The sequence below is a fragment of the Leuresthes tenuis genome, unplaced genomic scaffold (genome assembly GCF_036924035.1).
Source record: "Leuresthes tenuis unplaced genomic scaffold, fLeuTen1.0.hap1 SCAF_20, whole genome shotgun sequence".
Taxonomy (NCBI): Eukaryota; Metazoa; Chordata; class Actinopteri; order Atheriniformes; family Atherinopsidae; genus Leuresthes; species Leuresthes tenuis.
In genome coordinates, this window is record NW_027325374.1 from 16568980 (window position 1) to 16641068 (window position 72089).

A 72089-nucleotide genomic window follows, 5' to 3' on the forward strand; every position below is an offset into this window, starting at 1 on the left:
TGCATTTATTGGCAAAGAAAATGACCACAACACGATACATTGACATAGTAGCCTGCCACAGTAGTCAAACAAAAAGAAAAGAAAAGAAGAGAAAAGGCAAAAAACCGGATTTGCAGGACTAGCAATGTAAGAATTTCATCGCGTGGTATGACCATCTGTTTTTTACTTTACACGTGACAGTGAAGATAGATGAGTTTTGATTCATCAACATAAGGAATGGTGTTGTTCTGAAAAGGGTTTTTTTTCATTGAGGAAAATTATTTCATACACCAATTTGTGTGTCCCAAAAGTTCAAAGCGCACGCCTCTGTGAGACATATACACATGGGAGAATACAGGGCAGCATTGTTGCATAAAAAGCTATCTTAGCAGAGGAGCATTCCTGCTGAGCGTGCACGTGTGGAAAGTAAAATAGAAAGTCCGTCCGAGCTGCACAGCCACTAGAAGCGGAAGGCGTCGGTGATTTCTCTGACGAGACGCCTAAACCGGCCGATCGGTTGAATGTCAAGTTCGGTCTCAATCTGGATGCGCTCCTCTCCTTTGTCCTTCGGTGAAGCAGACAGGGGTTGGCATGGCGCTCGGAACTTCGGTGGAATGTTCCATGGCGCTGCAGTCAGCCCGTGTGGAGGCAGCTGACTGGCTCCAGCTTTCTCCGCTTCGTCGGACCCCGGTTCATTGAGCACATCCGCCTGGGAGCTCCAAGGCAGGCGGGAAACAAAGAAGGGATGCTGCAGAACCTCTTGGGGTTTGATCCGCTGCTCTGCGTCCAGGTCCAGCATCCCTTTGATTAAGTTCAGCAAGAGATGCTGATCAGAGTTGCCAGGTCCTGTACTCGTCCACATATGGCTCACAAGATCCTGGAGAGACCCGAGCTTCAGGTGTCTCGTTTCTTGGGGCGCGAGCCTTGTCTCATGCTGGAACTCCTCCAGGGACTTCAATCTCCAGCGCTGCTTACTGTGCTCTTCATACCAGAAATAGTGCCTTGTCTTAAGCCCGCGTTCCAGGACGTAGTCAGCTGGCTGGCCCTGAGTTTCAACAATGAACCTGAGGACATCATAGTTCGTGCTCCCAGGGTAGAGTGGGTGCCCTGTAGCCAACTCTACAGCTGTGAGGCCTAGAGACCACATATCAATGGCCTCGTTAAAGGGCATGTGCAGCATCACCTCTGGCGCCCTGTACCACCTGGTCTGCACGGGGAGGCCAGGGACAGCTGCCCCCACGGGGAGAGCCAAGCCAAAGTCAATTATTTTTACTCTGAATGGCCGCTGACATCGGTTTGCAACCATCACATTTCCCAGTTTGAGGTCCGCGTGCACAATTCCCAAGGACCCCAGCTGGAGCAAGGCTGAGGCGAGCTGGTGTAAGATCGGCCTGACCTCTCTGACTGGAAGAGCGGCAAAGCACCTGTCCTTCATGTAGTGGTAGAGGCTTTGGTCGAGGGGTTCAAAGCTCAAACAGACATGCTCATTGTGGAGGAAATAGCCATTCCATCTCACAATGTTGGAGGTGTCTGGATCCAGTCGTCGCAGCTTCTTCAGGATAACGATCTCTTGTTTGGCCTGTTGCTTAGTCTGCGGGTGGCTCTTGTTAACCTTGATGGCCTCCGTCCTGTCGGTAATCACATGACGGCACAGGTAAACGAGTCCAAAGCCGCCCTTTCCGAGGAAATCCTCCACTTTGCGGCAGCAGCCCAGTGTGCTCCCGTGAGAGATCCCAAGATCCACGTGGTCGGTCTGGATTATCATTGTGACGGGTGTTTTTCAAGGAATGTTTGAAGGTGTATGACGGCCCCGTGCAGTGAAGCAGGCAGTTTCAAATAGTCTGGCAGAGTCAGTGGCGGAGGATGTGAGAGATTGTAGACCTTGCATATTGTTAGATCGGTGGACATGGTTAATACTTTAAATTTGCGGCTTTGGAGCAGGACGCGTAAATTGTTCCGCGGCTTCGCAAGAGAGTGAGGTGGCCTTGTGAAATTTGCCAAGAAACAGATTCGAATTCGGGAGTGTGTACATATGAGCTGTGTGCTTAAATGGGTGAGCTACACACAGGAGTGAAAGCAGGAAGACTTTGGACTATTTAAGGAGTATTTATGGAAGAGGTAGGGGTGGCTCCCACGTGTGTCTTAGAGGCTACTTGTGTTCAGTTTCCACTTGTTTAAAAGTATGACGCTTGTGAAAGCGGAATATAACTTTTTGGAACTTTACATCAGTGTACAGTTTTGTTCCTTTACAGTCCTCATTCCTGTTAAGAGGTTTTGAATAGTATGGGTGCTTTTTTTTATGTGTTTTTTTTTAGATTTTATGTGCAATATTATTCTTTTTGCACCCCCCTCACCACCACTGCCACCGCAACCATCTGGCTGAATCTCAACTTCATCAAGGTAAAAGTTTGCAGTCACAACAGAGCCATTCAGATCAAAGAATGCATTTATTGGCAAAGAAAATGACCACAACACGATACATTGACATAGTAGCCTGCCACAGTAGTCAAACACAAAGAAAAGAAAAGAAGAGAAAAGGCAAAAAACCGGATTTGCAGGACTAGCAATGTAAGAATTTCATCGCGTGGTATGACCATCTGTTTTTTACTTTACACGTGACAGTGAAGATAGATGAGTTTTGATTCATCAACATAAGGAATGGTGTTGTTCTGAAAAGGGTTTTTTTTCATTGAGGAAAATTATTTCATACACCAATTTGTGTGTCCCAAAAGTTCAAAGCGCACGCCTCTGTGAGACATATACACATGGGAGAATACAGGGCAGCATTGTTGCATAAAAAGCTATCTTAGCAGAGGAGCATTCCTGCTGAGCGTGCACGTGTGGAAAGTAAAATAGAAAGTCTGTCCGAGCTGCACAGCCACTAGAAGCGGAAGGCGTCGGTGATTTCTCTGACGAGACGCCTAAACCGGCTGATCGGTTGAATGTCAAGTTCGGTCTCAATCTGGATGCGCTCCTCTCCTTTGTCCTTCGGTGAAGCAGACAGGGGTTGGCATGGCGCTCGGAACTTCGGTGGAATGTTCCATGGCGCTGCAGTCAGCCCGTGTGGAGGCAGCTGACTGGCTCCAGCTTTCTCCGCTTCGTCGGACCCCGGTTCATTGAGCACATCCGCCTGGGAGCTCCAAGGCAGGCGGGAAACAAAGAAGGGATGCTGCAGAACCTCTTGGGGTTTGATCCGCTGCTCTGCGTCCAGGTCCAGCATCCCTTTGATTAAGTTCAGCAAGAGATGCTGATCAGAGTTGCCAGGTCCTGTACTCGTCCACATATGGCTCACAAGATCCTGGAGAGACCCGAGCTTCAGGTGTCTCGTTTCTTGGGGCGCGAGCCTTGTCTCATGCTGGAACTCCTCCAGGGACTTCAATCTCCAGCGCTGCTTACTGTGCTCTTCATACCAGAAATAGTGCCTTGTCTTAAGCCCGCGTTCCAGGACGTAGTCAGCTGGCTGGCCCTGAGTTTCAACAATGAACCTGAGGACATCATAGTTCGTGCTCCCAGGGTAGAGTGGGTGCCCTGTAGCCAACTCTACAGCTGTGAGGCCTAGAGACCACATATCAATGGCCTCGTTAAAGGGCATGTGCAGCATCACCTCTGGCGCCCTGTACCACCTGGTCTGCACGGGGAGGCCAGGGACAGCTGCCCCCACGGGGAGAGCCAAGCCAAAGTCAATTATTTTTACTCTGAATGGCCGCTGACATCGGTTTGCAACCATCACATTTCCCGGTTTGAGGTCCGCGTGCACTATTCCCAAGGACCCCAGCTGGAGCAAGGCTGAGGCGAGCTGGTGTAAGATCGGCCTGACCTCTCTGACTGGAAGAGCGGCAAAGCACCTGTCCTTCATGTAGTGGTAGAGGCTTTGGTCGAGGGGTTCAAAGCTCAAACAGACATGCTCATTGTGGAGGAAATAGCCATTCCATCTCACAATGTTGGAGGTGTCTGGATCCAGTCGTCGCAGCTTCTTCAGGATAACGATCTCTTGTTTGGCCTGTTGCTTAGTCTGCGGGTGGCTCTTGTTAACCTTGATGGCCTCCGTCCTGTCGGTAATCACATGACGGCACAGGTAAACGAGTCCAAAGCCGCCCTTTCCGAGGAAATCCTCCACTTTGCGGCAGCAGCCCAGTGTGCTCCCGTGAGAGATCCCAAGATCCACGTGGTCGGTCTGGATTATCATTGTGACGGGTGTTTCTCAAGGAATGTTTGAAGGTGTATGTCGGCCCCGTGCAGTGAAGCAGGCAGTTTCAAATAGTCTGGCAGAGTCAGTGGCGGAGGATGTGAGAGATTGTAGACCTTGCATATTGTTAGATCGGTGGACGTGGTTAATACTTTAAATTTGCGGCTTTGGAGCAGGACGCGTAAATTGTTCCGCGGCTTCGCAAGAGAGTGAGGTGGCCTTGTGAAATTTGCCAAGAAACAGATTCGAACTCGGGAGTGTGTACATATGAGCTGTGTGCTTAAATGGGTGAGCTACACACAGGAGTGAAAGCAGGAAGACTTTGGACTATTTAAGGAGTATTTATGGAAGAGGTAGGGGTGGCTCCCGCGTGTGTCTTAGAGGCTACTTGTGTTCAGTTTCCACTTGTTTAAAAGTATGACGCTTGTGAAAGCGGAATATAACTTTTTGGAACTTTACATCAGTGTACAGTTTTGTTCCTTTACAGTCCTCATTCCTGTTAAGAGGTTTTGAATAGTATGGGTGCTTTTTTTTTATGTGTTTTTTTTTAGATTTTATGTGCAATATTATTCTTTTTGCACCCCCCTCACCACCACTGCCACCGCAACCATCTGGCTGAATCTCAACTTCATCAAGGTAAAAGTTTGCAGTCACAACAGAGCCATTCAGATCAAAGAATGCATTTATTGGCAAAGAAAATGACCACAACACGATACATTGACATAGTAGCCTGCCACAGTAGTCAAACAAAAAGAAAAGAAAAGAAGAGAAAAGGCAAAAAACCGGATTTGCAGGACTAGCAATGTAAGAATTTCATCGCGTGGTATGACCATCTGTTTTTTACTTTACACGTGACAGTGAAGATAGATGAGTTTTGATTCATCAACATAAGGAATGGTGTTGTTCTGAAAAGGGTTTTTTTTCATTGAGGAAAATTATTTCATACACCAATTTGTGTGTCCCAAAAGTTCAAAGCGCACGCCTCTGTGAGACATATACACATGGGAGAATACAGGGCAGCATTGTTGCATAAAAAGCTATCTTAGCAGAGGAGCATTCCTGCTGAGCGTGCACGTGTGGAAAGTAAAATAGAAAGTCCGTCCGAGCTGCACAGCCACTAGAAGCGGAAGGCGTCGGTGATTTCTCTGACGAGACGCCTAAACCGGCCGATCGGTTGAATGTCAAGTTCGGTCTCAATCTGGATGCGCTCCTCTCCTTTGTCCTTCGGTGAAGCAGACAGGGGTTGGCATGGCGCTCGGAACTTCGGTGGAATGTTCCATGGCGCTGCAGTCAGCCCGTGTGGAGGCAGCTGACTGGCTCCAGCTTTCTCCGCTTCGTCGGACCCCGGTTCATTGAGCACATCCGCCTGGGAGCTCCAAGGCAGGCGGGAAACAAAGAAGGGATGCTGCAGAACCTCTTGGGGTTTGATCCGCTGCTCTGCGTCCAGGTCCAGCATCCCTTTGATTAAGTTCAGCAAGAGATGCTGATCAGAGTTGCCAGGTCCTGTACTCGTCCACATATGGCTCACAAGATCCTGGAGAGACCCGAGCTTCAGGTGTCTCGTTTCTTGGGGCGCGAGCCTTGTCTCATGCTGGAACTCCTCCAGGGACTTCAATCTCCAGCGCTGCTTACTGTGCTCTTCATACCAGAAATAGTGCCTTGTCTTAAGCCCGCGTTCCAGGACGTGGTCAGCTGGCTGGCCCTGAGTTTCAACAATGAACCTGAGGACATCATAGTTCGTGCTCCCAGGGTAGAGTGGGTGCCCTGTAGCCAACTCTACAGCTGTGAGGCCTAGAGACCACATATCAATGGCCTCGTTAAAGGGCATGTGCAGCATCACCTCTGGCGCCCTGTACCACCTGGTCTGCACGGGGAGGCCAGGGACAGCTGCCCCCACGGGGAGAGCCAAGCCAAAGTCAATTATTTTTACTCTGAATGGCCGCTGACATCGGTTTGCAACCATCACATTTCCCGGTTTGAGGTCCGCGTGCACTATTCCCAAGGACCCCAGCTGGAGCAAGGCTGAGGCGAGCTGGTGTAAGATCGGCCTGACCTCTCTGACTGGAAGAGCGGCAAAGCACCTGTCCTTCATGTAGTGGTAGAGGCTTTGGTCGAGGGGTTCAAAGCTCAAACAGACATGCTCATTGTGGAGGAAATAGCCATTCCATCTCACAATGTTGGAGGTGTCTGGATCCAGTCGTCGCAGCTTCTTCAGGATAACGATCTCTTGTTTGGCCTGTTGCTTAGTCTGCGGGTGGCTCTTGTTAACCTTGATGGCCTCCGTCCTGTCGGTAATCACATGACGGCACAGGTAAACGAGTCCAAAGCCGCCCTTTCCGAGGAAATCCTCCACTTTGCGGCAGCAGCCCAGTGTGCTCCCGTGAGAGATCCCAAGATCCACGTGGTCGGTCTGGATTATCATTGTGACGGGTGTTTTTCAAGGAATGTTTGAAGGTGTATGACGGCCCCGTGCAGTGAAGCAGGCAGTTTCAAATAGTCTGGCAGAGTCAGTGGCGGAGGATGTGAGAGATTGTAGACCTTGCATATTGTTAGATCGGTGGACATGGTTAATACTTTAAATTTGCGGCTTTGGAGCAGGACGCGTAAATTGTTCCGCGGCTTCGCAAGAGAGTGAGGTGGCCTTGTGAAATTAGCCAAGAAACAGATTTGAACTCGGGAGTGTGTACATATGAGCTGTGTGCTTAAATGGGTGAGCTACACACAGGAGTGAAGGCAGGAAGACTTTGGACTATTTAAGAAGTATTAATGGAAGAGGTAGGGGTGGCTCCCGCGTGTGTCTTAGAGGCTACTTGTGTTCAGTTTCCACTTGTTTAAAAGTATGACGCTTGTGAAAGCGGAATATAACTTTTTGGAACTTTACATCAGTGTACAGTTTTGTTCCTTTACAGTCCTCATTCCTGTTAAGAGGTTTTGAATAGTATGGGTGCTTTTTTTTTATGTGTTTTTTTTTAGATTTTATGTGCAATATTATTCTTTTTGCACCCCCCTCACCACCACTGCCACCGCAACCATCTGGCTGAATCTCAACTTCATCAAGGTAAAAGTTTGCAGTCACAACAGAGCCATTCAGATCAAAGAATGCATTTATTGGCAAAGAAAATGACCACAACACGATACATTGACATAGTAGTCTGCCACAGTAGTCAAACAAAAAGAAAAGAAAAGAAGAGAAAAGGCAAAAAAACGGATTTGCAGGACTAGCAATGTAAGAATTTCATCGCGTGGTATGACCATCTGTTTTTTACTTTACACGTGACAGTGAAGATAGATGAGTTTTGATTCATCAACATAAGGAATGGTGTTGTTCTGAAAAGGGTTTTTTTTCATTGAGGAAAAGGGTTTTTTTTCATTGAGGAAAATTATTTCATACACCAATTTGTGTGTCCCAAAAGTTCAAAGCGCACGCCTCTGTGAGACATATACACATGGGAGAATACAGGGCAGCATTGTTGCATAAAAAGCTATCTTAGCAGAGGAGCATTCCTGCTGAGCGTGCACGTGTGGAAAGTAAAATAGAAAGTCTGTCCGAGCTGCACAGCCACTAGAAGCGGAAGGCGTCGGTGATTTCTCTGACGAGACGCCTAAACCGGCTGATCGGTTGAATGTCAAGTTCGGTCTCAATCTGGATGCGCTCCTCTCCTTTGTCCTTCGGTGAAGCAGACAGGGGTTGGCATGGCGCTCGGAACTTCGGTGGAATGTTCCATGGCGCTGCAGTCAGCCCGTGTGGAGGCAGCTGACTGGCTCCAGCTTTCTCCGCTTCGTCGGACCCCGGTTCATTGAGCACATCCGCCTGGGAGCTCCAAGGCAGGCGGGAAACAAAGAAGGGATGCTGCAGAACCTCTTGGGGTTTGATCCGCTGCTCTGCGTCCAGGTCCAGCATCCCTTTGATTAAGTTCAGCAAGAGATGCTGATCAGAGTTGCCAGGTCCTGTACTCGTCCACATATGGCTCACAAGATCCTGGAGAGACCCGAGCTTCAGGTGTCTCGTTTCTTGGGGCGCGAGCCTTGTCTCATGCTGGAACTCCTCCAGGGACTTCAATCTCCAGCGCTGCTTACTGTGCTCTTCATACCAGAAATAGTGCCTTGTCTTAAGCCTGCGTTCCAGGACGTAGTCAGCTGGCTGGCCCTGAGTTTCAACAATGAACCTGAGGACATCATAGTTCGTGCTCCCAGGGTAGAGTGGGTGCCCTGTAGCCAACTCTACAGCTGTGAGGCCTAGAGACCACATATCAATGGCCTCGTTAAAGGGCATGTGCAGCATCACCTCTGGCGCCCTGTACCACCTGGTCTGCACGGGGAGGCCAGGGACAGCTGCCCCCACGGGGAGAGCCAAGCCAAAGTCAATTATTTTTACTCTGAATGGCCGCTGACATCGGTTTGCAACCATCACATTTCCCGGTTTGAGGTCCGCGTGCACTATTCCCAAGGACCCCAGCTGGAGCAAGGCTGAGGCGAGCTGGTGTAAGATCGGCCTGACCTCTCTGACTGGAAGAGCGGCAAAGCACCTGTCCTTCATGTAGTGGTAGAGGCTTTGGTCGAGGGGTTCAAAGCTCAAACAGACATGCTCATTGTGGAGGAAATAGCCATTCCATCTCACAATGTTGGAGGTGTCTGGATCCAGTCGTCGCAGCTTCTTCAGGATAACGATCTCTTGTTTGGCCTGTTGCTTAGTCTGCGGGTGGCTCTTGTTAACCTTGATGGCCTCCGTCCTGTCGGTAATCACATGACGGCACAGGTAAACGAGTCCAAAGCCGCCCTTTCCGAGGAAATCCTCCACTTTGCGGCAGCAGCCCAGTGTGCTCCCGTGAGCACGTGGTCGGTCTGGATTATCATTGTGACGGGTGTTTTTCAAGGAATGTTTGAAGGTGTATGACGGCCCCGTGCAGTGAAGCAGGCAGTTTCAAATAGTCTGGCAGAGTCAGTGGCGGAGGATGTGAGAGATTGTAGACCTTGCATATTGTTAGATCAGTGGACATGGTTAATACTTTAAATTTGCGGCTTTGGAGCAGGACGCGTAAATTGTTCCGCGGCTTCGCAAGAGAGTGAGGTGGCCTTGTGAAATTAGCCAAGAAACAGATTTGAACTCGGGAGTGTGTACATATGAGCTGTGTGCTTAAATGGGTGAGCTACACACAGGAGTGAAGGCAGGAAGACTTTGGACTATTTAAGGAGTATTAATGGAAGAGGTAGGGGTGGCTCCCGCGTGTGTCTTAGAGGCTACTTGTGTTCAGTTTCCACTTGTTTAAAAGTATGACGCTTGTGAAAGCGGAATATAACTTTTTGGAACTTTACATCAGTGTACAGTTTTGTTCCTTTACAGTCCTCATTCCTGTTAAGAGGTTTTGAATAGTATGGGTGCTTTTTTTTTATGTGTTTTTTTTTAGATTTTATGTGCAATATTATTCTTTTTGCACCCCCCTCACCACCACTGCCACCGCAACCATCTGGCTGAATCTCAACTTCATCAAGGTAAAAGTTTGCAGTCACAACAGAGCCATTCAGATCAAAGAATGCATTTATTGGCAAAGAAAATGACCACAACACGATACATTGACATAGTAGTCTGCCACAGTAGTCAAACAAAAAGAAAAGAAAAGAAGAGAAAAGGCAAAAAAACGGATTTGCAGGACTAGCAATGTAAGAATTTCATCGCGTGGTATGACCATCTGTTTTTTACTTTACACGTGACAGTGAAGATAGATGAGTTTTGATTCATCAACATAAGGAATGGTGTTGTTCTGAAAAGGGTTTTTTTTCATTGAGGAAAAGGGTTTTTTTTCATTGAGGAAAATTATTTCATACACCAATTTGTGTGTCCCAAAAGTTCAAAGCGCACGCCTCTGTGAGACATATACACATGGGAGAATACAGGGCAGCATTGTTGCATAAAAAGCTATCTTAGCAGAGGAGCATTCCTGCTGAGCGTGCACGTGTGGAAAGTAAAATAGAAAGTCTGTCCGAGCTGCACAGCCACTAAAAGCGGAAGGCGTCGGTGATTTCTCTGACGAGACGCCTAAACCGGCTGATCGGTTGAATGTCAAGTTCGGTCTCAATCTGGATGCGCTCCTCTCCTTTGTCCTTCGGTGAAGCAGACAGGGGTTGGCATGGCGCTCGGAACTTCGGTGGAATGTTCCATGGCGCTGCAGTCAGCCCGTGTGGAGGCAGCTGACTGGCTCCAGCTTTCTCCGCTTCGTCGGACCCCGGTTCATTGAGCACATCCGCCTGGGAGCTCCAAGGCAGGCGGGAAACAAAGAAGGGATGCTGCAGAACCTCTTGGGGTTTGATCCGCTGCTCTGCGTCCAGGTCCAGCATCCCTTTGATTAAGTTCAGCAAGAGATGCTGATCAGAGTTGCCAGGTCCTGTACTCGTCCACATATGGCTCACAAGATCCTGGAGAGACCCGAGCTTCAGGTGTCTCGTTTCTTGGGGCGCGAGCCTTGTCTCATGCTGGAACTCCTCCAGGGACTTCAATCTCCAGCGCTGCTTACTGTGCTCTTCATACCAGAAATAGTGCCTTGTCTTAAGCCTGCGTTCCAGGACGTAGTCAGCTGGCTGGCCCTGAGTTTCAACAATGAACCTGAGGACATCATAGTTCGTGCTCCCAGGGTAGAGTGGGTGCCCTGTAGCCAACTCTACAGCTGTGAGGCCTAGAGACCACATATCAATGGCCTCGTTAAAGGGCATGTGCAGCATCACCTCTGGCGCCCTGTACCACCTGGTCTGCACGGGGAGGCCAGGGACAGCTGCCCCCACGGGGAGAGCCAAGCCAAAGTCAATTATTTTTACTCTGAATGGCCGCTGACATCGGTTTGCAACCATCACATTTCCCGGTTTGAGGTCCGCGTGCACTATTCCCAAGGACCCCAGCTGGAGCAAGGCTGAGGCGAGCTGGTGTAAGATCGGCCTGACCTCTCTGACTGGAAGAGCGGCAAAGCACCTGTCCTTCATGTAGTGGTAGAGGCTTTGGTCGAGGGGTTCAAAGCTCAAACAGACATGCTCATTGTGGAGGAAATAGCCATTCCATCTCACAATGTTGGAGGTGTCTGGATCCAGTCGTCGCAGCTTCTTCAGGATAACGATCTCTTGTTTGGCCTGTTGCTTAGTCTGCGGGTGGCTCTTGTTAACCTTGATGGCCTCTGTCCTGTTGGTAATCCCATGACGGCACAGGTAAACGAGTCCAAAGCCGCCCTTTCCGAGGAAATCCTCCACTTCGCGGCAGCAGCCCAGTGTGCTCCCGTGAGAGATCCCAAGATCCAGGTCTCGAGAGTGACGTGGCCTTGTGAAATTTACCAATACATAGGTTCAAACCCTTGAGCTTGTGTTTATCCGTGTAATGGACTCCAATGAAAATGGACTCCAATGGAGGAAATCCCATGAAGTTTGTATTGCAATGAAATGCATGACAGTTTAGCCTTTCATGGCATTATCTATTCAAATAATTTTTTTTTCTTGTGAGTGAAAAACTATTTTATCCTTGTATTTGACAATTAAGCCTCATGTAAGAAACATTACTAAAATCAGAAGCCGGAAAAGTCCATTCTTTCGGCGATCGACTGTTTTGGACTTCAAAGATGGCAGAGAGCGGAAACTCCAACAGCGAGAAGTGAGTTGTTTAAAACCTATATTTTAATGGACTTCTTGTACACAAAAATGTTACCCACGTTTAGGATCGCATGTAGAGACCCAGGTATTTATATACGGGGAAAGTTTCGTGTTGTGTCGAGCCTCCGAGTATTTTAAAAGTAGCGAGTTTGACGCGACACTTGAGCGTGCCCTATAATGTTCCATTAAAAAGGCAATTTCTCCAAAAAGTATATACGCTTGATCTCACAAATGGTGCTTCCATCATAATCATGCTTTTAAAAGGAATGTTTGACTCGCCTACATTCACAAAAAGGCCAAAGTTTAATTCTGGCGCTAGTTTTGCTTTAAATGGGAGAGGTAGGAGTCACTCACGCGTGTGTCTTGGAGGATACTTGGAAGATAATGCAAGTAATTTTAAAATAAAACGACAATTCAGTTCTTGCTTTGGTTTAAATTTTTGAATCGAATAGATGATTATTTTTTTACCACTTGAAATCTGCCAAAAGCTTTTCAGTCTCAGTCAACTCAAAAAATGAATGTTTCAACATTTTGAAAATAATCGCTAAAGCCAGATGTCCATGTGACATAAAAAAAAAAGTGTGTTAACCGGGACAGACCAACAATAGTCAAAGTCTTCAGGGCAAATCACACTCACCTTGCTGGTACTGAAGACGCAAAATAATCAAGTGTTTTACCAGCTTTCATTTCACAATATCTGTCGTTTCATTCTCCAAAGTAACACGGAGCTGTAAACATCATATTGTTTAATCAATAAAATTTCATAGTGATGATTCACACGTAAACATTTGCAAAAGGTATGACTTATAGCTGTTTGACAGCTTTCACTCTGACTAAACAAAAGTTTTCTCTTTCAGATGATAAAAACAAACATCTAAATATCTACAGCGTTAAACATCAGACTTTTAGACTCCTGGTACAGACACGAAAATATGGAAGTCTGCCTAAGAGCTACTACACTCTATAGAGAAAAATATAACTAGATGTAATTAAACACTTTGTAGTGACCCTATTTTGCACTTTTGCTTTCCACTGCTCATCAACACTGAGGCACTAATCGCATCCTGCTCCGGTGATCTCGGACAGGATCCTTTCTATGGATTCGGTGGAGGAGCTTTGGGACCATTGAGACTCGTAGGCTTGTGGGTTGTCCACACCAGAGCACATCAGGGGTAAATAGATGTCATCCATATTTGGCAGCACAAACACTTTCTGGTGAGGAAAATAAAAGCAAAAGCTAAGATGGCAGAATTTGCTTTTATGATTAAAGATTGATTGAAAGATTGAAAGTTTTTCTTTACCTGGAACTCATCCTTTAGCTTTTTCTCAATCCACTCAGTTACATGGCAGAAAGTCACCTCCCGCTCCCCTAATTTTGGACATACATGTAGATCCAGTTTGGGTGGCACACAGAAGCTGTACCTACAGAAGGAGGAAAAAAATTCATGTCGCAGACCTTTACACCCCCTCAGTGCTGGACTAAATTAACTTGGTGAAAAAGTAACTGTTCTTTTGGCAAGAGATAAAGTGTGAAAAGTGACTCACAGAAAGTCACAAGCGCAAGATGATGCTGATTTATTTTTGAGCATGAACATGAATGAAATCAAAGCCATCTTCAACGTGACAGCACAACTCATCAAGCAGAGAAGGCAACTGAATTCCATTCCATTCCATTTTCAATATCTATGTTCACCGATCAGCCGCAACATTAAATTCGCCTGCCTATCATTGTGTAGGTACCCTCTAAGCTGCCAAAATAGCTTCGACTCGTCAAAGAATGGAGTCCACATAACCTTTTAAAGTTGATCCACTGCTGATGTGACTCTGAGTTGGTGGGGTAGGGAGTGACAGAAGCAAAACAATCTTTAGCTTTTTATTTTTTTCAAATATCGATTAATGCACTTGTTAACCTGTTTTTCCTCTTTGGTAATTCACACATAACAAACAGAATGGCTCAGTCCTATATCAGAGTGTGCTTACACACATCAAGCTGGCTTTGCACACATCAGCTGTCAGTTAGAGCAGTGTATTCCACGGTGCCAACTTGTTTTGCCTCTGTTACCACATCCCTTCCCGGCTCACAGGAGTATAAGTGAAGGCTCAACTTTGGCTCTGCACTTTCACTCATGACACTGATACTGAGCAAAGGCGTATCGGTAGTGGCATGAAATTAAAATGTGAAAAGGCCTTGTGTATGTAAGGGAGAGCCAGCCTTACAGTACATGCTACGATAACCAATGAGTGGATGTGTGAAAACACATCCACTCCAAGAACAGACTATTCACTCACTGCCTAAAATCCCGCCCTCACTTGGGTGCCATTGTAAAAAAAATAAATAAATAAAATAATCACTGTTATTAACTTCAAAGAACAGCAAATATTTTGCTTTTCACTCTCTTCTTGTCCATTGCTTCTGCCCATGTACTAACATTAACACATGCACACATGATCCATCACTTCAAAGGACATCGAGCTGACAAGTATTTATGTCTGTGAGACATATATGAGTCGTAAAAGCTCAATCCTCTCTAATCTTATGTCTGTCTAATCTGGCTATTGAAAAAACTTCAGCGACTGATCTGCTTACACAGCCACCTCAGCATATTAGTCAAGGACTTCTTAATTTTGGTTCGAGCATTGTAGAAGCCAATCACCTAAGTCTCTACTACAGGCCTGACCCTGCCTCACTTTTCTTCTAAGTCAGCGTGTTGCTGCCCTTTTTCCATGTGTATGTTCATACCATATCCTGTCTGTAGGGGGCGGTGGGATATTGACAACCAGAGTCCCAGACAACTCTTGAACCTCCACAGTGAGCAGCAGGGGAGTGTTGGACATCTCCTCAAACTTCTTCTTAATGAATTCATTCTCTGTTGCCTTTTGGAAGTACTTTGATTTAGCGATTTTGTCCACAAATCTTAAAATCTTCCTTCCAGTCTTTCCTCCCCCAGTCCTGAAGGAGAGGATTAGAGGAGAGGAGCGTGTTAGAGTGATCCGACATTTGGCAGTAGATTTAGTGTTCCAATGCTGCAGTCAAAAAATCTGAGGAGAGATGTGGGTCTGACATGTAAATGAAAGCAAGAACCATCTGGAGTGCAATGTGGGCACAGTTTATTTTTTTGCTTTTGGAAAATGAGCATTCACAAAACAGAAGGGTAGAAGTGACACTTCATGCAGCATCTTTTCGATACATTTCTCCTTTTAAGAAGCGTTTTCTGTTGATTACATCATGAGACTAAAACTAAATCATACATGTAATCAAGAAAATGTGTTTCAGTTATAGGACTTACAACTGAACAAACATACAGACATAAGCAGTACTTTCTTATTGATGTTGTAAATAACCAAAAATGCCCTGCATTTACCCTTCAGCTGCTGGTGTGGAGCCTTTTTCCCCAGTCGAACCCAGAGGCTCTGAGAGAAGCAGCTCCTCTTCATCAGATGAACCAGCACTAGAGGACTCCTCATCACTGTCTGCCAGCACACTGAGAATAGGCCTGGAGCTGGGAGGGTGCACACGGGAACAAGTTAGGGGTGGAGATACAGGTGTTGACAGAAGCATCGACATAAGTATTTGAGATTACATTTTGCACTAAATGTGTTGTTCCACTTGTGTGAAGGCACATTTATCAAAATAAATCCGTGAGTGCGTGAAGAATGTGGCGAAGTATCAGATTGTTTATAAAAAAATGGATGTAGCCACCGTGACACCACTCATTTGTTTGTTCTGAAGCCTTGAGATCATCATAATGCTCCATCATCAAACATGAACTATGCTTTACAGATTCAATTCAATTCAGTTTTATTTATATAGCGCCAAATTACAACAATTGTCATCTCAAGGCACTTATGATGAGGAGAATACTGAGAGGTTTTGTAGATGTGATACCTGAGCTCTAGCTAGCTTAAACTTACTGAACTTAGACATTGAGTATGTCAGTTAACCTACTCTACATATTTGACTTCGAGCAACTGTGACTGCTCAGCCTCAGGATTGTGCAGCCTATACCGGATGCATACTGTGGATGCTGCCAACTGAAGCAATTCCCCTCTTTAATGCTGGTTGGAATCATAAAGTCTGGATCCATTAGTTGTTTAATTAAAGTTACATATAGTTGCCTAAACAAGGCACATGATTTGACAACAGTGAAACAGCCTTCCTTAAGCATAAAAAAGTACTAATACAAACAGGATAGTAAGAAAGAACATGTTTTATTTGTCTAATCTCCTCTACATCTAAAGAAGTTCGACAGCGTTGGGCATAAAAACCCTTGGGATGAAACCTGACTACAGTAATAATTAATTGGCATACAGTCACCACAGGTAATTATATTAATTCACAGCTTCAGCAGCAAAAAATAGATCAACACAGTATAGGATATCACTATATATTCAGGACCTGAGGAAGTTACATGTTGTGTTAGTGTATAGATTGAGTGTCTTTGAGTGCAACACTGACCGTGGGCTCCCAGTTTCACTCAAACAATGTGCCATGTCCTGACCACCCTCTTTACCCAGCTTTGACAAGTTGAATTTGGTCTGCAGGGTCATTTGCAGATTACCGGTGTAGACCATCTGCAGCTCCATCCACAGGCCTGCAGGGGGCACCATAAAGAGGTCAAGGCCAGACTGCCAAAATGAAGGCAAAGCTCCCACAGGCAGCCTAATCTGGACATGCACTGCTCAGTGGGCAGATTAAACCGCTTTCACTGAGATGATCAGGACTTGAAATTACATTTATGATGAATTAAAGTGGATTATAAATCCCCTTTAGGAGCTGACATATGTGAGTTGTGAAGGAAAAATTAAGGAAAAAAGCTGACAAACAGATTGTTCCGTTGACCTGAGGTTGTGTAACATCAAAGTGGGCGGACAAAATCGAGAGTAGGTCGCACACCTACATTTATCCTGACATTCTTGAACTCCTCTCATCATCAGGATTAGGGTAGGTTTGGGTCATCAGAGGTTGCCAGAGTGCCTGAGTTTTAAGAACACAACCAAATATGCACTAAAAATGTTAGAGGTCATGGCCTCCTAATGGCTGCCCTGTTCTGTGAGATTATGATGGGATAACGGGTCAGATCCGATGCTCTGCGGTGCTCTACTGTAATAACATTAGTAACAGGTCATCTCACTCATCTCTTGCTGCTACATGTGTTTTCATATTGGTTTGCCTGCGTTTTTTATCTCAAGTCTGTACTCACCTCTGTGGTTAACCTCTGGCCGGGAGGTAGCAGTAATTTTTGGCATAGAGCAGCCCATATCCAACTCAGTCAGAGTCAGTTCATTCATAAAGTAAGGCAACTGTTGAAAATATTAAAGAGTACATTTTAAAATGGAGTATATTTATAGCTAACCTTTTTATGACTTAGTAGCTTTCACTAATACTGCTCTCACTCTGATTTTGCTGAGCTTCTTTTGAATCTTGTGGGAGACAGCGTCAGCCCAGAGCTTCTCTCGCAGAAAATCCCAGAAGATTCGACCAATTAGTACATTAGGCCATGCAGTTAGGCTTTTTCCAGGGTACTCCACTAGATCACAGGTACACTGGAAAATGAAGCAAGGACAAGGAAAGTAAGTAATAAGTTTGACTGAAAAATCTCTAAAGTATTGTGTCTTGTTGCTGTAAACATGAATCTATGCAACATGTGAATAAATACACTGTCCAGCATAGTGGAATATACCTGCAGCTTTGCATCTTGGAACTGAACTGAATTTGTTGAGAAAGGGGAATAACTTTGCAGCATAAATATTTAAAAACAGATGTTAGTAATTAGTAACATGTCAATGTAAAAAAGTCATGCAAAGTCATTGCAGTGAGCAGGAATGACCTTCTGTCTTGTTCTTTGTTGCAGCTGAGCTGAAGAATCCTCTGACTGAACATACATCATTCTTTTATTACTATATTATGTTTATTTAATCTGCAAGCATGTCTTACATTTCCTCTGATGGTGGGGCTTGCCTCTGTGCTGCTGGCACCAGGACTGGAAAGGGGAGTCAACACCTCTGCAGCCAGGAGTCGAGCCATGTAGCTGGTGTAGTTGAGCGCAGGATGTCCCCTGGTGTCACTGGAGGGAACTGCAGAGACGCAAGTTGCTGGAGGTGTGGAGGGGATTTCATCTTCGCTGCTGCCCACTCTGCTAGGACCTTTGCTGCTTGAGGCATGAACGCTCTGCGCTGGGTCAACTGAAGGAGGACAGAAAACATTTACCTGGGAGGTCGAGATCATTTCCAGAAAAGTAGCAACCATTCAAATGATTTTGTCATGTGTTCTAAAAAACAAAAATAATTAGTGGAAAATGATTAATTACAAATTACTACGTGGTGTTTTCCCTTCTCAATAGGAGCTAAATGAGGGAACTAGTTCCATTAGGATTTTGATGGGATAGATACAGTTAAACCCTCCAGGTAATTAGCTTAGCTTAGCTTAGCACAAAGACCAGACACAGGGGGATGGCCAACCTGGTGTTGTGCTAAGCTAAAACTACTCAAAAGGCCGTTTTTAGCGCTTTGGCCTATGCGCATACGTTTGTCCTTTTGTCTGTGGTTGGATTTTCTCAATACACTATCAAGCCAGGTAGATCCTGTTTCTGTGGTCATTCTAGCTAATTATTTTAGCAAAGGAGAAGATTCAAAACAATTAATGTCATGTATCTTGGGGGTCAGTTGCCTCACCACTGTTTTTGCTCAGGTTTATCCACGGAATTTCACAAATTTTACAAGCATACATGTAACATGTAACACTTTTTTTTCACACAGATCTAGCAAGGCTAATGAAAACCGACTGTCTTTACACACAGTGGTAATGAATTAATAAGTCGCTTCATTTGTAAGTCGCTTTGGATAAAAGCGTCTGCTAAATACATAAACATAAACATAACCATATCACCAGGACTGCTATGACATAACCTGACTCTATGTTTCCCCTGCTCCCCTATTAAAGCTGTCTTTATGTTCCACCTGACTCTCCTGTCAGAAACAACAGTGTAACAAATGATAGATTAAAAAAAAAAAACACCATTGTTTTATGAACTAAAAAGCAAGTTCATTCAAAAACAAAGCTGGTCTCTGGATATTTTTAATTCTTTTGAACCATAAGATTGTGAATTCCCTTGACAGGGATCAGCTTTAGAATGCAAAGAATTGGAGCATGTAATCCATAATCCGTACACAAAAATATATAGTATTTGTATGGATGCCTTATCTAAAGGCCTTCTCTCCTCTTCCATAATGCACTATTATCGTTTCTCATACCTGACTGGGACACACATCTGCCAGCTCTCTGTTCGTCCCTCTCCTTTTCACTCTCTGTATCTTTAGATGCAAGCAGGAGATGATGAAACCACTCTTCTTTCTCTCTTCCTGTGCGGCCAAAGAGGTATAGTGTAGTAGGAGAGTCCTGGGTTTGCTTGGAAGAGCATAGATTTGTGCTTGCTCCTGGTTCGGCTCCTGGCTTCTCTTCCAAGTTCTCCACAGAACCTCCTCGCTCACCTTTTGATTGTGACTCGCTGGCCAGATGAATGCAGATGGGATACTTTGGGTTCCACACCCTCTTCCGAGCCAACAAAGATGGCAGCAGGAATATCTTAATGTGTCAAAGCAAAAAATAAGCTGTCAAATGGGCAATGCTTTTAGACATCACAGTTATGAGTTAATAATTAGTACTTAAGAGTTTACAGAGTTTACTGCTTTTCAAATAGTCTGTAATTCAAAAAAGCTTTTCACACCCGTGGTTGTTTTCTGTGAGCGATTGCTTGTACTTTGAGGCAGTGTACTAAAATGTCACTGTAAATGTCACTCTATGATCCAGCCATCAATTATTCAAAATATTTATCCATTCATGTATTCATTAATTTGACACTGAAGCCTATGTATGAAGGTCCTGCGTGCTGCTTTGCTCTTTTTAGCTCTGCTGGAACAGGGGCTTTAGAGATTTAACTGTAACAGTGACCACATCCTGAATCAGATTTTTAACAATCAAATGAATTTCCTGCTCGTGCAACACAAAGCTGACATTTGAGGTGTCAAGTAAATGTCTAATTAACTGATATAGACCTGATGAATACATTGCATTATTAAAAAATGTATGACTTTTCATCTACTAATTGCATAGTAAAATATAGCATGTCTCATTTCCTGAGTCCCAGTTAAAAGACACAACACTCTCACACAGTACATAGATTCCCTTCACAAAGCTCCTGATGGAGTCTTCATACTTTGCTCTTTGCAAGCTGAATGCAGCGTGACTTGATAAAGGTGGCCTCGTGGATTCTCTCGTCATACGTGGCCCTGCGGCGGATGTTATTGCGTGGGTAGTCCAGACGGAGACAGGGGCCCTCCAGGGTGGCAAAGACAGAGTGAGTCAGAGCTGGATGGCAAGTTTCTGGGTCATAATCATAGATCTCATTCATCCAGCCCTGAAAAAAGCCAAACAGAATGCATTGATTTTAATAAAGTGAGAAATAAACACTTCATTTGGAATTTATCCAGTTTTTAAAAAAATCATTGGATTATGTATGCAATCAGCCTGGAAGAGTTTTTTTCCCCTGCAAGTTCCACCTCTTGGTTTCAGTTAAGTTGGTTTAGTAAATTATTCTAGCCTCCAAGTTGAGGGTTATGGTCGCAGTCACACATAACAATTTTAAAACTAAAGAATGTGCATGAAATAGGGACACTGGGGCCCACATCTGATTTGCCAAGCAATGTCTTTCCAGACTGTGGGCTGCTGTCCACAAACTCTACCTATTCAAAGCTTCTGGTTACAGTTGGTAGAGTTGATACATGATGAGGGTGTAGGACTCAGAGCAGGGATACCATATAGGTCACAAAAAATCAGATTTGCAATTCTGTTTGTGTTTAAAGCAGCCTACTTATGTTACTTTTTATCACGAAGAAAGGTTTATTCAGTCTGAAATGTACACTGAGGTTTGCTTGAGCTTTCCGCCACTTCTCAAAAGCCTTCAGACTGAAAACATGCTGCTAATGATTAGACAAGGGAATAATCTCAATACTAAGACAGCAAACCATTTTTTTCCACCACTTTCCTCCCCCAACCTGTCTAGCTTGCTGACAAATTACAGCTCATTCCTGCTTGTATTCCGTGCTAATTGCCTCTGGAACTGACAGTGTTTGGTTGGTGGCTCCTCTCTTCAGTAGCCCCGTGTCAGGCTCAAGCAGAAGGAGAACAGTAATTACTGTACCACTGCTGCTGTACCACCACTGCTCCTGCAGTTTTGATTATTGGAGGTTTTAATTGTGTTCCTGGCTCCTCATGTACTGGAAGTTGCATGCACTTTTCAGGAGCTTCAATTTTCAGTGAAAACAGTTCATCAGAGTCGCTGAAGTAACCTGACACTGCCTTGGTTTAGAACAAATGAGCACAGGAGAAAACTAATACACAATGTTGTTACTGTTGTTTAATTGGAAAACTTTGAAAAAATTAATTTAGTCCCTTTCACTATTTATAAATAAATTTTTTGTAATAGAATATCTACATCTCTGTTTTTTGTCAACACTGCAAATCAGACCAGTCTGCTATAATTTTATCAGAGCAGTTTTCTTGTATTCTACAACCTTTGTATGGTTATCAATTAACTGGAATTGCAAAAGTCAGTATTTGGTATGACTACCTTTACTCTTTAACATAGCCTGAACCGTCTGAGACAAGCTTTTTATTTATTTAAGTCATCTTCAGGAAGAGTTCTCCAGGCTTCTTGAAGGACATTCTAAAGCTCTTCTTTGGATGTTGGATGTTGGCTGCCTGTTGCTCCGTGCGCTGTCAAAATGGTCCCAACCTGCTTCATATTTATTACTCCTTAAGACCTGTAGCTACTGGTTTTCAGTCTAGTTCTTGTATGATTTGGCATACCTCAGCCTTTTCTCCCTGTTTGCCTTCCTTAAGAATGGATAATTGACAGCCACCCTTCCACGGAGACCATTTCTAATGAGGCTTCAGTGAACTGTGAATGAATCAGCTGAACGGCCAGATGCATCTCACAGGTTCTGAGCCAGGATTTTGATGGATTTTTTTCCTGTTTCATAGCGCAATCACTTTCAGATACTGTTGATAGTATTCTAGGCCGGGCACCCTCTGGGCCTTTTTTATTTTCCTCCACCTGTCCAGTTTATTCAAATTTTTTAATGACACATTGTACACCAGAGATAGGCCAAGTATTAGGCTAAGTATTAATCTCCTTGTTTGTGCAAAACAATAAAATTTTCTGCCTGTAAAGTTGCTATTTTTTACTTCTTTTTTAAAAGAATAAACTAAACATATGACAGGCTGTGAGTAAAATGTGCTTTAAGATACTATTCAAAATGGGTTCTTTACTGAATTGTCACTGGTTCATCCCTTGAGTTAGGTGCCTTATATACTTATACCTTGGTTAGGTTTTAATATTATTAGCATATGTTTGTCATTCACCTGTGTCCACAGTGCTTCGTTTTTCTAAATATGGGTATCTTTTCTCTATAATGAACATACTAATATGGCTATGAGTACATCAGGGGCCATGTGAGGTTCAGTGTCTTGCCCATGGACACTTTAAGTGGTGGAAGATTTGGCATTTGCTCAATCAACTGAGTCATGACCGCCTGATGGTGTTCCAATAAAAGCAAAATGCAAAACCAGTGCAACATCTGACTAAGCATGTGGCCATCTTTCTGCCCACTGTATAGAAGAAAACTTTGGTAGATTGAGAAGGACAATGTAATCTTCTGTAGATAAAATCAGTGCAGTATTTCCTCTGCAGGTGCAGACCCGTTGGAGCAATGTGAAGAAACTCTACTCTATGGCATGTGTCTTCAGAGCAGTTTGTCTGTTTTTGTTTACACAACAGTTGCCAAACTGAATTTTATTACACTGTCTTTAAAATTGTGAAATGAGACAGACATTTTGCCAGTTTTGTAAATATTAAGAAGAAAATCCCTCTCTTGGCAAGGGTAATTTGAGATAAATGGTAACTATCTTCTGTATAAAGATATACATGGATCAGCTCATAGCAATTATCCATCCATCCATTTCTAAACCTGCTTAATCCAATTCAGGAGCATTTTCAGAGCTGCCATCAGGAGAGAGTCCGTCACAGGGCCAACACAGAGACAAACATTACAAACAATCATGCACGCTCATGCTCGCTCCTAGGGTCATTTTAGAAACACCAATTAACCTAACATGCATGCTTTTACATGCTAGGAGGGAGCCGGAGTAATTGAGAGAAGCCACACAAAGAAAACCACACAGAAAGGCCCCAGCTGGGATTCGAACCACACAAACTCTTGCTGAGAGGAGTAAAAAGAGTTGTGGAAAGGAAGTTAAATGGCTGAAAAAAATTAGGTGACATTTTCCACCTTTATGACAGACATTTACCTTGAGGGTGTCAGGCTCGGTGCTCACAAAGCTACCTGTCTGGATCCCTCCTCCATACAGCGCCTGTGCTGATCTGTGAGTCGAGGCTGAGCAGGTGGACCTGGAGGAACCCGTACGAATGAGAAACAGCCCCAGCAAAAAGCCTAGTGCTAATCCTAGAGCCAGGCCAGAGAAGTATGGACTGAGAGGTAAAATAAAGTAGCCATAGGACAGCACTGCCACACAGAATAAGCTCATACATGGCAGAGGATGTGGGGGCTGAGGGACAGGAGATGTCCTAGCTGGGGGTGCTACTAGAAGCTGAGAACTAGGTGGCACCCTTGCCTGCCTGTGACTCTCGATGGCGAACACTTGCATCGTGTCACCATCTGTACATATTTCCAGCTCCTCGTCCTTGTGATGCTGACTGTGCTGATGCACAGGGCAGGGGCTTTGCTGAATTCTTGTGAGATGTCTTGTAGAAGGCCACTCAAACACAGGCAGAATATCAGCGTCCGTTTTTCTGGCATTTCTTACAGGAGACTCTGAAAGAACAGTGTCCGTGCTACCCTCCCGCCCTAAACTTCTGCAGCTGATCTGGTGAGCCATCTGGGGCTTACACTGGTGTTTGGGGCTGCCTCCACTTTCCTCTCTCATGATCTTGCTGAACATGCTGCTTAGAGGTTCATGCATAGCCTCCGAGAGCTTCCTTTTTGTGTCCTCTAGCTCCATTTTGAAGAAGCCCCCTTTTGGACCCTCCCCACTTGGGGAGAGTGAACTTGGGGATGGAGGAGCAGTACGAGAGTCCCCATTGCTGCGGGTTCTTGTTTGGGTCAGCTGCTTCCACAGATGGAGGTTGAGGCGGGAGTCCGATTTTGACTGTGACACCTCGGGTTCTGAACGGGAGATCTCTGTGGAGATTGACTTCACGAGGCTGAGAAAAGGCTTGGGTCTGAGAGTAGAACCCTCTTTCAGCTCAAGCTCTGTAGATAGTGATTTGACCAGGCTTGCCAAAGGCCGGTGGGTGGGTGAGGAAGGGCCTGGAGAGAGAAAGCTAGGGGCCCCAGTGGAGCAGTTCCCCAGTGAACCAGGGGATGAAGGAGAAAGAGGGACATGAAAATTTTGGGACTTCAACCCTCCGTCATCTTCAGCAGAAAGTTGCCTCTCCTTAGAGAGTGATATGGAAGGGTAGTCCTCATCGTGGTCAAGGGAGAAAATAAGCTCACTTTCATCCAAACTGTCCCACTGCCCCTCTGTCCCAGTCAATTGGATCACAATCCCTCTGGGGAGATGTCTCTTTGTCCCAAGGGATGAGGCAACAACTGGGCAGAGGCTGCTTGGCTCTTGCTGAGGTCTGCCAGTTCCTCTTTCTTCATCCTCGCTTCCTCTTTCCCCTTTTTTTTCATTCTCTGCCATTTCTTGACTTTACATCTCCAAGCCAAGGCACCTGTGTGTCCCTAGAGAATAAATAAAGAACACAGTCAGCTACATTAATAAGCTTGAGGGTAGAACATAGAAACGCAGACAGAGTAAGCTGCAAAGAGGGAGGAAGGGCATACTTGTGTGCCTCATTTTCACATAAACTGCTTATTGGCGCCAACTGTGCAATTCTGCATGACTGTTGTATAGTTTAGCTTTGAAGAAATGTTATTTTAGAGCTCTACATTAATGTGAGAGCTAGTGAGCCTGAATCACAGCCAAGCAAACACCTCTCCCATAGCTGCTGCTCCACATAATGAGGGCGTTTGGAGGCATGCGGAAAATAGATGAGACAGACTTTCTCCCCAAAATGTTGCACAAACTAGGGCACATTGGGCTCAGCTCTAATGCATTTTGGGGTTGATTGGATGTCAATATGAAATTCAGGGACAATCTGTGTTCAAGTCATGAAAAGAAAGGGGCTTAATTTAAAGATGAAGTTTGTATTTTTCTAGAACAAGAAGAGTACAATTGTCAAAATATATCTTTTTTCTCTAAACAGTAGTCTAAAATTACTTAATGTTTTCATTTAAAAGGGAATTACCAGACTCACTCCCTGAAGTAGTATTCAGTATGTCATCTCACCGAGGAAACAGTGACTTCCAGCCTCATCCCCTAAAGAGCCTACTGTCAGCTGTGAAAACACAGAGCCACAATGTTCCCTCTGATGTCTCCTCGAGCTGCTTACAGAGTCCCTTATGTAACCCGGAGATGAATGGTGTGAGGAGTTCAAAGATGCTCTCTGTCATACTTCCCGTGTGTTTTTTGTATGTGTCAGTAGCGTTGCATGTTTCCACATAACATACATCCAGCAACTATTGAACTGTTAACGAGCTCAGAGCAAACCCAACACAGACTGTAGCTGTAAAAAAAAAATTTAAATGGAGTTTTGCATCGCTGAAAACAAAGTGGCAACCATCACAAAGAGCAGACTGGAACCCTTACTTCTTATTTGTTGTCTCGTTTAAGTTAAAACCTACTTTTGACTGGTCAGATTTACGTAACTGTATTAGAGCATTGTGTGGCACAATTTCAACCAATTCCACAGCAGCTGGTAGATTCAAACTAATCTGCTCTCGCCCAAAATGGGTGGTGGGGAGATAAACTGACAATCACACAGACAGCCGGGCAGCAGCCTGACTCCGATTTTCACAGGGTCGGAGGAGTTATGACAAGCTGCAAGGTACCATATGCACTCACACACATTAGAAAGACTAAACTATTATTAAGGTGATGTTTTTCCCAAGCTGATTGTGGAGTTCTGCCACCATATTGTTACTATCATGTGTGTTTGGAAAAGCTGCATATGGACTGATGCTGCTATATTTTTTTTTAACAAAGCCTAATGTTATATTCATCTGTCCAGTTATAATTCGGCTTTTTCTTAACCTCACAGTAACAGGAGATGAAATAAATATTTTTGGGAGTGAAAGGATCAGATTAAGAGCTTAAGGTACATATTTTAGTTGAATAGTTCAATATTCATCATGGAGAGGGCTTTAGGGCGGCACCCTTTTTATTTAGTTTAGTTTTTGGGGTTTTTTTGTTGACAATTCTGTCCAGGTTAAAGTTTTGAACCAAAACTATTCATCTTATAAAAGGCAGACTAACCCTCTTTCATGTCACCTATAATATTTGTGTATTGATGCTTCAAAGCCTTGAGTTTAACATGTTGACTGTTACTATCTTAGTATTTTTTAAGACAGAAGTGAGCTTATGCTCAAACGGGTAGAGTTGAGGAAAAGCAAGGCATGGATTTGACTAAGAACTATAGATTGTTTGCATGGTTTAAATCTGTTATTCATCCAGTAGATGCAAGCACTTTTAGGATGATGCACTTCACATGGGCAGAAATTACATCTCATTCTTGTCAAATGATGAATACAAATGTAACTTTGGAAGCGGTGCAGTATCCTGAACTGTACAGGCCATTAACATTTACAGGCACATAATTTGGAGGGTGACACCTTGGGTGGCTTCCAGAGAGATGCTCCAAATCAGCCCCCTAGGATACTGTACAAAAATGCTGCACAAGGCCTACGTCTTACTTTGGGTAAGTCTTTGCAAAGACCCAGTGATGCTTCTTTGTGAAGATTTCTTTCTTAGCACATTCAATAAAATCTTGGTCGTGTTGTGAAATTGCTGTGTGCTCTCTTTGAACTCCTCTGACACTGTGTTTTTGGAGGTATTCAACTGTGGCAATCTCAAAAGCTACAGAAAGCTGTGCCAAATGATCTGGTTTAAAGTGTGCAATGACTGTCAGCATGTGGATTTCTTTTTCTTCTTGATATCCGCATGCTTTAGCATATCCTGAGTTCGGTCACCTTCCTGGGCTCCCTTTTGTTGTAGCAACCAATTATTTTAGGTTCCTCGCCACAGCATGGGATACTTTACTCATTAAGACCTCGGGCACCCTATATACACAAAGTGTAGGAGTTTCTTCATAACAAATATATCTAACTACACTTTCACATGGCTGCATGTAGAAATATTGAGTACTCATCTGTAACAGGAAACCTGTAACACACGTACTCTGTGGCTGAAGCAAACAGTTTAATCAATTGTACAGCCTCACTGAGGGACAGTATGCAGCATGTGTAAGTCTATAGCTTTGTTTCTGTGTGTATGGGTTTGTGTGTCTTTGTGATGCTCCCTGATCAGACACAAACCGTAACAATCTCAGATTAACATTAATGCAGGGCTTTACTGTGAAATCTGACAAATCACACAGCCGGATTATGAGCTAAACCAACATTTGGTGGGGTGTGTTTCCAAGCTAGCTCATCTTCATGACCCAGTGTCGATTGTGGTTATTAGCAACTTCACAATCCCTCAGAGTCCCTTTGCCAGCAGTGGGCTTAAAGTCAAACACAGATGAGTGGCAAAGGGAAGAGAGCTGAAAGCTGCATGACTCAAATCCTATGCAGTTGGTATGAACTGATACAGACCCAAACCCATAAAATACTTGAGTTTCTGTGTTTGTGTTTGTTGATTTTCCACATGTTGCATCTATGTCAGAGAAATAATCCAGACTGCAGTTTACTAGAAATACATTTAAATCCCTGAAAGGTGAAATATTCCCCAAATTAATCAATTTGAGCTCTGTGAAGAATCTCTAGTTAGTACTTTTAATGTGTGCCTAAAGCTGATACAATTAGTTGATTAGGCTAATCCATTGGTTCTTAAAGCCATTTAGTGAATATCAATGACTTGTTTAAAGTAAACCCACCGATCATTGCACATTGGTTTCCCCGATTCGAGAATTATTGCTTAATACGAATCGTAGAAGGAAACCGAGCCTCTTGCTGATAATGTACCAATCAGATTATTTAATTATATAGATTGTGAGAGAAACAATACAAAGAAAAATAACTGTCGGTTGGGTTGAATGCGTTTCAATGCGATTTCCACAAACAGTTGTGACGTGTTGTAAAATATAACAGTAAGCATTTGCAGCATGCAGTGGACATAGATTGCATGCAGTTGAAATTGAGGTCAAACGCTTCCACCTCAGCCCTCTTTGTGGTCCATCACTCGGCAGCAAAAGTGGAAGTTCAAGTGACATTCGGGTAAAGTGCGCACAGCATCACTTTCAATTAACACTGCCTGTTGATATTTTGCAGAGGGAAATAAAGCGAGCAAAGCGAGACGTCTTTACTTACCCGAAAGATAGTCTTTTCTTTTCTTTTTTAATTTTGTGGAAATTAAACGCGTCTAAACCAGCTGGTCCGTGCTGGTTGCTGCCAGCTCCCGCTCCATTCGTGCGCGAAAGGTCCGAGGAATGAGTAGTCTCCTTCTCCGCGTCTCTCTTTAGACTCACGCACACCTCCCCTTCACTGCCAGATGTGTCACGCTGCTGCCGCGAATCACAGCGAGCTACCCACACTGATTACGGGAAGCATGGCCTCGCTGCATGATAATCCAGATTAAGAATCGTACAGCCCCAACAGAAACAAACTCAGCAACAACAAATATGCGTGTATTGCTGACTATGAATTGTGTGTACTTGCTCTCCACAGGGACACTGCTCATGTTCAGTTTGAGGTTGAATAGTATAGCTACTGTATACTACATTACGGACTAAACTCACAATCAAATGCAGCTTCATCCTGACGGGATTAAACTGGTGCTGTAAAACTGATTAAACTGGTGCTGATGTGTCTCCCTTTTCTTATTGGGCAGGCATTACAGTGCCCACTGACAAGAAAGCGGTGACTAAAAATATTCTATGCAGAGTGAAAGAACAGGATATACGTATAATCTGCCCTTTTTTCTCCCTTTCCCATCCCCTCTACCACATTGGCCTACATAACTGGAAGACCTAGAAATGACAGTTTGAGCAACTGGGCAACCAGGTCTGCAGTCAGCAGCCAGAGGAAGATACTGACACCCCCATTCATCACTTACTGGAGGAGGAGACTCACTGGAGACGCATGTGACAGCAATGTATTCCAATGTACTTTATATTAATTTGAATGATTTTTAAAGAGCCCATTCATGCTCATTTACTGAACTGTACTTTTATCAATGTGGTCAACTTGAATAGGTTTATACACTTTAATGTACAAGAAAATCTTTTATTTTCCTCATGCTGCACATTACTACAGGAACTTGTCACTTTCTGACAAAAATGTTAACTCTTGTTTCTATAAGAGCTGTTCTATACTATCACGGATGTATCCGTCTGTGTCACTTTCAGTCTTACCAGAAGGCCATTTTTTAAAATATAGATGACAGATGTGCAATCTCTCTCAAATAGCTAACAATGCACAGGTTCTGGAGATCAGGCAAAGTGTGGACTGAATGCTGATTTGTTAAAAGTTAGTTTGAGCCAATTTCACAACAAGGAAGCACCAAAAAACCATACAGATAGCAAAGAAACACAGGTGAAAAGCTCAAACAACAGCTGTCTTGGACAATCTTTATCATTATCTCAACATTTTTTGCTTTCACTCCATCACAAAGCAGATTTGTGGGGTACCAGAGCATAAATAATCACCTCCTTGTTACCGCCTTGTTGTAGTGGGTATGATTGTGTTGTATTTGTGCACTTTCACCCAAACTTTGGTGTAAAATGGATATAAGTAAGACGCTGAGGGCAAGTCACATGAGCTTAATATATCCCTTTTTAATCAGTTTCAGTTGCATTTGACTCTCCAAACCGCTTACTTTTTCATTATCATACTGCATGTTTCCTCAGCATGGGATGCTTATATGTCTGTATTCTTTTTAGTTTAATTTCTCTTTGTATGCACCATAAAGTGTAGTCAACACAAGCTTAGCTCTGAGAAGAATGGTCGAGGGGCCATCAGAGACTTCAACATAGTTATTATAGTCATTAAGCTGCTGAGATATTTCAGATTGTCCAGTAAACAAATTATTAGACACTTTATTGCTCAATGATGAATAAAACCTAAAGCTGCACATATTTACTTGTTGATTTATTCACAATTTAAGCAATAAAAGTCAAAGGGATTGAGCTGTAGCTCTGTATGTATGCAGCCCAGGTTTTTAAGCGACTGCTGACAGGAAATGAGAACTACTGCAAATTCGAACAGTATTATAATATAAGACCTGTGGTTTATTACACAGTGCCCCCCCAGAGTGAAAACAGCATGCAGTGCAGCTTAAGCAGGGGATGTTGAGGCACAGTACTGAGTGTGGGGCACCCACGTTCTTGCCCAGCCAGTAATTATAGATTTGAGGGCAAAGCGCCTTGAAGCTTTGCTTTTGCCACAGCAGAGGAGAAGGTGCAAGGTGAGCACATTAGAATAGTGACTGCTGTCTCATAAGTTGTCTTCGTGCTGAATCTGGTTCAAAATAATATTAAGGTTTTAAGAGCTAAATAATATTTCTAAGTTAAATCAACTTAAAATCATTACCACTCTTCCCCCAAAGATAAACATTACAGTGTTGTTTAATTAGTTCCCTTTTAGGAAACTCACAACTTTCATGTGATCTTCATCTACTTTTAAAATAAGAAGTTTGAAATGCTCTTCTCTGCTATAGTATATCACAGTTCATCTGGCATAGAACTCTATTGTATTGATAAATATACTGTATATGTACATTTTCATTTCAGTCCTTGTATGGGACCACTTTCAAAGGAATGTATTCTTTGTTTACCACGTAACACTAAATTTATGAATCATCCATGCAGCAAAAAGGTACCTAATTCAAAAGAGACTTAATGTGTTACCATTTCTTTAGTCACAAAAGATGGCACAGATACCAAGGTTTGACTGGCATAAAATAGTATTTTTCCACCAACAAGGTGATTCCCAAAGAGAGAAAAAAAACAAGTGGAGAAGGAAAGAAGATGCGACGGACCAAAGAAAGCTATCTAACGCAGATCAACAGTATTTGAAACTGTTGTTACAAAGGCAAAGACCTGACACAGGACCTGTGAGATGCATCTGGACCTTCAGTTGATCCATCTACTGTTCACTGAAGCCTCATCAGAGATGGTGTCTAAGGAAGGGTGACTGTCAAGCAAACATTGTCAAAGAAGGGAAATAGGAAGAAAAAGGCTGACTTATGCCAAATGACACAAGAAGTGGACTGAAAATCAGTGGCAAAAGGTCTTATGGAGGGATGGATCCTCCCAAGAGCCAGGACCTTAACATTGTTGAAGCAGTGTGGGATCATTTTGACAGAGAATGGAACCAAGGGCAGCCGACATTCAAAGAAGAGCTTTGGGATGTTCTCCGAGAAACCTGGTGAACTATTCCTGAAGACCACTTAAAGAAATGACAAGAAAGCTTGTCTAAGAGGCTTCGGCTGTGCTGAAGAATCAATGTGCACAGATCGAGTGTTGACTTCCAAGCTCGTTAGCATTGTACAGACTCTGTTTTTGCCCTGTGTTTGAACATGTTTAAATAAATCGCTGCACCTATGTCCCATTTTCCAGGCAATATATGAATTAAATGAGGGGATGGTACAAGAATTCTGCACATCACAGTATATGGTTTACAGTCTGTACTCCAAGTTTGACCTTTCAATTCTCTCTCTAATCTATAAATGATATATTATTTAGCTCTGAAAACTCTCAGGTAAAGTACCAAGGTACAAGTAAAAGTCTGTTGCTCTATTCGTGTGCGGTGTGTGTGGTGTAAAAATACTGCTCACTAAAGTGGGCTCCATTTTATGAGGAAGCAATTAATTCTTAAGCAAACGGTATAATAGGAAGTCATCATAAAAAGTCGTTAGCATATAGCAAGCGTGGTTTTATGCAGCAGCTGATGGTGCATATCACATTTACGACCTAACCTCTCATCTGTAAAATGATAATGTTTTATTTCACTACAGAGTCTTTCAATAATGAAGAGGAACCTGAGTAAAATGTATTGTAGAAATGACAAATTGCATCCAATTAAACCTTTTGTATCACCAATGAGTGCTACTGAATGCAAATATGGACACAAAAAAAACATAAAAATTTTAGGTTTGAAATTGTTTGTATTGTCAATCAGCCATAAGTGGCTGGGATCTATATGCATGGTTATACATAATGTATATAAAAAGCAACCACTCACTGTCTTCCTGTTTAAATTGAATGTCTGCCCATATTGTTGTAATGTATTTTTGCTTTAATGATAATGATGAAAATCCAGACTGTATTTGCATGGGTATATTTAGATTGCAACTGTGAAAGGTCCACAGTTTACCATATTTCCCTGGCATATGGTATCGTGATAATTACGCAGGTATTACTCCAGCACGTGAAATGAGCATCAGGGCTCAGGGGGCTTCATTGTTCTCATGAACCTAAACTGAATCTCGCTGCATCTGTTGTGTGTGTGAGTGGCTGGGGGCGTGTGAGTGTTAGCCACCCCCGTAACACACTCACTCACATATCTTGCCATCTGTTGACATATGCAGTTGTTCAAAAATAGCCCTGCACCAGAAGCTTCTCTAAGTGGCCAACAGACAGGCAGATCAGGGCTAAACTGTGTCTGTGTTAGCTATTTTGCCTCTACAATGACCACGTGTTGGCCAACAGTAGTTGGAACCGTTGCTTAATTTGAGACCTTCCGTAATACTTTTGGATTTTTTACAGCTATCCAACTTCAGATTTTGTACTGAAACTTAGTTTTGTTTCCTGAACCAGAGTGTCTGTTTGAGTAGTTCCAAACGAATCTGAAAATGGAGCCCTCTTTGGACAAATACACGGAATTTCACCACATCCATGGTACTAACGTCAGACTGGACCACTCAGGAACTCAGGCCACTCGAGTAGAGAGCTTTGCTAACGGAGTCTGTTTCAGCAAACAACCTCTGAAGCCTGGGGAGATTTTCCTCATAGAGATTGAGGATAAGGAATTGGGTTGGTGTGGCCACCTACGGGTCGGCCTGACAGCCAGGGACCCCAGCAACTTGAATGTGGTACCTGAATACTCCATCCCGGACTTAACTGACTTGGGGGACAGCTGGGTGTTTGCCATTACTCGCAACCATAATAAGATAATCGAGGAGGCTGAGGTCCCAGAAGCTGGAGAGGGAGGACTTGCTGGGGGACAGAGGCTTGGACGAGGAGAAGCAGAGGTTGGAGCTGAAGCTCAGGGAGATGGAGGTGGTGGGAACATGAAGCCAAAGACTTTCTTTACCGACACCCACTTGTACATTGACAATATTCGAATCCCCAGAGACAAGCTTGTCGGTCGGAGCCGACCTGGACGCTACAGTCACATCTTGGATGACCTGTATAAGACCAACGCCCTGCCTCCCACAGCCAGGCGCAGCAGAATAGGAGTTCTTTTTGTGGCTAAAGGCCAAAACCAGGGTGATATGCACATTGTAATCAATGGTGAGGATATGGGAGCTTCTGCCAAGGGAATACCTACAAGCCACCCTCTCTATGCTGTGGTGGATGTTTTCGCTGCTACAAAGTGTGTCCGAATTGTCCAGGTGGAATATGGCTGTGAGTTTCTCAATGATACTTTTAAACATGATTGGACTGTATAATGTCTTTGTCATATATTTTGCAGGCGAACCAAAACTTTCAGACTTTGCATATGTTATGCATAAGTTTGTGTATGTTTGCAGATATTTTCCGCTTATTGTAAAGTCTAAATCTGGCCATTTTGCTCTTGTCTTTTTTATGTTGATTTGTAGTTATTTGTTGAATTTTTACAATGTGAGGGATATTTTTTGTATAGTTTGTGTTTCTGTAGTTATCTGTTTCTTTGAGGGTTTTAAGGGGCTTTTTGTTGGCATTTTCTGAAGATGTTTTTTGTGTCTTCAGAGCAGAGACACAGAGGTGTTTTGTGTGTTTTTGTTATGTTTTTTAATCCCTTCTTTGTTTGTAGTAATTTTTTCACAGCAGTAGTCACTTTGTTGCTAGAGTTGTTTTTGTGTTGTAATTTATAGATAATTTTTCTACTACCTTTATCAAGATAATCTGTTAATTTTTCACTTTTCTTTCTGTTGCTTTAGTCTCATCCTTGCAGACGTTGTGCCGGAAGGCCATTCAGAAGCACATTGTCCACAGGATGGCCATTGACTGGCTGGAGTTGCCTGAGGCACTAAAGCACTACTGCAAGTATGAATAAAGGATGTAGACCTGGAGTGAAAAGAAGCATTGTGAGCTTTCTCCCAATAAATCTGAATCTATTTTATTAACTGACCTCTTATAGTATGTGTTTCATTCTTGATATAAAGCAGACAATGATACCAACCAAATAAAGCTGGCATTGTTTCTCTGTTATGGTGCCTTCGAACTACAATAGACTCTGTGTTTTATGCCTTATTTATATGGTCACATCACCTGCGTGAATTATTTAAATTACAGTTGACATGTCATGAGAGAGTACGTCGGTGCAAGTGATTGCATGCACCAGTGTTGGCCTGTGTCATTGTTACACAATTGAGGAATAATTTGAACATGTACAATAAGTCCATGGTCTATTTTTATCACAATTTCTTTTTGATATTCTGTGAATGCTTTGCTTCAGCAGCTTAGAGGTCCCAGTTGTCAGAAAGCAATATGAATAGCTTATTACAACAAACCCCAAAGCAGAGTTGACAGTATTTTTTTTAGTTCTTAACTTCAGTAGAACAAGTCTCTTCTCGGGTCTAAAATTAGACAAGACGATGGTGATGTGAGTTTGAAGACACACCTTGATGCTGCTTCGAAAACAATGAGTAATATAACTATTGAGACAGAACGTGGGTGTGCTTATTGATACTAACAGAAAAGGATTTAGTTATTCTTAGTAAAACCACTCAACTGGTCACTGAGTGCTGTGACAATTTGAATTTTAATATGCCGGTTTCAATTGCATTTTTCTCTGTGGATGTTATTTCTCTGCAACCCAATAAGAAATGAAATCTAAATCTGATTTATTTCAGTCATTGTTTTGGAAGAATTGGTTGTAAATTAAAAAAGAAACGTCAGTATCGTCAGACAAACCGCACGCCTGCTGTCAGACACTGACACCTAGTGGCGGCGATGATAACTGCAGTGGGAGGAGCTCCTCCCTGAAATCTCCATCAGCCCGGATCATCTCACACGCGAGGAAAAAAACGGGAGGCTGTCTGTGAACGCAGTTTACAGAAACACCGCGGAGCCAGATTAAGACTTGTTTTGCCTTTAGCCGACCTGCGAAGATATGTCTTTCTGTCAGTTTTTAGGCGGTGAGATCTACAAGGATCATTTTAAACCAGGTGAGCGGACGGTGGACAGTGAACAGTGATGTGATGTAACCTCATTTCTACGGGATTATGGAGGCCGAAATTAACCTTTCATTTTTGTTTTAGAGCTGATTTCTCATTGCTATTGATTTCTATTTGGCTGTATAATCAAGCATTCTAACTGTAGTAAAGGATCGGATGCTGTGCAACACGCCAACGTGGCAGGAGGAAGGGACACTTGATGGGACCAATTCTGGAGATCAACTCTAGCTAAACGTTAAAAAGCAGTAGATAGTGCACCTTCCTTTATTGTATAAATTGGTGATGTCAACAACAGCAACAATAATAAGCGATTAAGAACCAGATTAACCAATGTTAAATCTAAAGCTTGTCTAAAGTTGCGCAGTCAATTCACATTTTCACCTTTAACTATATGGTTTAAAAACTTCCCAGATAAATATTACATCATGTCTAATTTATCAAAATGAGGAAGAGGCTTACAGCATTAAATGCAATCTGCATGCATTTTGACCTGCTTTAACTATTAACTTAGTAAAGAATGAATTATGACACTTTCAATTTTGTGTTTCCCCATTCCTTCTGTATTTTAAACTAAAAAAGTAATCAGAAATATTTTTGGCTATATTTTTGTACTCTTTTCAGCTGCTTAACTTGAGTTACTTTTACAGGCAAGTAGACAAGGATGGTGACAAATGTCAACTTTCCCCTGCAGGGATGTATGTGTGCTCCAAGTGTAACCACCCTCTGTTCTCCAGTCGGTCCAAGTTTGCTCACTCGTCTCCCTGGCCGGCGTTCACAGACACCATCAAAGAGGACAGCGTCACAAAGATGATGGAGACTCTCACTGCCTTCAAGGTGAGTCCCATCTCATAAAGTGTTGTCACGGAGGGCCGAAATCACCGAAGTGTTGATGAGACGGCAGAAAAGGTGGACATCTTTTGGTGTTGTATACTCACAGGTTTTGTGTGGAAAGTGTGGCAACGGACTGGGCCACGAGTTTGTCAATGATGGTCCAGAGGAGGGAAAGTCAAGATTTTGAATCTTCAGCCACTCGCTCAAGTTTGTCCCCAACAAAGGTAACCACATACCCAAATTCCAGTCGGAGCTCATGCATCAGTGTAATGACAGTATGTGGTTTTCAGTTTTTCCTTGAACCGTTCTTTTAGGGAATATATTTCCCTCAGGATGTCATGCCTTGTCCAGTCACTTCTGGGAGACATCACAGATTTTCCAACAGAAGACTGCTGAATCATTGAATTGGGATATTTTTTTTGGTTTCTTAGAAAATACCTGACTTTTGAAATATTCCAGATTCTACCACCAGCTGTTTGGTCTCAGTATCTGGTTTGAACACCTATTTGTGTCCAAGGTTTAACTGTTTGGCTGACAGTGTGATGTTACACTGCAGAACTCTTAAGGGAGACCACCTGCTTCATTTTTTCCAAACGCTTTCTGCAGTTGACTAAATACTGGCAGCCAAACAGCTCCACAGTATGATGACACCATCACCATGCCTAACAGCTGGTACAGAGTCGTCTGGACTCACAGAATGCTCTACCTCAAGCTTTCTGGTCATTTTGGTCAGACAATTCAAACTTTATCTTAACAATTCCACAATTTTTAATCTTTATAAATCCCACTTGACCTGATCGTTCCATCGGTGCTCCAGGAGCTTGGCATGAGCACAGATCTGCCATGAGTTTTGAAATATATATATGGTACAATCATTCTGCCCTCGAAATAGAGCAAAAAAATGTTCAAAGCCTTGTTTCTTTACAAGCTTCAATAGAATTTATCACCCATTTAAAATCTATCTTACATCCAGCAGTGACTTTGCAGCAACCAAGTGGCCCCGAACCTGCATGCGTAAACAAGTTAATTTACAGCAAAAACTGTCTGACAAAAATTGATCCGACTTTGGAATTCTTACTGGTTATGAACTTTGTTCTTAAGGTACTGTTTTTTTTTTTTACTCAGTTTGTCAACTAACAATACTTTGTCACCACACTACACTATCATACATTTCCTCATCTACTTCCATATTTACGTCTTCCTCTGCTCCAGGCAAGGACAAGCAGTAAAGAGCGAGTGAGAGGGTACTGCTGTATTTGCTGCTCGGTCCAGGTCCTGCGAGCAGGTCGGGTCAGCCGGTGACGTGGACGGGGGGAAAGGCCTGAGAGGGACACCCTGCCCACTGAAGAATCTTTGACCTGCCTGGACCGCATATCTGCAACTGTTCCTTTACAAAACTTTGTTGCATTCCTTAAATACCTCATGTTCAAACACACTAGTTCCATCACTGTTTCTATAAAGTCACTCTTGATAGTAGTGCGATCCATTGTAGCAACAATTTGATATATAAACCTGCAACAACAGCTTAAAAAGTCTTAAGCAGGCAGGCACTCGACACTTATTGCTGGTATAAACATGTCATTTATTGTATCTTTTATCGTGCTATACTGAAACTGACGGAGGTGAATATGGACACCACTTAGATTAGTCTTTAACTTTTGACAAGGTACTGTATATTTAACCATATTATCTATGCACTGAAGCCCAGCTGGTCAATCCACTGTGTGTAACATTTATTTAAGATCCTCCTAAAGTGAACAATGCATATAAATCAGATATATTTTATTCCCGTTTGCTGTGTATTGTAATAACTGTTGTACCATTACTTTGCATTTTTGACACAGCAGAGGGACAAATGCAACATTTAGATTTATCTTCTCTTGTCCATGTTTGGATGCTGGTTTGAAGGACAAAAGAATACATTAAAACTGATGGATTTCTCACGTGTCTGTCATGGTTTAATTGTCATGCAAACTTAATACAATTTTAGGATGCTTCTCTTTGAGTATTTGAGGTTTACTCAACAGAACCATATGCTGAAGGGGATGTAATGCTTTCTAATTTCCATCCAAAGACAGAACATACACTGACAGCACATTTATGTTCATGAATCAGACGTTTTTTGTTGGAAATTAAGTTAAACTGAAAGGTAACCACCAAATTCAGATGAATTGATGTTATATTGACCAACAAAGCTTTTAGATCTTTTCCCTGTTAAAATACAGTGGCAGATTGAAGAATATTAGCTATGACCTGAGCATGAAAACTATGTTAAATAAAACACTTGTGACAGCAACTGTATTTAGCATTCTGACTTTGGTCACATCTGATGTATGGCTCATATTTATACCACTTTATACATGGTAAATACTATGTTTAAGTTTATTATCATGTGGCGTCTAGCATCTTACCATCTGCAGCAGCAGAGGAAGCTCACACAAATTTCCTGGATTTGGCATTCGCATGCTACAATGTGGTATGCATGGTGGTGTAGTGGTTAGCACCGTTACCTCACAGCAAGAGGGTCTCTGCTTTGAATCCCAGCTGAGGCCATTCTGTGTGAGGTTTAGGTGACTCTACATTGACCCTATGTGTGACTGTGGATGGTTGCTTGTCTCATAGGCTCCAGCCCATCTCATTGGATTAAGCGGTTATATAAAATCAATGGATGCTACAATGTTCTGGTCTCTATCGAAGTTCTCCAGGTACAATACCACATTCATGTTTCTCAGAACACATTGAAGAGCTTATCCAGGTTTCTGAAAACTGCATTTTCAGAACATAGCCACAATACTCTAAAACATAAGTCATTACCAGCCTTCTAGTGTTTGTGTACAGTCAGTTTCTTTACACATACAACCTGGAGTATCTGATATTGTGGCATCTTACCCATGTTTCTGGTTGGATACTTTAATGAAACATACAATACATGCAAATGTCCTTGGTGCTGAACATTACAGGCATCTTAAAAACAGACTCTGTAGCTGAGTATTGTCAAAAGAATATTTTAAACATTGGACTTGGTGGGTATTTACTAGAATAAAAATACCCACGAGAATGTGAAAACAGCAAAATGTCTCATTTTCAAGGCTCCATAAACCTTTTCATTGAATTGAGATGAAGGCACAAGATGATGATGGTTCCTAGATTGACCTCTAGATGGAGATATCATCCTACTAGGTCATATTTACGTGTTCTCCACAAGTGAAGCTTCTCTACTTTTGTTATTTAGTTAATTGTCTAATGTATACAGTATGTGACAGAGTCTGGTGTGCCGCACAACCTGCATGTTTTAATTAATGACATAAGGAGAGCCTGTATATGCTCGTTGCCTGACATTAATTATGGAGGCTGGTTGCTTCAGTAGCAAACAGTAGATCAGGCGTTCTCTGTGGCCCAGCTGCAGGCCATATTCTCTGTGATCCGGGGGTTGGCAAAGACCCTGAGGTTAAGAGGAGTAGCCTGGCCGCCTGGTGAGAGACTGAAGGCTATCATTACAAAGGAAGTAAACACACACACATACATTCGTGTATGCTTGCAGACACAGAAAGACAGAAAAATGTATGCCAAGCATCACACTCTTCTTAGATGTCACAAACATGCACCACTACTCCAAGGCGAACACACACTGCTCTCCATTTTATTGTTCTCACCCCAAACAAGTTTAAGTTTGAAGCATATTTTCTTTCCAAACATCACCTCTTGTAGTGTGCAATTACCAGAGGTCATCATAACATTGGCAGATGTCAAACCCTCGGCATCAACAGTTTGAATAATCCAGAGCGTCACTCCATCCAGTTTCACATGCTGCCAAAGGTATTTAAAAGAATCTCAACCCTCAGTGTGGTGGACAGGCATGACCTTGCATTGTGGTTGTTAAGGCTGAGTAAATTTTCGCTTGTGTTGTCTTGGCATGCCTATGCTCAGCAGCCTATTTCAACATAGCGTAGTTTATATGGTGGAAGTTTTTACCCAAGCAACTTGACTGCATTTCTTGAATAGATGCTGCCATTAGTAATCAAACCCACAAGCTTGGCTGAGTTGTGACCTGCCAGTCATACTGTACAGGAGTGGCAAGAGGGATAGAGCAAATTCAGGGGGGGAGTGTGAAAGCTGCATCAGAGATTAAATGAGATGCTGTCTGTAATTTAAGAGAAATGCAGTCTGACATATAAACTACATTGCTTTTTCTGTATTTTCTTTCTTTTGTAACTTCAGCTGCTTAAGAGGCTTGTCATTCTTTAAAAAAGAAAGCAAAAACAAAAGAGCTTCTTTGAATCTGTACTTGTCATTCAGAGCCACAATATGCTTCGAGTTATTTACTAAATTCAACAAAATAACATGACAAGTCAATGCTGATGGTTTACCATTATCACAATCTTAATTTTTCATGTAGACCAACATTTGCAAATTGCAGCTCATGAAAAATGACAAATTCTACCTCTCTGTATTCAAGCACAGCACAAAATAATTTTTTAGCTCATGATATTGGTTTTTGTGGCTTTTATTTGCTGAAAAACATTCAATGTAGCAGTAGAGATGACAGATTATTACCCCCTAACATTAGCGTGTTAGCAGCTCATAAGACGTGCATTAACCAATTTTACTAGTGTTCAAATACAAAGCAAACTATTTTTTTTACCTCATGGTGTTGTTTATACAACAAACTGACTTCCATATTTAATTGCTCAAAATAGTCAATATAGCAGTGCAGTTAACCTAAGGTGACCAGATTTCTGAAATTAAAATCAGGGACATTTTCATTGCAGTGGTGAAAAATCATCAAATATCATTATTATGAAATAAAAAACAGGGACAAGTACTTTTTCATGTATCTTAACGAACTTTTAATACACAAAAGGTGGCAATCAAAAAAATGGATGACATTACAGTTATCGCCTCATTCATCCACCTCCACCTCAGGAGCCTGGGTAGAATAAGAGCAGAGGAGAACATGTCATCACCTGGTAATCTCATGCTAATGTTAACGTTCCAGCTTCACTAATGACAGATATGAAAACAGTGTCATAATGTTAACGTTCACTGACTTTTATAATGTTGTCTTCAATTCAGAAAAACAATCATACTTAATTCAATGTTACATCACTTCACACACACTCACAGTCGAATCTCCTGCCAGTCCACACAAAACAAATAAGTTAATACACATCATAACATTTATTGCCTTTTCTTTCCTTTTTGTTGCCTCGAGATTGTTGTTGTTGACGCTACTGCGTCTGTACGTCATATGACGTCATCTCTGACGATGCGTTAAAATGTTACCGTAATAACTGGTGTTACTTTGAGTCTGCGCGCATTTCCCCCATTCGGTGTCGAAATCGGGGACGTCTGGTCACCTTAAGTTAACCATTAGCTAGTTAACTACCAATGTAAGCATGTATTGTCAGTCAACTTTTTTAAGTAGCCTATCTGGAGCTCCAGTTTGTAACAATTTGTAACAATTTTCTCTTTTTTAAATGTATTTCTTTTTCCCTGCCTATGTATTCTTTTCCCCTTAACTAAACTAGTGCATTCCCACAAACACATTTTTTAAGTTGCATTTTAGTCTGATAGATCTGGTCTCAGTTTTGTTGTCTAAACCTAATCAAGTAGCTTAGTTACCCATGTAGTTACTCAATAAGTAGCTTTGTTACCTAGAGCTAACCAAATGTGTTTTTTACATGACACAGTAAGGGGAGCTTGAAAGGAAACCAGATGCATTTAAATTGTGACACCAGAATCTCCTGACCACTACTGTCTTCATGTGATAAGTTTGGAGTGAGAGTGTGTTAAAACATGCCATAAAAGTTTCATCTTCAAGTAAAAATAGAATGCATTATGAAAAATTCTTCCTTCAAATGTTTCTTTGGGTAAATTATAACAACTTTCCCATCAGTGCTCTATAGTGCCATTTCCCAGGAAGCGAAATGGGTTTTGACTATTAAAAAAGGAGCATCAGTGTGGACCACAAATACCTTCTGTCATACTGATTTGAACAATACTGTGGTTTGTATGATGCTTCCTCTTGGCATTTTGTGCTTAGATTCCAGACAACTACATTAGCAGCAATTTATCTTCTCATAACTGTCATTACCCGCTGTGTTACTTATATCCATCAAGCAGCATCATGGGATTATTGTTAGGTTTTGAACTGATGAAACGAAAGGGGCTGTTGAAAAAAAGTACTTTCACAAGACACTTTGTGACCTCATAACATCTTTTTCACCACAGAACATTGGGTTAATGGGGAATATCCTCAGAGTACAGACAGTATGCAATTTTATTGCACAAGCAGAGCATTAATCTGACTGCTCTGAGACATTTTAAGAACTGGTCGAAAGTTCGATTTAGTAAGAGAAAAATCAGTCAATTGGCATGAAAGAGCTCATTTATATGTTACCTGTTTAATGTTACAAAAGGGAAGGGTACTCAGAGGACTGCTGCTGCATTTTTATTCAGTGTTCCATTTCCTTTCCTGGCTGTACAGGAGAATTTTACGTTAAAGTTGAACAATTTGGATAAACATCTCATACCACAACCAGAAAAAAAGGATAAATTAAACCAAATTAGAGTATTTTATGAAGGAAAGTTTCTTAGTCCACAAAGCAAACACTTCAGACGTTCCTAACATTATGTTAGCGGAAAGCATTTGTTCTCCCATTTTCCCCCAAAGCAGTCAATTCAATATATTGGAATAGAAGATTTTTAACGTTTATGGTTCTTTCTCTGAGTTTTAGCTCATGAGCTCCAGATCAGATAAAAGATGATTATCCAAAATTGACCCATCCGTCTTCGATGTGAAAAAGCTGAGCTGAAAACACAGATAGATGACATCATGGTTATTAGGCCATATTAGAGAGGCTTGCCGAGCCAAAACCCACACAAACACGAACACACTGTATGGGAAAGTGAAGCTCTATTGTCTCGGTCTAAATCAAGAGTTAGATTTAACTGTTGAACAGCAGCTGCTTCACATGGAAGGATCTATAGCACCTGCATCATAGTTTGTAGTATTCTGCCTAACAGGAAAGCTTTCCAGCTTCCTTTTCATGGGTGTTTTTACATGATTAAACACCAGTGAGTGGAATTTGTGTCTGTGAAATGACTCCTCCTCCTTCACCTACTTCCTTTTAGTTTCGGCGTTTGTGTCTCTGTACTCCTCAAGATAAATGGTTGACATGTTTACAGACTGTCAGGCCTCTCAGTCAAAGTTAGGTGAAATTCTGAAAAATGCTGCATTCTATGGCCTTTTGGAAAAGCATACTCTTCATCTAATAAAACATTAGACAACCTACCCAAGTCATATCAATCTACTGTTAAGTGAATCAGATGTCTGTCTCTTGTTTACATAAAAACAAAAGAGAAGACGTGACAGTAATAAGGTTTTTTTGTTTTTGTTTTTTTTTTAACTCAATATTCAAATCAAATGCATCCTGTCAATATCAGCCATGCAGCTTTAATCATAATCTAATACTGCATAACAGTGATATTGCAAAAAAAGACTGGAGAATGAAAAAGAAGAGGCATTCCTTTCTTTTTTTGCATCATTGTAGGTATTACTGAGATGGGAAATAACCACGTCCTCCAATTCCAACACTAGAAGTGTGTCACTCAAGCTTTCAGATTAAATTCAATGTATCACACCAACTCTGTGGAGATTCTAGAGACCCAAAATGAGTCCCTAAGTTGTGAATTCCTGCAGACAGATGCAAGCTCAGACGCAGGCAGATGTCATGAGAGCAAATACGTGTGCAGCATAAGAATCTTAGCATACTTATACAGGCTTTCGGCCATGGGACTTTGCAAACTCTGATATACATGTTATTGTGTTTTGCTGCCCCTTCTGGGCAGTATCAGAGGTATGTGAACCAATCTGAGCTGTGGGCTGTTCTGCTGCTGCTGTTGATGCCTCAGCTTTGCTTCACTGTGGAAAACACAGAAGTCAAAATGGATAAAGATAGGCTTTATGGTTGAGCCCTGTTTCGAAGGAAATTGGTTGTTCTCGGCCCCTTCTGGCTTGGGCTAAATTTTAGCCGATCAATGCAAAGCTTCATCTGTGATTTCTATGTGTTGTTACCTTTTTTGAAGGACTGAATGTCTGTCCGTCTGCAATGAAAAATGACATGTTTGTAAGGGCTGAGAGCAATACCAATGGAAACTTCTATTTCAAGAGGTATAAACTGGACTTGAAAATGGTACCCATGAGGGTGACGGTTGCATTGTAAAATGTATATTATAGTTAGAATTTTACGTAGTTTTTCTTTTTTTTTTTTTAAAAATAGGCCTGTTAGCAAAAGCCATAAATTTGTCTGAAAATGTAAAGCTATCTGAGTGAGTGTTCTATGACCTTTTCTTGCTGGGTGAATAATGTGCACCGGGAAGTTAAATCATACACAGACTGCAAACAGCATCAACTCACAGGCAGCTAACCAGTCACTCAGTGGAACAAGAGCCACCCGGCATCTGGGCTAAATTATGCTCCATCCCCTGCACACGGAGCAAATCTCCGCCATCCATCTTTATGACTTGACACGCAGCGCCTGTCGACTGCAATGCCCAACTCACCGGGCCTGCTATGTGCCCCCGGTTTCAGCAGCATCTCTCAGCTCCCTGTGGACTCCACACATCTATCCCCATACATCATGCTCAGAGATCCAGAGCATTGAACCGCTGCTCAATAAGTCAGCAGACAGACAGCTCAGAAAAAGGTATTGGCACCTTGTAGTTTCAGATTGGATTTGAATTAAAAATTTAACACAAGGCTCTTCTGACTTTTTACTTTTCTTTCAAGATGTCTCACAATGGCTCTGTGTGTGTATTAAGTGTTTGTCTGTGTATAATGTCCAGGTATGCACTAACCTGCCTCGGTGTTTCAGATGTACATCAAATCTATGTTTTGCACGAGTAATACTCAGTCCAGACAATTAAAGCTCACTGCAGTTTAAAATGCACGGTTGACTACTTTGTGTAATGTTTCATCCAGTCACATCTGAAGGTATAATTACGACTGTTTCAAAAGGCCAGATGGAAAGCCTGTCATCACACAGGAGGGAAGCAGATCAAATGGGGATTAAGGTGTATACTCTCCCACTGTCTTTCCTCAAAGGGTCTCATGGCATTTTTTTTCTTGCATATAAATTTGGCAGAAGCAGTTATGTACAAAATGAAAAGGAACTTGAGGAGGAAGTCAAAACCTTTCTTTCTTTTTCACATGGACATCCTGTTCAAAGTGATAGAAGCAAAGAGGGTTCTGGCAGTGCGTGACAATCAAGCACATAGCTTGAATTATATTGAGACCTTAACATCCTCAGCATTACTGCCTTGAAAGATTATTTTTCTTCCTTTTACAATCTAAGTCTCAAGACATAGTAGCAAAGAAAGATTAATTTAGTATGTATAAGGTCACTGCTGTGTTCTCTGGGAAGCCTTTGCTGCTCTCTGCTCTATTACTACCAGATACAATCTACTTTTACATTGTTACTGTAGCAGCAGATGATTATTGCATTTTCTCTTCTTTTGTATTATCTGTAGTAATCCATTCATGATTTCCAGAGAGCTTTTTTAAATACAATTTTCTCAGTATTGATCAGAAATAAAAACAGAAACAGAAGAGCATTTCAAATGGAAATAGAGGGAAAGTTCAGCACTGACCGTGTCACTACAAGGCCAGAAGTCTGTTCATATGCAAATCCGGAGCCACTTCTAATTGTGTAGATATCTGTAGGCATATACAACATAAGCTCAGTGAAAGAAAATGTTTTATTTGTAATTTGGTGAGCCCACCCGTCTACACACGTTCAATAAAAGGCAGGAGTAAACTTTACATATAAGTGCTCTGTGGCGTGTTTGGCAGGAGCACGTTTTAAGACCCATCTGTCCAACGATCAGCGTCTGATTTGCCTGCTTGACTGCATTTCTCCTGCATGTAAAACTCTGCCTGTTTGTAAACATAGTCTCTGAGCGTGCCTAAGTTTATCTTCAGTCCAAAAAAGCAGATAACGGAGAAACTCAGCCGCTGACTTCAAAGCAGCTGAGCTCCCTGAACCGCAGCGGCATACGCTCCAAAACTATTTAATCAAGTGCTTTTCTTCTGGCCTCTGTTACAAACCTGGACTGCGATATACTTTGTTCTTTTGTGTGTGTGTGTGGTGGTGGTAGTGGTTAAGGAGGTCATGTTTGTTTAGGCTTTGTGTCTCTGTCAGTGGGTCAGGCTCGGGCTCGTAGAGGTATAATTCTGTGGTGAATCTGCCGGGGAAGTTTTCCTGAGGCCCCTCATACTACAGCCCACTGATTTCTGCTGCTTGAAAAAATAATCAAATAAAAGCTTATGAAACATCACGACATAGCCCTGAAAAGCTGCTGCATTCAAAAATGCTCATTTTCATTTTGTCCCTTGGTATTGCTAGTGCCCAGGTCTACCAGTGTGGTGTTTCTCTGAATTTACCGTCGTGTCGAGCTTCTGACATATCATCGTCCACTGTGGAATTTCATGGCAGAGAAGAGAAGAAGTGACCAGAATGATTACAGGGCAGTTTTTATTGCATGAATGACATCATGACTGTAGATCATGGAATTGTTTGGTTTTGGAAATCCTCTCTACACTGTGCAGTAAATTGCACTGTAGCTGTAGCATGCAGTCCAAAATCTTAAGCTAAATGTTTGGATTTGATGTAGAGGAAAGACGAAGGTCAGCAAAGGGATGCCGGCACGCTAAAATAACTCACGGACACGCACATCAAATGGACTCACGTAACCTGTGAGTTGAGGCTCTCCTGCAGCCCTAATCAGCACATTTACAGGGAGGTCTTATTACTTTGAGTTAAACCTTTCAGATAACATATCAGAGAATGTGACTGTTTGCTGCTGCTAGTGCACTGATCGGATCAGCTGACTGTTTTCTTTTTTACCAATAATGCCTGACGGCATACGTTACATAAGTCTCTTCTCTACTGTTCTATCAAGTTGTTTTTCTCCAGTAGGCCAATGTTGTTTTCTGGCTGAGAATTAGCACATAACCTTAACATTGCTCTCGCTGTTGTGAATATAAAGAGTTGCCTTTGCATAACTTAGCAAGAAAGCACATTGTCTGAAGTTCTCTGAGCAACGTGCAGGACAGCATATTCTGATAATCTGCACTTTTACTAAATGTCAAATGAAAAAAAAGGCAGGCTCTTCCAAGTCTCTTTGACATTTTCTTTCAAGTCATCCAATTCATGATCAGCAGTCTCAAACAGCCTACCAGTAATACAACCCATCATTTTTGACAGTCTCTACCAGTTTTTCTGTTAAAATAAGCTTTGTCTTTCACATGCTAAGCAAAGCAAAAAGTCCAGCAACAACACAAACATGAATAAGAGCAAACATGAGAAAACATGTTTCTGATCGTTCCAGAGATTCAGAAAATGGCCCTAAGTAGCTGCAGTCAAGCTGAAAAGGTAAACAAACACAAGCAAAGCTGTGTAAAAATGCTTGATTTCATTAAATGTATCTTGAAACCAGCTACTTCAGAAGTGCATATGACCAAAGACAGTCCTTTTCTTTGCCTGGTCCAAAGATTTGGACGAACAGCTAATTGGAAATCTATAAGGAAAAAAACAAGATACCTTTCTGCTTTGGAAAATAATGCTTTAAAGCTTTTACAACGTAGAAGTAACTCATTTCTAAATGACTGCATCTGCAGAGAAAGACTTTTTAACAGCAAGTTTTTTTCTTTTTTTTTTACTCTCTATCATGTAACAAGAGGATATCAGATGTCAAGAGGCAAGATGTTTTTTTTTCTTTTTCTTGGCTTGTTTTGTCTGAATGTCACAGCGTGGCACACCTGAAGCCTTATCTCATCCTATGTTGATACTTCACATTGGTTTGAATGGGCCGAAATTGCAGGGAGCGTGCAATCGTTCAACATGGTGTCAGCAAAGCTCAACACATCATTGTGGATTTTCCCCAATCCTATTACGCACAGAGTACATTTATAAAGACCAAATGAGAGTCAAAATATTTGCCTTAGTGTAAAACCAGAATGTTTCCACTTAGCAGAATCCATCTGAAGCTCATTTGTTCCCCTTAGTTTTTTTTCTCAAATTAGGAGGCTTTTTCTTTTTTCTTTTTTCTTTTTACAATTTATTCAATGCTGATGTTGGTTCATACGCATGTAATATTTTTTTTTTTATTTCAGGCAACATTCGCTGCTTAATTCCAATGCAGTGCAATAAAATCTAAATCCGAAAGGGCATCTGGTTGAGTGTCAGTGCAGCTCACGGCCTCATGACTCAGCTCTAAACTGGTAAACAGCTTTTATTATTGCCCTTTGATTTCCCTATGTCACACAGTGAGGTAACAATCATGTGCAGGCATGCCCGGCACTTTAAGTGCCTTCTTTACTTCTCTGCTGAAAACATTTTGCAAGCAGCCAGCTCATAGCCACACCCATGCGATAATGTACAGTGCTGCCATGCCCTATACTTACCCAGCTCGCCGCAGAACTCTGCCCTGCAGTTAAAGCTGAGAATATGGCCCTGCAACTGGCTTTCGCACAACACTCAGACTCCCTGTGCACAAGCGCAGAGACTAAACAGATGACCGGCTGGTATCTGCACTTTGTTTGTGTGTAAATGTTTTCTTGGTGACATCTATGGTGCCTTGGGCAAATTCGTGCTGTGATTTCTGTGGTGAATGAAAGCGACTGTCATTCAACTGTTGCTCGTTGTAGCCTTTTTTTTCCCCAGGATGTTTTCATGATGGGGTAAGGGTGTGGCGTCCAGTTAATTTCTCAGCTGTCTCGCGAAACCAAACAGTAGCGACAGGGGAAAAGCACATATATGACAGCCTGATACCACCAGCAGATCAGCAGGGGTGTCAATTTACAGTAAGAATACCCCCCACCCCACCCCACCCCCAGGCTCTCAATATCAATCAAACATTTTTTAGACATAATCAGTGTTCCTGGTCCCAGTGGATGAATTCCAATGATGACAGTGAATCTAGTGCCATGATAAAGCTAATGACTAGATTACATGTCGAAAAATAATTTAAAACATTACACATGAATGCCCTACAAAGAGAACTGGCACAGAAACAAATTTCCCCTCAGGAGGAATTGTTATACTGATAATATTTAAAACTGATGTGATTAAATCTGATCTAGCACAATGCCAACATTTAGACACTAATAATCTTAATTAAAAGTAATGAATATCTGGTTGTTGCACTTATTGTTTATATGAAGTGGGCGTAATCCCTGTAATGTCTCCCATTGGTTTGTTTAATGCCACTGTGAAGCCTCGAATTCAGAACTGGAACTGGAGTGATACCTCAAACCCGATGGATCAAAAGGCCTAATATGGAATTATTCACAGAAAAATCCCCAAGACACACTACTCAGGAGAATTTAATCTAGCTAAAGACACCAAAATGAACCGTGGGGAAAAACGTATTGACTTTGGCTGGCTTCACACCACTGCGGGGTGTGTGCAATATGTGTGTGGAATGTGATTTTCATTTCAGCTCCCGTTTAACCAGATTAGAACATGCACACCGACTGCGTGATACAAGCATCAGCAGTTGTGTTCCAGCTAGAGTTTCAGTGTTTTGTCATTTTTGACACGAGGTAAGCATCAAAGACATAGTTCTCAGCAAGTAACAGGTAAAGCATCTGTTGGTCACCATATTGATCTCATATCAGCTACAATAAACTTTTCACTATGATTTCAGTGTATATGCAATATGTCAAAGACACTGAAAATGTAGCTTGCGTGTTATGATGATGGATTTCTCTTAATTTTCTTTTAATTTTGGCAATTGTATGTAACTGGTCAACATCATGACTGCAACGGAAACTTCTGTGGTGTGAACACACACTCACTCACAGCTGAGATTCAGCAGTTGAGAATGCCCATGAAATGTATTTGCCACGCATCTGGTGTGAAGCCATCCTCAGTAGTTCATAAAATGTACTATTTTTACAAATATCCATTTGTCAAGTGTAGCCAAAAGATGTCTGGAATGGCAAAAAAAAAAGCCACAGGCCCTTCATTAATTTGGTTCTGCCACAATGATGCAAATAAAACATTTAAGCACTTTGTTCTCACTCTAAAATTACTGATAAAGGCCATAATCGATAGTGAAAGGAGCTCTGGCATCTGTCAGTACACAGTCTGATTTACTGCCCAATTGCATGACAGTCTGTTTTGGTGATTTATTTGAATTGGCGCTACATTGCTACAATTTCCCACGTCCTGCTTTATTATGTTGTTAATAAAGGTACAGAATCTTACTCGTGGTTTATGTAGTGTTCTTCCAGTTCGCCTGTGAAGTAATCAACAGTCACTTGGACCACTTCCAGCAACTGTCCTCAGACCGAGAAAGACTCCTATAGGGTAATGACTCACTTCAGGTAGTGATAACACCTTTTTATTGGATCCACAAGCAGAATACTGCTATAAAGATGGCAGTGAGCTGACAATTGTTTTATAAAAACTCCCAATCTCAGCTGTTTTTCTTGGCTGGACAGTTTGTCATTTGGCTGATGCCGTGGTGGTCTTTTGGAGACTGCTGAAGTGGACAAGAGGGCAGAGCCAGTGGGTGATTCTTGAAATCTGATGGGAGAAAAATACTAGTTTTGAGGTCTAATGATATAATAATTAATATATTGACAATGTATTTCAGAAGAATAATTTATGCTTTTTATTGGTTTGAAGAATTAGGGAACTGTGAGCTTCATTGAGTGACCTGTGTAAGATAGAATGTTTTACAGTACCTTTCTTAAGTTCCTTAAGACCTTAAGTATATCTTAAATTCTTACATTAAAAGTGTTGTTTCTTGAACTTTTGGTGGAATCAGTCAAATCCCCTTGAATGTAACTTCAATGTTTTAAAGTTTTCTGTGTGTGTGTGTATGTGTTTGAGTTTTTTTTCTGTGTGTTTGTCTCAGACGAGACACATTCCATCCAGGTGAGGTTAACAAGCCATTTGAAGAAGAACTCTTCAGTTGCTTGACTAACGCATTGTATCCTCAGTAAAGCAGTACAACAGCGGTATAATGATCTCTATTCTCCTGGGACACAATGACTACAATGCCCTGCTGGATAGTTTAAGGTTTTGGTGTACTCGCTTTGAAACCAAACACAGAAATGTTTAGCTATTGTCAGTAACACAAAAACAGACAAGTATATAAAGGAGAAGAAGTAGGAAGTCGGAGCACAGCCACTGATTTAAAACATTGTAATGTCTTGTGGAAATTTCTGCTATCCCAAAGCTAAAAGAGATGATACATACACTGATTTATGATACAAAGATTTAGTAAAAGAGCACATTTGTTGTCTTACAGAAGCAAAATTGAATTTGATTGAATGAAAATTGTTTAGTCAGATATGCAGTATGACACCTTTTGGTCTCATAATGATCAAAGTCTCGGGAACAGAAACAGAACACTTGAAATATATCCTGTCTTTGGAGCGGCCCCCACAGGTCGTCATAAGGACTTTGTACAGCTGTCTGCCTTCTCACGAACATAGACCTTACAGGGAAGATTAGGAAGTCAACACAGAAGGTGTCACGCACAGACACAGGTGTGTGTGAAGGAGAGAGACAACTTCCCCATACAGTCAGGTATTCCCCTGTAGGCTATGTTAGTGGACAAAGTTCCCATGACGTGTTGTCACTCTGACACATTACACGAGGCTCATACACACAGTAGAGCTAATAATGCCAGTATGATAGTGTGTGTTCGTAGGATTTCATTTTTGCTTATTTACTGTTACATGAGTTAATATTTACTGATTAACTCGTGTCTTTGTGTCAACTGGCACATTGTCCCAGCTCTTGAAATAGGGCATACTGACAAATAAACCAGTTTACTACACTAATAAAAACATAATTAACTTTTTCAATTGAAAATTTTCCAATTCAAATGCAACTGATTGCTCTGGAGAAGTTGAAGATACAATCTAAATGGAGCTGCAAAGCAGGCTAAACTACTATAACAGCTTCCTGATTATCATATGACCTGTTGTTACTGCTCGCTGTTCTGGGGCACAGCTATTGAACATAATGAGCTGCTTTTACTTTGCTCCACTCCTTAAACTACATCAAAACAGGTATGTCAACGTGGCTCAGCATTTGCATAAACTAAAAATCACATTGAATTCAGTATGTTGGCGTCTAATGACCTGTTAAGAAAAAACATACACCCTCTCACAAGGAAATTGATCAGACAATGTGAGACAGAAACTGTGAACTGTGTGACACAGGATGTAACAAGTGACAGGCCCACAGTTTACCTTTAAAAATACACATTTCTGAAACCTAGTACCTATTCTGAGGCGATCACCACTCTGTATGACAAACAGACATTACTGATCACTTTGACAGCACAGTGGCATGTCTTTGATTGCTTTTCAGCATCACAACAGATCAATAACAAGGAGTGCTGGAAGAGTACAGAAAGGTAAATGATGTCTTCTCAGTTTGGAGACTCTTGGAAATTGACATACTGCCACGTTGGAGGAGGCCTGGGTCGATGGATATTGTTATTTCTTTCAGATTCATCATCTTTATGGATGTGCTGCCATGTAAAACCTCACTTATATTTCAGCATATAAGGTGAAGGTGCCAATACATTGTGATTTATACCATAACACATAATGTCAAAAAGTCTTTTCGGGTTGTATCCAGCCATTTCAAGGTGTTTGCTGACGCAGGATGGTCACACATTGTTTGATATTTGGAATAAACCTCGTCGCGTGTCAGCTCAGTACTGAGTCTTAATAGAAAAGTGAAGATGAAGAATAATGTAAAACATTAAACATTTTCTTTCAAAGAACAAGGAGCATACAGGTAAGAATCATAAGATGTTGTTGTCAAAATTATGAGGCGTAATACCACTTACGTATAGAGTTAAGCTGCTGTCTCTTAAGGTTTCTCTGGCTTTTTTGGATAAGTTTGAACTTTTCATTCTGAGCATGTTGTAAAAGTATTCATGACTGAAATATAAAAAGATCATAAAAAGGTCACTGCATGATCACTCCCAGCTGATCGCATACTGAAGCTTGGAACTAATTAATGGATTCCGCGTCTGCCTGTTTGACATAAATTTAGCAATTTGCACCAGTGCATGAGAGTTCACCGGGTCTCTCTGTGGCTGACCCAGTGCAGTTTACAAATTAGTGAACGCCCTGACTGTGCATGCACGCACATCGCTCTCCCATTCAGAAAAAAGAACCACAATACAAACCACAAAACAAAGTTTTATGATGAGACTACAGGAGAATCGGCTGTTATCCACAACTCTACAATGTGGGCCAACAACATTGTTCTACATAGGAAGCTTTAGGACAGCTGATCCAAACTCTATTATGAGTCCTGGTTGGTTTTCATGCACATGGACCTGAAAACTGTGAATTCTGCATTTGTAAAGAGACTTTGATGTGATATTGCACAGGATTCCTGCATGAGAGACAGTGGAGGATTTCACTTTGAGACTTAATTTCAAAAGTTAGACTTTTACGTTTTTTTTCATGTGGTTTGAGTTCAAATACGCACCTTTACGACTTATAACAACATTGTTGTTGCCTTTAACATATAGGCAACAACATTACCTGGTTACATTTAGACAGCAAGAGTTCATGGTTAGATTCAGATATTATCACGGTTTCGTGTATAATATGTCCCTATATAATGATATCTAAATGGATGTGGACAAGCTTCTCCTCCATTTTTGGGTGACCATAATGAGTTTTCCAACAGCGACAACTTGTGGACATTTGGCTACGGCCTCAATGTGTATTTTCAATTACCCTGTCCCCAGTCACCTCCTCCAGCTCTTCACAGGGGACACTAAAGCACTATGATCTCTTCAGCGAGTCCTGCAAGGCCTCCTCCCGCTGGAAAATGTCTGAAATACCTCCCATGGCAGATGTCCAGATCGTATCCTCACAAGATGCTCAAATCACCTCTGCAACTCAACACTGAGCCTCTCCTAGACAACTGAGCTCCTCATCCCATTCCTAAGGGTGAGACCAGCCACTCTTTGACGATAGTAACATTCACATCGCTGCAGACACTGCCCCAACCCACCAGTCAATCTATTGCTCTGTCCCACCCTCGGTGGAGAACAAGACCTAAAGATTACCTGCACGATGAAAACTCCAATAGATTTTGACATCTGGATGAGGCGAATTGGTTGGGAGAATGCAAGCCTGAATTTAAAAGATATTTCAAGTAGCAGCTAATGTTAAAAAAAGTAACATCAACATGGTTCTTTCATCATTGTTATGGCAGTTTAATGATAACTAGTTGACCTTTAGAAGCTTGTGTGATTATCTAACAGTGTTCGAACTCAAAAACGGTGAATACTGACACATCTGTTTTCATTTTAGATTTAGGAATAACAACATCTGTGACCATATTCCCTGTGCAGGAAAAAAGTTAAGCCGTCCAACAAAACATTATAGCTAGCTCTTAACTGGTCCAAACAGTCCAAACTGCGAGTTCACTGTTTGGTGCTGAGAGATCATGAGGATTAGAGATAGAAATTTAGACTTGAAGGTGAAGTCATGCTGAATCTAAGAGCTGGTGGCAAATAAACTGTACAGCCAAAAGTTGAAAGTAAATTATGTCGTATTGGACAGACCCAAAGAACTATAGTGCTGAAGTTTCCAACCAAATTGCAAAAGTAGCAGAACAGCCATAAATCTGATACATAGTACTCAGAATATAGGTGTTTCTACAGTTTTGATTGTGAAAAATTATTTGTCAATATCCTGAGGTCAGAAAAATGAAACCAAACTGCTTTTAGACTTTTTAGCATAACAGTTACAGTTGAAAATGTAATCTATTTGTTTAGGCCTTCTTGGCATGATTCAAGTACAAATTGATCAACTTCCAGGGGACCTATGATTCCTGACCCATAAATAAGGAAAAAGGCATTTTTATTTCATAAAACAAGACATTACAGCCACTTTATTTGTGACTTCTCTTTACTTTTCTATGAGTATTTCCACTTTCCACTTTACTAATCTATTATGTTTTTAAATCTTTACAACTAAGGGGAAAGTGGATAATGGGACAAATTTATTGTTGGTCTGGATTACGGCACGATTACCAAATATGGGCTCACATATGTACACACTACAGGATGATAAGAAAAAGCGAAAGCGTATTACACCTGCCTACACATAATGTCATGTTGGCACCAAGGAGATGTGTGGTCAGGCTGGCCGGCAGACAGAAGCTGGCCACTACCTGCTCACAGAGAGCTGCTGCAACAAACCAGATGCAACCTGTGCGCTGAGAAAGGTTTCTGAACAAAAAGGAAGTTTGAGAGCGGATGTGGTGAAGATAAATTGCATCCTTCGTCTACAGGCAAAAACTAAAACCCTTTCTTCATTTTCAAAAACTTCTCTCTCTCTCTCTCTCTCTCTCTCTCTCTCTCTCTCCAAATATAATTACACTAATTACCTAATACGAATGCCGTATGTGTGTATGTGTGTTGGGGGGGGGGGGGGTGTCTTTCTCTCTCTCTCTCTCTCTCTCTCTCTCTCTCTCTCTCTCTCTTAACTTGGCAGGAGTGCGCTGCTCAGGTTAATTGTTTTCTCTGTTATTTTAGTGTGGAGCGAGCAGGCGATGGAGGGGGCGTGTGTTTGATAAACAGGGCGTGGATTTGGCAGACAGACTGGAAGAGCTGTTGAGGGTTTCCTACCGAGCCGCTGCCAGGGAGCCACGGACGCGCACAGACGGAACGGAGCGCAGCACGACAGACATTTACTGGCTGATTGGGACTGTGCTGGAGTCATCGAAGAAATCGACGTGCTGTCTTTATTGCTTTGAATCAGGACACAGCACACTTAAAGAAAAACAGGCCAAACCGACAGACATGTGGAGCTTTTTGACGCATAGTGGACAAGCTCTGCGCCACTTGTTGTGGCACAAATATATAAAGTGAACTCAGTTACTGTCCTAGTAACTGTTAAAGACCGTTGTATGAAGTCACTTGGTATGCCATGTGTTGGGTGTGTTGTGTCCCCGTGCTCATGATTGCGACCCATGGGATGTAGTAAATGGAGAGCTGCGTTCAACTTTGGACACCTGAAGGCGCAGTCCAAGCTGTCCGTCTTCTTTACCATGATCATTCTCTTCACTTACCTATTTTATTGCCTCAACGGATTTTGTGAGTCACTACCCAGACCCGTGTATGACCATCAAATTAATCTTCAAAACAAAATCATCCTGCATGATGAGCAAGACACTGAGCAGGTCGGCGCGTATAATGCGTCCCCGGTCTCGCTCGTCCGGGAACAGCTGTCGGACTTGAAAACCGATGCTCCATCCAACAATATTTCTATTGCTAATAATTTCGGCAGCAAAAAGTTCCCTCAGGCCATCATCATCGGCGTAAAGAAAGGTGGCACTCGGGCTCTGCTGGAGTTCCTGCGCATCCATCCGGACGTTAGAGCCGTCGGCTCAGAGCCGCACTTCTTTGACCGCTTCTACGACAGGGGACTGGAATGGTACAGGTAAGACAGTTTTATTTATTTACTTGTCGAATTTGATAGAAGAATGCTGCTCCTTGGTGTGAAAAAAATGCCTTGAATGATAATTAACTCTAAGAGTGAAAGTTGAAGTCAGACGACACGGATTTAGAGGTCCATTCTGCTGTAAAAGATAAGCAAAAAGGCAATTAAGGCTTTTATCTTTAATTTACAACGCAGTTTTGTAGACTTCTGAAATTAAAGTGATATGAGTTTGGAAACTTTATGCAGTGATACCCATTGCATCGCGTTTAGTGTTATATTAAAATAATCTAGGTTGAAATGTCAATAGATTATTTTTGACCTGCTTGTAAATGTGGTCTGCCGTGGATATTTTGACACTGCTGTTCAGTAGCTGCAGTTTCAGAACAGCTTGTCTGCTCATTCGGATGTCAGAGAACCTGACTGATGTGTATAAAAAAAAGTGTGCTTAAATAAGTATAAACAATGAAAACAACAACAACAAATCAATAACTGATGTGCATTGAGGACTTAAAATTGATTTGTGCCAACCTTTGAAATCCTTTCAAACTTTAACATAATTTTTTTTTGGTCTAAGATGAAGGTGAATGTCTTGTTTTACAAGCCCTTAATGTATTTTCTGGTTCTTATATTATAGTAAATGGTGGAACTATAGTAACTGAGGATGGTGTAACAATTATTTCAGCAAACTGAAATACAATTTCCTCTTATCTGCGCACGTTTTTCTACAAGCAAAAACAGGCGCAGACTGATTTGATCAGTTCCTCTCTTCTCATCTCCTCTAGTCTCCTCTCTTCATTAATATCTCTCAGCACCAATAAGATGCTCGCTGATAGCTTCCAAGGATGGCAGTGTGTTCAGTCCCCTGCCAATAAATTGCTGTTTATTGAGCTGACACGCAGCTTCCCTAAGTGTCTGTGTTAGTCTCCTGAGAGCCTCCGTCACTATCACCGAGGGAGGATGGGTTATTGTGGGTGGTGATGCTGTGGATGACCCTGTACTTTCAGATGGCTAAGGTTGATATATATACCCCTGGTCACAAATTGTTCATATTATGCCTTTACACTGAAACCTGGACAAACTGAAAGGGTATCATAGCAGCGTGAGGAGAAAAGGAAATGAAAATTAAAAATAGATAGTCATAACCATCTCATGTCTGATTAGATCAAAAAAAGAATGTTAACAGGAAGAAGGTGGATCGGCAGAGAAATTTACATTTACAGGAAAATCTGAAGGTGTAGAAAGAATGAAACATAGAAAAAACAGAAAGGGACACATGGAAAGTACAGTCAGGTAATGATTAGTTAACAGCAAAGTTCAGGTGGAATGGCTGTAAGAGAGATCAAAGTGTGTGCAGAATAGCATTTGCTTTGTCTGTGCTTAGCATGTAGGGTTCAGGAAGAGGAAGAAGCTGGGGCTTTCCTGCTGCGTGCTGACCACATAAAAAAAGACTTGCATTTGTGACAGTGGCGTCATGTGATCAGAAGCTTCTCGGGGTAACTTGAATCTGAAAGTTGCGCTTTCCTGTCTTTAAAACTGAAACCTTTGACACAGACATCAAATTCAAGTGGTTGTAAAACCTGTAAAATGGTCGTTTGCTATCAGATTCATCAAGTAAAATTTAGAACCTCCAGGAACCTCTGGAGCATATTTGAAAGTTGGTCTCTCCTGTCTTGTTGGTGTTTTACACACTTTCTTATTGTCTGACCCCATTAATGTTATTTCTTAGCCATTCCAGCATGTTGAATCCTCATGGGGTTTGTCTGTGACAGATATTTTCTGATTGGCTGCTCAGCGAATCAAGAAAATCCATATTGTTGTCCACTAGTTGATGTTTCTCCTTATTTTTTTTGTCTCTTCCTATTTTCTTCTTTAACCAGTGCCACTTCCCCAACTAAATTCTCACTAACCATATCCTTAATTTGCAGAACTTCTATTGTGAGCAAACGATAGTGTGGCAATCAGCAAACACTGCTTTATTTCTGTTTGCATATAACGGTCTTCTGGTTTCCCATGTTAAATACTGTAAATAGACTGCTACCCTGGAGATAACTTTATATCTTTGTGAGCAACAACAAAAAAAAAAAAAAAACAAGCCCGATAATCTCACCGTAGCCAGGTTAATTTGGGCTAACAGGATGTTGAAACAGGAAGCCTGACATACAAAGTATGTCAGAGCTGAAAAGAGGAGATCATTTGAAAAAAAAAGTTGGTTTGATGAATAATCCTACTCAACTGCAATTTGGAAATTACAGGTCACCCTGCCGGACCTTTATAAGAAAAAAAACAAACTTTTAAACTGGATTGCTGTTTGCTGAGGCTTGGCGATTAATTCCTTGCAGGTTTGGCATTATTGGAACTTCTCTGTTAGTTCAAAGTCTTATTAGATGTCCATTTCAAGGCAGGAATTTCAAGAAATGTGGGGAAAAAAAATGAGAATGTGAAGCTTTGATCTTCTTTACCTGAATGATGAACTGAATAAGATTAAAGGTGAGGAGAACCAGTGACCTTTTAATGTTCCCTTTACTGCTTTCTGTTGATAATACCCTGACCTTACGTCGTTTCTTTTTAAAACAGACATGCCATAAAACACTTCTCTTGTTTCTCTTTCTCTTCTTATTTCTTTTGAAGGCTTAATGAAAAGTGTGTTTTTGCCACATCCTAATCTGTTGACAGCTCATGTCAACACTGTGTGAATTGGACCCGTGTAATGACAGGTCAGACATTAACACGGACAGCTCAGGGACATACGGAGGGGCTGAGATGGATTAGGTCCCTAGCTGCGGTTAAACAAAGCCTTATGAAGCCTTAGTCAACACCCCCTCACTCACCTCGTAACGCTGGTCCTTGATGAGTGCTTCAGTCTTAATATACCTCCACCGTTAGTCCATCAGAGAAGGTTTATTGTACCCAGGGGCTATGTAGTTCACTTACAAAAAAGAAAGCAAGTATTATTGGGAAGTATTTCATTTTTCATGGAAAAGATTCATGTTTGATGAACTTGAGATTTAAGAAATCTCTAGTTTGAATCCTCATTTGAAGCAGTTATGGAGAACCAATAATTGCACAATTTCTCTTTTTATTTTCCAAATAATGTTTTAAATGTATTCGAAGAATTGCTTGTTTATGTCAAATTCTTCAAACTTGATTTTGGAAAAAGTGTCAGCCCTGGTGAATATATTTCATAGTATGTTTTTTTCGTTTTTTGTCATGGAGACAGAAAATAGTTGCCCCTCGGCTACTCCAGTGAATTTTTTTTAGTCAGCTCCATCATGATAGATATTTTCTGACTTGGAGTCAATAGCTGGGTACCTGTCTTATAGATATGCGCATATCATGTTATTTACAGTTACTGGCTAAACCAACATGGGATATAGGGAGCTGCTGTTTGCAGTAGCTGGTGATATTAAAAGTGAAGGGTAAAATATGTTGTTTAAAGAAAAAAAAAAAGGCCCCATCAGCTTTCCATATGACGGTAGTTCTGTAGATGTAAGCAGGACATGATGAAGCCATGGAGTAGTTCGAATAATTTGAAGATCAAAATACAATTTAGGGTTTTGCTGTTTTGTTAGTAGTCCGTATGCAATAAAGAGAAATATTCGCCAAAAGTTCATTGATAAATAGGCTCATTGAAGTTACAATATCTGAAAGTAATAGTTAGCTAAAGCTAACAGACAAGAATATTTTTCTGTTTATTTTTGCTACATCAAAGGAAAACGCTAGCTGAAAGTCAGCTTGATAGCCAAAAAGAGACACAGATAATTAATGGATGATTGATATACAAAAGTAATAATTAAATGGCTAAAAACTTTGCTCAAGGCAGTAGATAACCTTTCAAACAGAATATGTTTTGTATTTAATAGGAATGTTAGCTAAAAGTTGGTTAATTAGCTAAAAGAAACTAAATACTAATATATGGTTAAATAGACTGCTAAAACTAACTGATAAAAGGCTTTAAAATATTCTCTAAAATGTTTCAGTTTAGTTTTATCTATATACCACTAATTCAGAAGAAAACGTCATCTCAGGCCAACTGACATAAAGAGAAAATAGGCCATTTCCTTTGGGTAAGCTCTTGACAACAGTGGGGTGAAAAAAATAACTCTTAAAAGTATGAAATAGGTAACAGTGGGCAGCTGTCTCATGGTACAATTATCTGAAAGTAGTGGGTAATGTTTGGAAAAAAAAAGCCAAAAATAATAAGTGATAAATTATTATGGAGGAATATGTATTGGATGAAAAGCTAAAAAGTCTGACCAGTCCAAATAGTTGGACATTAGCATGAAAGCAATCAAAATAGAAACATTGTTCCAAGTTCAGCGGAGAAAATGTGACACACTTTGTCAACTTTTTTATGACTTCTTTTAAACTAAGCTTGAACTGTTCCAGTAACTACTTTTTCTTGTAATGGTTTCTGATACTCTCCCACACTATACACGTTGATTATAATCCCAGAAATATTAGACATATTTAGTTTGATCATAAAAGTATTGATTTACTTATCTCAGCCTCATTTGTCTCCCTGTTTGCTCCTCTGTGGCCTGTATGAATAATAACTTCTGACTTTCACGGTTGACTTCCTTGTCCTTTCGTTCTCCATTGTCGGCTTTCTTGGCTATTCTTCAAAAAAACATTATTAATTTAGCACAATTACATACCAAGAACCCTGGTAATTCACATATATCAATTTTAAACTGAACTGCACTGTGTGATGCCAACAAAATCATCTGAAAGTGGGCTGGAAAGTATCACTTAAACATTTATCCTCTGACAGAGCTCTTCATTTCCAAGTGTTGTCTGTGTCTTTGAGAGAAAGAGGCTTGGCCCCTGTCTTCAGCCGCTAACCAAGTAAAACATATGGACATCCTTAAAGGAAGCATTTGGCAAATTGCAAATTGAGAAAAATGCTTATATGTGGAAAAGCCTTGGCTTCGCATCTACTGGAAACGATTGTGTGGTTTTGTTGTGAAGAATGAAGGTTCAGACAGCCATGGTGTGCAAGTGTGTGTGAGCATGTGCGTGAGCTCGGATTCATTCACAATGCTTTAACCGTCCACTCTCCTCTTTGTCCCAGCACCGCTCTACCCCTTCTGGACACCACAAAGATCCCACAGATATAAATGTCATTTCTTGACATCGATCTTCCAAAATAGATTCTCTCTATTGATTTCCTTATCTATGCCTTTAACCTGCCGTTGCCTCAGAAAATGAATTAACTTCTGAATATTCAATCTTGTTGACAAGAGGCTGTTACTCCCATCCACTGCTGACATTTAAGTCTTACAGTCTGAGTCGTGCTTGGGTGGATTTATTGGCTTGTTCGGATCACTCAAATTGTGTCATAAAGCCACTGGATGCAGTTTTCCATGGGACACCCTCTTCCCCTTTATGCCTGCTTAGAGTAAGTGTTTCCTTATTGTGTTTCCTTATCTAGTCATTTCTTTTTCTCATTGTCTCACTGAGGAAACACTGAGCTGAATGTGCTACCTAGACAGGAATGTCCAGGTTTTTATTTCCTGTCAGACTTGTCTACCAATCACAGGGGATTCTCTCGTGGAATTCTTCTTTGCTCGCATTCCTGGAGGCTGCATGTTGTGGTGAGTGTTTTTCAGGCTGACAAAGGGTTTAGGTTAGAGGGAAGCTTTCAGTGAGGAATTTGGAAAAATAGTAAATGTATAGATCTTGCTGGAAGAAAGAGGGCTTTGTGCAGAATACAAGGTTCAGTGCTTTGTGAGTATAACTGAAGTCCGTCACATGCATAAACATGAGTAACAATACCCAACATGTCTGTCACAACTAATATACATGTCGTGACATGTACTGGTATTTAAATGTAAAGGGATTTATTTGTCAGAATGAATACAACATGAGAATAAAGCTGGAAAATCTATTTAGGAATAATCATAGATGACTTGACTGATTGTAGTCGAATGGGTATGGATTTTAACTCTGAGAAAAAATAAAGGCCTGATGCTACTCAGTCATCGGATTTTTGACAGCTCATCACTTGTCGACCTCTCCCCTCCCAGCGTGCTGTGTCTCATGCAGTCAGAAATAAGAGAATGAGATGACAGATGAGAAGTGAACAATGAGTGTGTAAAGAACTGAAGTCACCACATTTCATTCACAGTAACAGAATGAGAGCGCTTGTGTTGTTCATCGCGCTCATTCCACTCTTCTGGGTTTTAATACCAGACAGTCAGACTGAGAATGTGCATTTTAAGTGAAAAACTCAAGGGATATGCTTACTTTTCATCAACCACAAATTGAAATGTGCACCTCCTAAGCAGACAGAACAGATAGTGGGGCTGAGACAAATCATGACTGATGAGCTGCCATGTCTAATGGACGACAACATAATAATCCCATTTCTACATCCTTCTCTTCCTTTTCTCCTAATCATTCGCCTTTAGTTCCACACAAGCTTTTGTTTTGTTCTTCGCCCTTTGCCACCCACCATTAGTCATTTGTATTAGATGAGTGGGCTGAAAATGAATAAAGGAAAGAGAATTGGGAAAGATTCAAATTATTGCAAGCGTTGCAAGTGTGGCTTTGCCATATGTGAAAAGGAGGAAGTGAAGAAAGAGAAAAAGCTGGTGATTCAATAATCTGTTTCCATTAAAATGCAGTTCTGACATGCTAGTGCCATTTTAGCTTACTTTATACTTCCTATTCTGATATCATTTTTTTTTTTTTTTTTTCCTCTGATATCATTTCGAAAAAGCCTGTCGAATCAAATCCACAGATCCTCTTCTCCTCTCTGGAGAAGCAGGTAAATATTGACATTGTGCATGCTTTTCTGGGTGTGGTCATTAATCTTTCATTGGTGTCCAGCTCTGTTTGATGTCTGACTCCCTGATTAGTCCTGAGAGGACCAACTTTTTACAACCCCAAATCCAAAATGCCAAATGATGACAATATTAAAAAGAGAAGAACACATTGATCCTTACATTCACTTTTACTTTTGTTTCATTGCAGGCTGCATGGCAGATTTCTTTAATTTGTTAGCATACGTTCTTTTTTGCATATGAGGCCTGCGATACAAAACAACATTATCACTTAGTAATGTTTGCTTCTCAAAACGCTTGTCAAAGGCATGAAAATATCAAGCGATGACGCCTTTCAGATGTTATATGTTCCCTTTTTTTCTGCTTTTTTTGTTTGTTTCAATTCTACACAGACATTGTATGTTCTCTAAAATGCTAAAAAAAACTACTTTTGCTTCAGTTCTGCCATCACAGAAGTGCAAATTAGCTTTACCAAGAGCACAGATGTTACCCCATGGCGTCACACATTGGACTTGTTGCTGATAGCAGCCTGAAGGCCCTTTCCTTTTTTGGTCTGGAGCAAACAGCATCAGTTTCTTCCAATAAAAGATCCAGAATACTGATTGGTCTAACCGCAAAACCCATTTCCACTGCGTGATGTCCCATCCAGTATTCCACTAGACTCAGAAAAGAGCCTAGGCCAGGTTTTTGGGGGTTTTTTTTACACAGAAAACTTTTGAGTGGCACTTTTTTTTTTTTTAGTTTATCACTCACCTGAAATTGCCACAGTCCCAACCTTTTATTGAATGCATTGCTGGCCTGAAATTTAGGAATTTAACAAATTAAATAACTTCGACGAGACAAAACATAAATCTTTGGTTCATACTGTCTGCAAAGAAGAAAAACTCAGGGTAAATCAAAGAAACCCAGCATTTCTATTCCAATTGGTATTTTCACAAGTTTCTTCTTGTTTTTGGGATGTATAACAGACAAAATGTCCTAAGATTTTCCAAGAAAACGCCCATCAAGTTGACTTAACCAAATCAGAATAACTGGTTTATTGTTAATGATGTCTGTGCCAGCTTTGAGAGAAAAATAAGTTAATTATGCCTCAAACTCTGGCTCACAAAGTTATAGCTGAATTTGAGTACAAGCAAAACATCTGACAAGACATAGTGATGTCTGGAAATCTGGATACCACCACCAGCTCCTTCCGCATGTTCATCCAAACTCTGCTGTGTGTGGGCGTGTGTTTGATGTGTGCATTAATGTAGCCAAGACATGAGTCCACCCTGAGGATCCTGATAGATGGCACTCATAGCAGACCACCAAAAGAACTGTTTCCAATTTCAAAAGCTGGGCCTCAACCAGGGATTTCCGTTTTTCAGCTTAAGACGCTGCTAACAATCAGCTGAAAAATCACAGTGATGAAGGCTGAAACTCATGGGAAGAGGTTTTATGATCAGACAGTTTTCATTGTTCACAATCGACAAATGAGATTGTGTTGCTGAGCTGTGATATTCCGACATGCATACTCATTCAGACAATCCATTAAATCAGACTATCTATCTATCTATCTATCTATCTATCTATCTATCTATCTATCTATCTATCTATCTATCTATCTATCTATCTATCTATCTATCTATCTATCTATCTATCTATCTATCTATCTATCTATCTATCTATCTATCTATCTATCTATCTATCTATCTAATTAATCAATAGTTAGTTAGTTAGTTAATTGTTCAATCCAAAAAACTATGTAAAATTATGGGCAAAATAATGTGAATAAACCAAATTGCGTCAAGATGGTGTTTCAATCTCAACAGCTCTTCAATCAGATAGAATTACCACGTACAGCACCATCTTAAATCACATGATGCCGATCGCATGATAAATCTTCCAAAAATAAAGAAATATGTACATTATTTAGGAAATCTTGTGGGATACCATAGTGTTGTTTCAGCATGATCCAACAAATTCAGACAAGTCGGGGAGAGAAAGCACTCTGTCAAAAGGTTATTGGCAAATCTGCAACAAACAGGTATTGATCAAATTCCTGTCAAATAGAAAATCCACATGTAAACTGCAGAGATACCCAATTTACATATTTGTACAAATAACTCCTTGAGACAAGAAAAAGTCCATTGAAGTACCTGTCTACAGTTTGGCTGTCATCAGGCAGAGAGTATTAAGTGCAATGAAGTTGGTAAAAATCCAGAATATAATCCACAAGAATGCCTAAATAACTAACATTTACATAGAAAAAATATGCATTCTCTAAATTATTGGTATCCCCTTCTCTCTGTGGGAGCTGAAGCCACTGTAAAGTTAATAAGATTAAAGTCATTGGCCATATGACCCTTTTGATCATAGTTTTTAATGGCATGTAGAACTGTGTTTTGAGTATTTATTCTTTTAAAGAAAAAAATATATCTACCACTGTATCCCAGAACCCAAGCTTTCATAGCATTATACTAATATTCAAGAATTCAAAAAAGAAAGGAACTGGAGGGTGTTTGGAAATTAGCAAAATATTCAATCATGTGAGCAATATAATCATTATTCATGTTAAATTTTCTCCTTCCTTAAGAAGGGGATTCTTGTTTTGTTTTGTTTTTTTAAATAAGAAGAAAACATTCTCCAGTTTGTCTGTATTCACATATATAACATATTTTTGCAGTCATACTTCTCTTCCTAATTATGTAACTGTGGTCAGGACATCATGACATCACTGAGGCTGCAGAAGAAAGGATGTGTCTATGTAATCTGTCCATTTCTCCACCCAGTCTATGTCCGTTCCTCACTCAATCCTGCGTTCAGAAGATCGGATGAAGGCAGGGTGTGGCCCCTGAGGCCCCCTGGTTGCTCGGAGATAAAACCACACAAGAAGGCCACTTTGGGCTCGACAGGAACACAGCTGCAGATTTTCCCATTTGATAACTCAGTAGGGGTGGGAGTAATCAGTGTCAGTGACAAACACACACAGTTACTTACACTCACTCATAAGGACACATACATTCAAACACACATTTAGAGGCATTGCCTTTATTTTCATCATGTGTCATTACAGGCTGTTACGCTGTCTGAATGATATTATGATTACATCCTTTCCTATTCTTCATTTAATCTGGATCATGGTTTCGTCTGCATTTTGGTCAAGTTCTCATTTGTTTTTTGTTTTTTTTTCCTTCATTGATTTAAAAGTCAAAATAGAGGGGGGAAAGAGATAATTCATGTATTTGGTTAAGTTCTAATGGTTTAAGGCATAGATTGATGACATTCTCAAGTTTGTAGAGTGAATAGAAGGCTACAGCTGGCAGCCAGCTGGCTTTGTTAGCATGTTAGTCAGTCTAAAAATTTGATTAAGAGAGGCTCAAAGATGATAGTAAAGCACCATGATTTAAGTTGTTTTATCAGAAGAAGAATATATAGCTCCTGATAAAGTAAAGAGTTGTCCCTTTTACACTGGCTTTTGTGTATAGAATATGATAATTAGCTTTAGATGGCAATATTGTTATTGTGCTTCCCACTATTTGGCATAAAGATTTGCTTAGTTTAATCTAAATGCTAAATTAACTTAATCAACCGCTTCACTTAATGTAAGTTTTGTTACCAGCGCACATATAGTATAACTGGAGTAGTTATTTTTGTGCCACGTGCACATTCACATTGGCATAGACTTTAGCTAAACACAAGCTTGATCCTCTCTTTGTATGTGCAATTGCTGCTACAGTGAAGTTGACAGCAGTGCAATTTCAGCAATTCTAATGGTAGCAATAGAAGTAGTATGGCTAGTTAAAGGTTAGTGGCTTTGTTGAAAGTCACAAAAAAAGCATTCACACAAGAAAGCTTCTAGTTCTTCCTCGGTCGAACTGATAGATCTTCCTCTGTAATCAGGCCTGTCCTGGTTTTTCAAAGGAAACTCTGACTGACCTCTTCTCACCCACCCACCACTCTCAGTCCTTGAGATGTGTCTATTAACTGTTACACCTCTATTTTTCCTCACAGCTAGGCGCATTTTTCCACTCTTTCCTACCGACCTACCCCGGTGATGCAAACCTCCTTGGTAAAAATACTTGTCACCACCCTGGTGCGTCTGCCAGACTGTAACCTTCAGCGTGTGTAATAGCTTGCCACACACATGCTGACATGAGCTTCAGAAACATGAGCTGGAAACAAAATGGATTTATGTCACACAGAGATTGTGTAAGAGGATTTCACTGACAATGCAGTGTAGGGTATTTGCAGGTCCTGGAAATTACTGAAATGTTCTGAAATCAGGTCCATCAAAAAGAACTTAGAAGCTAGTAAAAACGCTTGTTCTTATAAAGGCCTTCAAAAGGGTCTGTTTTCTTTCGTAATGTCTGTGTCCTTCCTTTTCTGGAAGAAACATTTGCCACATTTGTTCAGGGGTTGTTTTTTGAGTGTTTCAGTGAGTGCTATTAGACCAGCAGCTCATCAACAAGGGGAATTATTGCTACAGCCAACCAGGAACTACTAAAAAAGAAAAATTGATAGTAGTGTAGAAAGACAAACTGGTTAAATTGAATTTTTATTATCAAATCAGTCGGTCATAGTATATATATATCTATATTCAAATTCAGAACTGCTTAAAAAAGAACTCTGACTTAAATTTAGATTTATATCTTCCAGATTGTTTTTTTTTTTTTCCTTTTTTATTGTCTTAACAGCCACAGCATCTAGCACTATTTAGACACGAGAACAAAAAGCAAAGAAAAACAGATACAGTTACTGATAATTCACTTCTCTTGTGTTTAGTGTTTGGGAGCATTATCATAAAGAAAGTGGGAAATGGAAATTCTATACTTTTACATGGCAGTGGGTACATTAAATACAATTCTAAACAGTGGCTAGACAACATCATCCATCTAATGCAGCAACCCAACTCCAACAGACCCAGAGAGAAAAATGACTTTACTTCCTCTTTTATTGAACTGCATGCACTCCTTGCTGACTTGTAATCAGTCCACAGAAACTCGTCTGCCCTGTATTTGCAGACAGTAATGACAAACCTTTCCCTCCCCGCAGCATTTTCTTTTGCAGAGCTTTGAAAATGCACAGGCAAACTGTATATGTCTTCATATGTCGCTCTGTAGTGGTTCAAGGATGTCAGTGTGTTTTAAAAATCCTTCACACATGTCAGACACATTCAAAACACTCTCACTCCGAAGGATACAGCAGGGCCTGCGTGACTTTGAAGTAGTATGAGAAAGATCAGGAGTCAGTTGGAAAAGTGAAGAAAAGAGAGGAGGTGAGGCGAGGAGAAATGGAAAGCTAGAGAAAGGAAACAAAACATGTATGGGAGAGAAATCCGCACATGATGACATGTTGCATGACATGATCCCTGTGATCCCCGGTGGTCTCACCCCCTGAATCGCAACCATCTGCAGCTGACCTTCAGGGTGGAAGAGTCCATTTCCGCACAGGGCAGCCTGATGGGGATTAAGAGGGTCCAGGGGTTTGGCCTCGGGCCCAGCAGAGCCGGTATGGATCACAGCTTTTAGAGCTCCAAAAACTCGGGACCAGAGGGAAACTTCTTAACACAGAAAGATTTCCCTCATCCCTGCCATACACACACACACACACACACACACACAGATTAACATACACGCACAAGCTAAGAACTTCATTGCTCCCAGATGTGGATTCATCCTGCAGAGGGCAAGTTCAACTGGTTACTGTGTGCACATGTGTGCATGGTGTTTATGTGTGCGTCATAGGAGAGTGCAAAGAGAGTAAAATGTTTTGTGCTCAAACAGACATGGAAATGGCTGGTCCATGTGCGTCCCACTAGAAAAGGGATGAAAGATCCTGTGTTTACAGTAAACCTGCAGGTGCCTGTTTTTACTTTCAAATCTGAAAACACTTCATCCAGAAACCAGCTAACACAGAAACAGTGAAACTGCTTCAGGCTGCAAAGAAGTGGAGGGAAAATTGCAGCGTCTAATGTGTCTGTTTAGCCTTTTTCTTCTTCTGAACTGCAACTCCTTTTCCAAAGAAGTCTGTGCTCATGCTAATTGGGAATTGCTTGCAGTGGGTTTCAAGAAAGTTGGGAGAGGATCAAGAAAAGACTGGAAAGGTTATGTAAAGCTAAACACGGAGGTATATGGTGGAACATCTCTCAACTAATTAGGTAAATAAGCAACACAGGTCAGTAAGATGACTGTGTATGAAAAGAGTTTCCCAGAGAGGTTTTGAAGTTTTTGTTCCTGATTATAATGGCATCACCATGACAAACCACACAGGCTTGTTGAATCTAATTTACTGTTTTTTCTCTAAATTTGATTTAGCAATAGTGGATTTAGCTTTTTTTAAAACAATCATTACTAACATGTCTTCATATTGACTTTGATATTTTATAGTTACAGAAGTAAGCAAGTTGTAGACCAACTAAATGTATCTTCAGCTAAGTGGCACATTCAGATTTACCAAGCCAGAGGTCAGATCTGTTTTGTCGTTTTGTCGTTACTCCAAATTCCGAGTCATGCTCTCTGGAAATTCTACATTTATGTTGAATAATCAACTTTTACGCAGTAAAAATGTCAGATTCTGGTCTTAACTCAATTGTGACTAAATAGGTAGTTAAGTGAAGTTGGCCTGGAGAGCTAGGATGGAAAATACTATTCCAATCAAATGTCCATCTTCCACTTCCACACAAAGCAGCTCTGCTTCCTTTTTAATGTCAGCACGCTCTGCTCACACCTAATTTTTTAGTGATAAACAGTAGCCCTTGAGCCTGCAGTCCTTCAGTCCGTTAACCAGGTCGTAATAAACCTCAGCCCACCCACACAGACTACAACTAAATGTGTGTGTGAGAGCGCCTGGCCTGAACACATTGTATGCACAGATAAACGCACATCTGTGCACTGTCTAACCCATTGGCATTCCTGCTCCAGATGCAAATGGTAAAGGTGAGATGAAAACAAACATCAGGTTGCTAGGTTCCCCTATAAACACACTATAAATGCTGTCAGATAAAAAGATAAAATACTGGGGGTTTTATTTTTATCAGATTAAACACTTCTAAATCCTATTTCAAGGTAAATGAGCAAATTTTGTGCTGTCTCGACTTGCTGTCACTTTTATGTTTTTACCTCTCTTCCCAAAACCCCCATTTGTGCCCACTCCTCTCCCTCTTCTCTTCCAACTTCACTCTGTTGTAACCCCCCGTTCATCTGTTCTTCAGTGATGTGTGGCTTAAGATTACAGAGTAGAGCGCAGTCCAAAATGTAAGCATCATGTCAATGGAAGCCCCTCTAAGCCTCGAGTGGGACACCATGGCTTCCATTAGCCCAACTGCATGGAATTAAACATCCATTTAGTGCGTCAGACACACTCACAAAATTGCCTGCAGGCACAGAAGAACACACTTTTTTTCTTTAAAAAAAGACCTTGCATGCACATGTGATGCTCACTTTGCTCTGTTATTTTTAGCTGGGTTTCTCTTTGCATTCCGTGAGAACAAAAATTGCGAAAGAATTTAGGGTTTTCTCTGTGTCACTGAAATATTTTTTTAAAAGAGGATGATTTCGAAGAGAAATTGAATCCTGTGAAAGTAATATTAAACGACCCAAATGCATTGCGGACAAAATATGTTAATTAAAGGATGCAACTCTCTCGTCTTCTTTTCTGGCAATACTTAATTGCTCAGCTATATTCCCTGATGGCATTTTGTTAGTCTGGGGAATGTAAGAAACAAAAGTAGACATGGCAAGCTGTAGTAGGAGCACCAAAACAAGATTTTTTTTTAAACTTTTTTTTTAACCACAAAATATCTTCCAGATTGATGGAATTTGACTGTCCAAAGGCGAAATTGAATGCCAAAAGCAGTTATTAAAGTCTCCGTGGTTACAAAAACAACATATAGCTTCTTTCTTCTACAATCAAGATCCATAAAAACTATCCTGCCTCTCACATCATGTGGTGACCACAAATAAGCCTGTGACCCATGTCTCAAAAATCAGATTATGGTGCAGTTTGTAGTGTTCGCCTTTGCTCAAAAGGCTTTGTTGGGATAAAACATCCCAACAAAGACAAAGGCCATAAAAATAGTACTGTTTTCCAAAACCGTTCTACATTTAGCATTTGCTCGATATCTCCTAAGTATGTTTTGCTCCTTCGCTGTAAAAGAGCTGAGAGATTTCTTATGAATACCAGAAGTTGAGAATTTGGTGTTACCCTCATAGCTGCATGCCAGGGGACATGCAGGATTTGGAACTAAGTGTGGTAGTTGGATGAGAGAGACAGAGAAATTGAGTCGGCTCCATCGCCACACACAAGAGCTTCACAAGCCCTCAACTTACAGACCAACCACGAAGTCTATGACCCAACCACCACCACATGACTGCTGAGGTGGGATGGGGAAGCATGGAAATTAGCTGAGGGATCTTTCAAAGTTGCTGCACTGGCATTCTTCACTGCTAAGATTTGTATAACTCCAACCAAGCCTTTGATTTCAATCTTCTCTTTAAACTCTGTGGAAGGAGCTGTATTTTTTTGGTTGTTTTTTTAGAACAAGGTAGAGGTTATTAGATACCTTTCAAGGGTTATAGTAGTATTTGAATAAGTAAGTAAAATGAGACAAATAGGTTTTCCTTTCCCTACTATTTCCTTCAAGTTATCTACATTCTGCTTTGGAACATTATAAGGATTCCCAGCTGAATACAGGCTTTT

General features: G+C 41.3%; 4 protein-coding genes across 4 annotated transcripts in view; 3 read left to right on the top strand and 1 right to left on the bottom strand.

Annotated features, from left to right (window-relative positions):
* Positions 1-12295: 12295 nt before the first annotated feature.
* On the bottom strand, positions 12296-28404 carry tex2l (testis expressed 2, like). The gene is made up of 12 exons (XM_072373870.1): positions 28274-28404; positions 23154-24589; positions 20002-20202; positions 19040-19370; positions 17724-17971; positions 17183-17332; positions 16990-17089; positions 16245-16380; positions 15151-15288; positions 14529-14738; positions 13090-13210; positions 12296-13000 (listed from the first exon to the last, which is right to left on the bottom strand). Exons 2-12 carry the CDS (start codon positions 24546-24548, stop codon positions 12842-12844), a joined length of 3189 nt encoding a protein of 1062 aa, XP_072229971.1. The 5' UTR covers positions 24549-24589; positions 28274-28404; the 3' UTR covers positions 12296-12841.
* Positions 28405-32733: 4329 nt separating this feature from the next.
* On the top strand, positions 32734-34233 carry neurl2 (neuralized E3 ubiquitin protein ligase 2). Its single transcript, XM_072373483.1, has 2 exons — positions 32734-33531; positions 34047-34233. Exons 1-2 carry the CDS (start codon positions 32757-32759, stop codon positions 34160-34162), a joined length of 891 nt encoding a protein of 296 aa, XP_072229584.1. The 5' UTR covers positions 32734-32756; the 3' UTR covers positions 34163-34233.
* Positions 34234-35077: 844 nt separating this feature from the next.
* Positions 35078-38119, top strand: msrb1b (methionine sulfoxide reductase B1b). Its single transcript, XM_072373282.1, has 4 exons — positions 35078-35276; positions 35977-36119; positions 36223-36340; positions 37329-38119. Exons 1-4 carry the CDS (start codon positions 35222-35224, stop codon positions 37343-37345), a joined length of 333 nt encoding a protein of 110 aa, XP_072229383.1. The 5' UTR covers positions 35078-35221; the 3' UTR covers positions 37346-38119.
* A 17654-nt stretch (positions 38120-55773) lies between these two features.
* LOC140278635 (heparan sulfate glucosamine 3-O-sulfotransferase 6) overlaps positions 55774-72089 on the top strand; it is an 18150-nt gene continuing 1834 nt past the window's right edge. Inside the window, exon 1 of the mRNA XM_072373687.1 lies at positions 55774-56625. Within this exon, the coding sequence (XP_072229788.1) occupies positions 56156-56625 (470 nt within the window). The 5' untranslated portion in view covers positions 55774-56155. The remainder of the gene's footprint in view (positions 56626-72089) is intronic.

Bases quoted from the DNA above. Each gene is read 5' to 3' on its own strand.
- tex2l (XM_072373870.1), bottom strand. From the start codon at position 24,548: ATGGCAGAGAATGAAAAAAAAGGGGAAAGAGGAAGCGAGGATGAAGAA. The intron at 20,203-23,153 runs GTAAATGTCTGT...GGCTTTTTTCAG, and splicing joins CCGAGCCTGACACCCTCAAG to GGCTGGATGAATGAGATCTA. The intron at 14,739-15,150 runs GTAAATGCAGGG...CCTCTCCTTCAG, and splicing joins TCCACACCAGCAGCTGAAGG to GACTGGGGGAGGAAAGACTG.
- neurl2 (XM_072373483.1), top strand. From the start codon at position 32,757: ATGGAGCCCTCTTTGGACAAATACACGGAATTTCACCACATCCATGGT. The intron at 33,532-34,046 runs GTGAGTTTCTCA...CTGTTGCTTTAG, and splicing joins TGTCCAGGTGGAATATGGCT to TCTCATCCTTGCAGACGTTG.